General features: G+C 43.7%; 1 long non-coding RNA gene across 1 annotated transcript; it reads left to right on the top strand.

Moving 5' to 3' along the window:
* Positions 1–15,959: 15,959 nt before the first annotated feature.
* Positions 15,960–50,493, top strand: LOC128592716 (uncharacterized). The gene is made up of 5 exons (XR_008381985.1): positions 15,960–16,344; positions 24,732–24,815; positions 24,922–25,000; positions 25,084–25,152; positions 50,422–50,493. It is a non-coding gene; the product is annotated as an uncharacterized LOC128592716 (long non-coding RNA).
* The last annotated feature ends 10,455 nt before the right edge of the window (positions 50,494–60,948 follow it).

Here is a 60,948-nt window from a genome sequence, read left to right as displayed (position 1 = left end):
TTGCAGATCAAGAATTTGTTCTGAAAACTTGGCAAACTAGATAGGATGGCTAGAAAATGCTAACCAGAACAGCCCATCAATCTGAGGCTCAGTCAATAAAAACAAGTGTTTCCCTGCATTATTACCCCTCCCTTTCCCAAACTCTAACACTCACATCTTTGATACTAGAATCACATTAACTGCATAGATGAATTTGGGGGAGAATTGACATATTTACTATAGCAAATTCTTTTACCCAGGAACATAGGATATTTCTCAGTGAATTCAATTCTTATTTTTATGTCCTTTAGTGAAAATTTATGGTCTTTTTCATTTAGTCCTGCCTATTTCTTATTAATTTTGTCTCTGAATATTTCATTTTCAATGCTATTTTGAATGTAATTTTTTTCATTATATTTTCTAATTGGTCAATTAGTTCTTACCGGTATATTGCAAAGCTATTTTTATATGTTTATTTTACAATTACTACTGAACTCTCATTAGTTATTGTAAGGTATTTTGGAAACTAATCATGTAATATGCAATATGGGGGATAAATGCTGCAAGTAGGTTCTCCAGTGTTAGTGTCAGAAATCACTAATTGATCATGCCGTCTTTTCCCATTACTGCTGGATGCAGTAAATCCTTTTCAATTTGCGTTCTACTGGAAGATAATTGTCTTTGTGTTTGTTATGTTTCTACATATACTAAGTATATATATTTTATTTATTTATTCATTATTATTATACTTTTTTTTGAGACAGAGTCTTACTATGTTGCCCTTGGTAGAGTGCCGTGACATCACAGCTCACAGCAATCTCAAACTCTCAATCTCAAACTCTTAGGTCTAAGTGATTCTCTTGACTCAGCTTCCCATGTAGCTAGGACACCTGCCACAATGCCCAGCTAATTTTTTGGTGGCAGTTGCCACTGTTGTTTAGCAGGCCCAGGCTGGGCTCAAACGCGCCAGCCTTGGTGTATGTGGCCGGTGCCCTACCCACTGAGCTATGGGCTCTGCCTACATACACATATTTTGAATATCAGATTACTCTATGGGGACAAGTGATAAGTGGGCAGTGAGGCCTCACTAAGAGTATGGAGTATACATCCTCCTAACTAAAGTATACTACGTATTCTTAATGAGGCATTCATGGCTCAATGTGTTGAACTATCTTTTCAAGATTGTTTCTGTTGTGGCTCAGAAAATGATACCCCCCCAAATGGTGTTTTGACATACTAAACTCAAGAAGTAGCCTCAAATTTTCTCTGACCTTCCTCTTCTACCCACCAGTCTTATCTCTCAATCCTCTGTTTCTTTCAAGGCACAGACTGAGACTGTTCTCTGAAATTCCCTTATCTACCTAGAAATTGGACCTCCAAAGAGGAACATAGTTGCCTTTAGCCCTTCCCTAAAATTTAATTAGTTAGAGAAGATTAAAACTTACATCAGAGATGAAGAAACTGAAAATCAAACATCATACCTAGAGCCTAAACACAATTGTCTCATAATTTTGTTGTTCTTATATCTTGTTCAATTCCCAACGATAATTATTTGCTATCCATTATCTGAGCATTAGGCTCATTCATTACCCCTGAAAGTCCTTTACTCCATGTTTCTTCATCTCACTGTTCCTTTATGAAAAAGAGTAAATAAGCATCTGCACCCCATTTAGTTATTAGATAATAATTCTCCTGTGATTCCTCCATACTATGCATGTTACAATAAATTTGTATATTTGTTTCCTTATGAATCTGCCTTTGTCACTTCATTTTCAGTGTATTTTCAGAGGGTCAAACAAGGAAGGTTTTCCTTGGCCTTTACATTTGTATATCAAATAGCCTTGGAAGATAGAAACAGTATTTCCCTCATGAGCAAAGGAAAAACGTGCTAGTAAGGATGAAAGCGTCAAGTTCCTTAAGTTCAGGGGTTCTTCTGTAAAGTATCTTATTGCATGTGTTGTTATCCTCTGGTTCTCTTTATATCACCAGGTAGAAATTGGGGCTCAGGTAGCTGGTGCAAAAATGCTGATACTCTGGCTATTGCTATTGATTTGAGTAAATAAATGGTCCTTCATCTCTGACCTAGGAGTCGTGTGTCTTCTACCAGCATCCATGAAACCATGTCAGGGTAACTTGTAAGCTTATAAGTAAAGTAAAATCTCAGACCCTCTAATTTCTTTATAGTTTTGGTGATGAGAATGGGATGCTAACAGAAACATGGCTTTCAGGAAGAGGAAAAATAAGGCCCTCATGGCCTAGGTAAAGCTAATGATGCCTAGGTAAAGCTTATGGGGTTGATAGTAAACATGTTCACTAAATTTTATAGTCAACTGGACAATAAATTATCCTTCTATTAATTATTCCTTGCTAATGAGGAGGTATTGTGGAGGTAGTTATAGAATGAGAACCAAGGAATAAGTTCAAAAGCAGAAGCCTAAATGCCCTGGTTTTGTTAATTCTCCCTCATGCTGGAGGACATTTCACCAATCCAGTAGTCAGCCATGTAGACTGTAAAGCCCTAGACTGTAATAGCTAGTACTAACATTTGTTCTGAATAGGAATGTTTCCACTCCTTCCGGACAAGAGTTGCAGAGATACATATCTGGATTGATGTAGGAAAGGAGGAACATTTCTGCTATGGGCAGAAATAACTAAAACTTTGGCCACTTGGGAGTTGAGGGGTGGATATATTAAGGAAGAATGGCAATAGCTGAGATTCTGATGGCTCAACCTCTCTTGTTATGTCAAAGTTAGATTCATTGGAGCGTAAAAGACCTCAGAGGAGGTTTTCTTTTTCTTTTTTTTTTTCCCAGAGAGTTCTGGTTGCTACAAGAGAGATTTGGAGCTTTGGAGCTCTTTCCCTGAGAAAGACAAACTCCCACGGGAAACCACAGTCAAGATGTTGACTAGTGTATGAGCTCTAGCTGTCCTGGACTGGGTTTACACTGCTAATGAAAGTGACTAAAGAATGAAAAACTGAACCAAAGAAGCATAGAAACAGTCTTATGACCAGTCCTACCACCATGGGAAATCCTCCTAGTTCTTTTGATCAAATTGGGCAAGATCTGAAAGGATATTTTCTTGTAACAGTGGGTCAGCAAACTTTTTCTGTGAAGGGCGAGATCGTAAATATTTTAGGTTTTGTGGGCCATACTGTCTGTTGCAACTACTCAACTTTGCTAATGTAGTGGAAAAACAGGCATTTTGTAAGGGAATGGATATAGTTTTGTTCCAATAAAACCTTATTTACAGAAGTAGGCAGCAGGCTGGATTTGATCTATTAACTATAGTTTATTGACCTCTGGTGTAGCAGATGCCTCAAATTAAGGTGACATCCACAAAGAAGGCTGTTGCTGTGTAAGCCAAGTCTGAGTCAGCAAGAGGGCACAAATCAAGAAGCAATGTGGAAAACATGCTGCCTAATGAAGGGATTCTCAAGAGTGACACAGATAGTATTAGCCATGAGGACCTTTCTGCCTATACAGAGTATTAGGAAGAAAACATTGGAAATTCATTTGGTTGAGCGCGAGATGCTGCCATGATGCTCAGAATCAAATATAAATGAGAAACCTCTACCCTTCCACATTCCCCAAACCCCATTCCCTATCTACCCTGACTTCAGCTACTTTAAGGAGAAAAATGATTAAAGGTGGGGTTGAGGTCTCTCTGCTTTCAAGGAAGATCAAAGGCCAGACACACTCATCCTACATATACTGTGGAATTTCAGGAAGAAAAAGAACTCAAATTTTTGTGATTATGTAAGGTATGAGTGCTCAAGTCACTATTCTATTTAGATCTATGGGAGGAAAAGGCCCCCAGATGCAGCTACTGTGTCCAGGGCACAGACCAAAGGCATTTGGGATGTTGTCTTGGACATCGTCAACACTTTCTTTTCCATACTATGACACCTGAGGATTAAAATCAGTTCACTCCTGCAATTCCTCCACTAGGTATATACCCGGAGGATCAAAAATTATTTTACAACAAAGACATTTGCACCAGAATGTTTATTGCAGCCCAATTCATAATTGCCAAGACATGGAAACAGCCCAAGTGCCCATCAACCCATGAATGGATTAACAAATTGTGGTATATGTACACCATGGAATACTATGCAGCCATAAAGAGATGGAGACTTCACATCATTTTATGTTTAACTGGATGGAGCTGGAACATATTCTTTCCAGTAAAGTATCTCAAGAATGGAAAACAAGTATCCAATGTACTCAATACTTCTATGAAATCAATATATAACCACCTACACACTCATACAAATGGCAAAACTTAACTATAGTCCAGAAAGTAGAAGGGAAGAGGAGACAGAGGGGAGGGGAGGGAAGAGGTGGGAGGAGGGACATTTATTTGGGGAACCTCACCTAATGTGCATAATGCAATGGTACATTTCAAAACTATTAAGAAAAGAGTATAATTGTGATGGATGTGTTAATCAGTGAAATTCACATTGTACAAAGCATTTCACATTGTATATCAAATCAGTACACTGAGCCCCATAAATGCATCAATGTATAAAGTTATGATTTAATAAAAACAAAAACAAAACAAAACAAAACAGAAGATCAGTTCACATTAAGAAGTCTCCAATATGCTAGTAGCATTCCCTGAGGTGTACCTAGACTCCCTTGCCATTTTCTACCAGGGATGGACCAGAATTTGGTGATTGTGCCTTCACCCTTTCACGTTCACAGCTTTCGCTATGTAGATGTTGTGCTGTTGGTTGGTATTATGGACTGAAATTGTGTCTCCTCAAATTCATATGTTGAAGTTCTAATCCCAAAGTGACAGTATTTGGAGTTAGGACCTTTAAAGAGATAATTAAGGTTAAATAAAGCCATAACTGTGGATCCTAATGCAATATGACTGATGTCCTCATAAGAAAAGGAAGAAACCAGGGGTGTGTGCACACAGGGAAAAGGCCATGTGAGGACACGGTGAACAAGAGGCTGCCTGCAAGTCGAGGAGAGAGGCCTTAGGAGAAATCAAACCTGCAGACAACTTGATCTTGGACTTCCAGCCCCCAGAACTATGAGGAATAAATTTCTGCCATTTAATCCATTCTATCTGTGGTATTTTTTCATGTCAGCCTGAGCAGAAGCCTCAGACTCAAAGGCTCTGACTACAGATTATTATACCTTTCTCAGCGGAGGTGGCTGATTAAAAAACTCAGAGGTCTTCTCACAAAATAAAGATTCTGGGAAGAAGAATAATTATAGAAAAATTACTATCTCTATCGTCAAAAAGGAAGCCCTCTATCATCAAAAATAGCCCCACCTTATTGCACTGAGACTTTCACTATGAGAGTGCTTGTAAGAGAACCTCAAATGATTGAGGAAACACCAACAGTAGATGATGTAGCCATCAGACAACCACAGTGATTTCTTCACAGTAAAGCCACCCTTGATCGTGCAGGGAAGTTTCGTAGAGGGTAACTGACTGGCTGTTGAGATATACCTTATAGGCATTCACTGATGAGAGTGAATCCAATAGAAAAAGTGGTATGAAACCTGATGTAGTGATTAGTGATGTTACCTTGGTCCTGGACAACATTCAGATTAGTCTTAACTCATTGGCTAGGGTTGTTATGGTTGACAAAATTGATTTAGACTTTCTCCAGGTGGGCCACGGTGGAGTCTGTGCAATCATTAGGACATCTTCCTATGTCTGTGCCAATATCTTGGGCCGAGCTGAAAGGTCAATATAAAAATTTAAGGAAAAGCCAGCTGCCTTTCTGAGGTAAACCTGATAGCTTATAGGATTTGTTTGACTGGCTGGGTCTGGGACTTTGGGGGCGTAGTTGAAGCCAGGACTGCAAATTGGTCTCATCCTGTGGGTACTGGCCTTAACTAGATGTTGTGTGAGAGAAATTGAATGGATTTGGTTTCAGCCTCACTAGTCTGATTAACTGAAGTGGCCAACAGTGAGGTTCTCACAGGAATAGTCTCCAGAATATAAGATGCTACAGAAATGAGGGATGGACATTGTTCTGGACAATCCTTCATGGGTCTCTTGCATTTCCACACATCTCATGTGTGAGGCATTCGCTGCCCTTTGTTTTGGACTGTCTTTCCAAGGAAGCTTATGTAGTGATCAGCCTTGGCAGATGCAGTGTTTCCTACTGAGCAAAGGACAGGTTTGCTTATAATCTTGGAAGATAGAAAAGATAATGTCTCCCACAGGAGGAAAGAGCAGGTACATTTAAATCCATTATAAAGGACTTGGGTTCCCCAAGCTCGGGGTTCTTCTTCTGCAATACAACCTGTTATGTGTGGAGTGGTCACCTGGCTCTCTTGCTGTCACCCTGTGGGAATTGGGGCTTGGGGTAACTGGTGCAAAAATGCTGAAATTCTGGTTACTATTGCTGTGAATAACAAACGATACTTCATCTCTGACCCAGGAGCCTCAGGTTTTCTACTAGCTTCCATAAAATGGTGGCAGGCTAACTTACTAACTTGCATGAAGGGTAAAGTCTCAGACACTGGTCTGTTCTTGACACACTCCAAGCAGCCACTAATTAGGTGGAGTTGGCATTTGAGATGAATCCAACTTTCCATGGCCCAGAGAGTGTGGAGAAGGCAGCAGGCAACTGATAGGTCAGACAAAGCCTTGACTAGTAGGTCAGCCACGGTGTGGGGGTAGGGAGCATGGCGATACCAGTGGGGCATGTAAGAGATCACTTCATCTCTAGGTTTGCAGGTTTAGACCTGACTTCTTCCTGCTTTGTTTAATAAGAGTAGTTTTGTTTGACTTGTCTTTAATCTTGCTAGAGATAAGCCAGGCTGCCACGAGGTGATTCAGAAGAGCTTGTCATCACCTGTAAGTCTCTGTTTTTGTGTCTTTTCTTTTTTCGCACATACCCTTTTTCCCTAATGAAAACCTATTTGCATGGGAGAACCCATTAATGGTCAGTTACCTCCCAGTATTGACTCAAATTATTGGACTGTTATTTCTCTTGGAGAATATTCTTTGAACTTTAGCCCTATTTTTGGAAAGAATGGCTCTTACATAATGTAGGAGACATTTACAGCATTTTGGAGCAGGAAGAGATATTTGGGGGATCTCCTGGTGCCCTTACGCTGCACTATGTAGGCAGCAACTGTACTTTGTCCACCTGACCCTCAGGGATGATGGTGTCTGGTTCCCTTGTACACCTTCCCCCCTATGAACAATCCTTCATCTCCTAAAATAAAGTTGCACTAACCTAAAACTGTAAAAGAAAATAAATCTAGTTATATACTGCCTTTTGGAGTCTTTTGAAAATCTCTACCAGCTGGAATACCTCATATCTTAATTTTCATGCTAAGAGTCTCTTTTCAGAAACTTGTAGAATATCTGAAGAGAGAATTTTTAAGCAATTCTCATACTAATTAACTTGGCCCATTTTTTAAGAAATGGGAATGGTTATCTCAGAGATTAATTAAGATTGTTAAAAGGTGATGGCAGACCAGAACCTAAATGCTCCCATAAATTCCTCTTCCCTGGTTTGTAATTAACATATCATAACCAAAAGGGCGGAGGTTATTAAAGTGAATGAGGGTATTGTCTTTTACAGGTTGATGGCGCCCTTTCACTTTGTGGCAGCAGGTAAGGGAGAGAAGGAGAAATCTTCGTCGCCTTCACATTTAGACCATAGAAAGCATTCCCTAATGTAATGTGAAATATCACCCTAACGAACTGATCTTCAACATGATGCTTATCAGAGTCGTGAACAGAGTACCTGGAAGTTGAGGACTGCTCCTGCTGTGACATCAGAGACCTTCCAGAGGATGCAGTTAACATCCAATGCCTCATTTTAGAGGGTTTAATGGCTCTGAAAGTCATGGGGAAGAATGAGTTCACACCCTTAAGAAAGGCCTTTAAAACTGCTGTATTGACTGACATGAGTCTGAAGGACAGCTTTTTGGGGATTCAGTTCCCATTCTCGTCTCTTGCCCTGGAACAAACATTTCAGAAAGGGCTTTGTTTCTCTAGTATAGGATAGAAAGACCATGCTCCAAGGGGCAGGGCTATCTTTCCCAGCCTTCCTTGAGTGCTTAGATCACTTGACTATGATGTTGCACTGCTTGCTTACTAACAGAGCTATTTTTGTTCAGGTGTCAGCTTTCAGGTGCTGGGCTCCCCCTTGGTACTGGGAGATCAATCTCTCGGAGTACAAATCAATCATGTTAATTATATTCTCCCTTGTCAGTCTTTGTAGGTCTTTGGGTGATGTTGTGTGAGAATGAGATGCTTGGAACTTCTGCAGCCACCTTGTCACCATGAGAATTCAAGCCTGAAGACAAAGTGCAACATGGCTGAGGATGGCAGAGCAAAAGATAGAAAGACACTTGCTCCTGGGTGACATGATTGAGCCACTGGATTAAGCTGACTGCTCCAGTTCCAAACTTCATGTTATATGAGCTAAGCATCCTTATTCAGTTTTTTCAAGACACGTTGCACAGTGTTTGGAAAAGATTCCAAACTGACATCCAGCTACCATCCTCCCCCTCCCATTACTTCGCCTTGCCTTCCTTCATGAAGATTTAATTCTTAATAGATAGTTGGCGCTTATAAGCTCAAGCATCCACCTAGATCTCACAATAGTTGGCTTTTTTTCTGAGGATGTATAGAGGACAGAAATTCTCCAAACTTTCTTTGAAATCTCTTAGATGATTCATAGGAAACATCTTTAAAGTAGCAAACTGATAAATGCCAGTGCCACTCTTCCTTCAGAGTGGCGCAACATATCCACAAAATTTCAGGGGAATTCCAAGGACCTTGGATTTGGCAGGGTTCTTCGTGGTGGCCCATTTTCACTCATCTAACTGTCTGGTCCTCTGGTGGTAGGCAGTGTCTCACACTGCAAGAATCTTGTCTTGGCTGATACTACTTGCCTGGAAGAGGAGAGTTAGGTCACTCTAGGGATGTGAAGGACTCAAGAAATTGAATTTCCTGGACCATTTTTCTTTTTCTTCCTCAACCTGGGAAAATAGTAAAATAAATCCCCTACATATTTCTGAATTTCTTTTCTTCCCTAGTCCTCACATCTATAAATACATCAAACATGATAATTTTATGAGCAACTGAGTTATACATAATACATTTTATGTTCTTAAATGTATCAAGTGATTTTAGATCTGCAAAGGATCCTAAAAAACAAGAACAGACAGTGCCCAATTTGTAAATTAATTTGGAAGTATAACTTTTTCTTAAAAAGTGGGTTTCCTGAACTCAGAATTCTTTTTCTTATAGGAACAAAAGTGGTTGTGTTCCAAGTATGGACCACAAAAGCACACATAATCCATGTTGCGCCATGGCCTTTATGTACTAACCATACTAATAAGGTTGATGCTTGCTGAGCATCTCTTGTTTTCCAGACTCATTACCCTGGTCTTTACATTTTTTTTTTTTTTTTTTTTGAGACAGAGCCTCAAGCTGTCACCCTGCATAGAATGCCCTGGCATCACAGCTCATAGCAACCTCTAACTCCTGGGTGCAGACAATTCTCCTGCCTCTGCCTCCCAAGTAGCTGGGACTACAGGCGCCTGCTACAACGCCCAGCTGTTTTTTGGTTGCAGCCATCATTATTGTTTGGTGGGCCTGGGCTGGATTCAAACCTGCCAGCTTAGGTATATGTGGCTGGTGCCTTAGCCACTTGAGCCACATGCACCGAGCTAGGTATTTATATTTTAGACCAAAGCTCAGATAGGTCAGGTAACTTGCTCAAGGACACACAGTGTGTCTATGGTAAAATTAAGACCCTGTGGTCTCTCTGGCCCCAGGTTTGGTTATTTTCACATCCACTCTGCCCTCCTGATGGGTTCAATCACCATCTGCATTAATGTTTTTATGAAAAATTGTATTCCACATTCTATTTTCAATGCCAAGAGCACATCGCTCAGCCCTGGCAGCTAAATTCTCTCTTTGCTTTTCCAATTTCCTTGTTTTTCTTCTAAATAGTATAGGAATTTTTATAGTTTCATGTCTTAAGTTTAAATCTTTTATCCAGTGAGAGTCTATCTTAGTTAATGGTGAAAGGTGTGGGTCCAGTTTCAATCTTCTACAGGTTGCCAGCCAGTTTGCCCAGCACCATTTGTTAAATAGGGAATCTTTTCCCCACTGAATGTTTTTAATTGGCTTGTCCAAGATCAAATAACAGTAAGTAGCTGGATTCATCTCTTGGTTCTCTATTCTGTTCCAGACATCTACTTCTCTGTTTTTGTGCCAATACCATGCTGTTTTGATCACTATCGATTTGTAGTATAGTCTGAGGTCTGGTAGCGTGATTCCTCCTGCTGTGTTTTTATTGCTGAGTAATGTTTTGGCTATTTGAGGTTTTTTAAGGAATCGGCCTGGGTGAATATTTTATGAGGAGGACTCCCCAGGCAATTGAAGCAGTATCAAAAATACACTACTGGGACCTGATCAAACTAAAAAGCTTCTGCACAGCCAAGAACATAGTAAGTAAAGCAAGCAGACAGTGCTCAGAATGGGAGAAAATATTTGCAGGTTATACCTCCGATAAAGGTCTAATAACCAGAATCCACAGAGAACTCCAATGTATTAGCAGGAAAAGAATGCGTGACCCCCATCTCAGGGTGGGCAAGGGACTTGAAGAGAAACTTCTCCAAAGAAGACAGATGCATGATCTACAAACACATGATAAAAAGCTCATCATCCTTAATCATCAGAGAAATGCAAATCAAAACTGCGTTGAGATATCACCTAACTCCAGTAAAAGTAGTCCACATAACAAAATCCCAAAACCAGAGATGTTGATGTGAATGTGGAGAAAAGAGCACACTTCTACACTGCTGGTGGGAATGCACACTAATACATTCCTTCTGGAAGGATGTTTGGAGAATACTTAGAGACCTAAAAATAGACCTGCCATTCAATCCTATAATTCCTTTACTAGATTTATACCCAGAAGACCAAAAATCACAATATAACAAAGACATCTGTAGCAGAATGTTTATTGCAGCCCAATTCATAATTGCTAAGTCATGGAAGAAGTCCAAGTGCCCATCAACCCACGAATGGACTAGCAAATGGTGGTACATGTATACCATGGAATATTATGCAGCCTTAAAGAAAGATGGAGACTTTTACCTCTTTCATGCTTACATGGATGGAGCTGGAACATATTCTTCTTAGCAAAGTATCTCAGGAATGGAAGAAAAAATATCCAATGTACTCAGCCCTACTATGAAGCTAAATTATAGCTTTCACATGAAGGCTATAACCCAACTATAGCACAAGACTATGGGGAAAGGGCCAAGGAAGGGAAAGGGAGGCAGGAGGTTTTGGTGGAGGGAGGGTAATGGGTGGGGCCACACCTACGGTGCGTCTTAGAATGGGTACAGGCGAAACTTACTAAATGCAGAATACAAATGTCTACATACAATAACTAAGAAAATGCCATGAAGGCTACTTTGAATAGTTTGATGAGAATATTTCAGATTGTATATGAAACCAGCACATTGTACCCCTTGATTGCACTAATATACACAGCTATGATTTAACAATAAAAAATTATAAAAACAAAATAAATAGTATAGGAAAAGGAAGAGAGAGAGAGAGAGAGAAAAGGAGAGAGAGAGAGAAGGGAAAGGGAGAGAATGAATCAGTGTGATGGGTTGGCCTGGCATGAACCGCACACTGTCATTTTCCAGACATTTTCCATTTGCCCCTCTTCGGCCTGTCACACTCACTGGCTCTCCCAGCCCCATTGGGTAGCTGAACTGGAGACGCACACACTACTCATTACATATCTGCTGCTTTTACCACCTCTTTACAGTCCAACCACTGACACAAGCTTGATAAAAGGGCTTGGTGATTATTCAAATCTCTGCTTGGACCAGAAATCAACTTTGAAAATATTCCACAAACCATGGCTTTAAAACAATCATAGTATAATTCCTGAAGGCCTCCTGTCCCGCCCAACTGGCATCTCACCAAGTGAGGACCATCATAATTCCCTTTATGCCTCATCTCACCTACTTCACTCAGCCCTCATCTCCTGTCTCTGCATTGGCCTTCCTCTTCCCACCAGGTTAATCTTTTTCTAATGCTTCTGAAAGTGTTGCAAGTCTTGTAAAATCTGTCAAGCTGTCTCAGAACCTCCAGTTGGCCTACATCTCACCCAATGTGCTGTCATGGTTTCTTATTTTTAAAAATCTTTCCGTCAGGTTTTGTAGTTTCCCTTGATAGCAAGTTTCAGCCCACCCCTCTTCTTTAAAAGCAAGCCCTGGTTTCTCCTGCTATTCTGTAACTAGGATGTTATGCACCCTTTGCTGTTATCAGAAAGACCTTAAATCATCTTGTTTGCCTTTTTTTATTATTATTGTTAATATTACATGAAGGATTCATAATTTAGTTTTTGAATATTTTGGATTTTGGCTCCTTCTTCCATTTTCTGGATTTCCCCCTTAATTTTGCTAATCTTCAGTGCTCTTACCCAAGGGGAAAAAGAAGGCAAAGCACACTGTCTCAACCAAGGGAAGTTGTTGCAGCTGATTGACTAAGAGGAAGTGTTTCCATTCTCCATGGACTCTCCCTTTTCCACAGATAGTTGGGAATTGGCTTTATAAAGTGAAAAATGACATGAATAACAAAATAAAAAAAAACATTCTCAACATAATCGGCATTGAAAATAAGTACAATATAATGAATGCTTGGCTAAGAAATTACTCAGGACTTTTAAGAAAGAATGATTTAACCCTTCTCTACAATAAAAAAAAAAAAAAGAAAGAATGATTTAAAATTATTGTCAATATGAGTGAAAAGTGTTCCCTTTGGGAGCTGAGCATCCATGGTCTCCAAAGACCTTCACTGCCATTAGTTGATTAATTAATTCATTAACACCTCATAGAGCACAGGATATTGACTCCATATGGCACTGAGCAGGCAGTTTGATTTCTTTAGAAAATTTCTCTCATACGAAAGCACAGAAATAGTAAATAATTAAGCTCTAAGCTGCCACATTGTGATCTTTTATTGATCAAGGCAGAGGTTTGAGAGGAGGAAGGCTTCAGGCATTCGCTCTGACCTAACTCTATTTGCCCCACAATGACATGTTACTGTGAGATGCTTGTTATTATTATAAAGCCTTTAAGGAAGAAAATAAGCCCACGACATGTTTACAGCTTGGGTTACTTCTGTCTGAGGTTAATCACCCCCGTCTTGAAGACGGAACATTTTCTGGTGGACTCCCAAGAGGCCGAGGGAAGGGATGTGACGAGTGTGCTGCCCGCTGCCTTCTGAGTCCTGGCTTCATTAGGCTGTGTTTTAATGCCCTTTTTTTCCCCACTAATAAAACCATTAGGACAATGACTTATGATTGTGTGGCTCAGTGAGACCTCCAGGGAAGGAAGGTGGGGGTGTGAGCAGAAGGGCGTGAACGTGAATCAATGACAAAGTCATCTGAGCCTTTCTGCCAGGTTGGGTTTTTTGCTATTTCCCTCCCAGGGCGCTGCGTTGCCTCTACCTTCTATCCCTGCTCACCACTCAGGCAACCCTCTACCTTCCCCCGGGTCTCCAGGTGCGTCTAGGTGGGAAGGAGAGTCACGGGGGTGGGTCAGCAGCTGTTCCAGGGCCCCAACCTTCCCCGTTTGCGCATCCTGCTCCATCCACTTCCCTTCACTGCTATGTGTTCTTTCAGCTACTACCCCCTTTCTCTTCTCAGAAAGCTTATTGAAAGAATCATCTACATCCACTACCTTTACGTTACCACCTTCCAGGCACCTCCCAAGCTGGTGACAAAACTCATCTCCCTCCTCTGGAGGGTGAATCAATGGAAGTCACATGATTTATCTCCTGGTTGGAGGCTTTGGAAAGTGCCCACAACTCCCTCCTTAACATCTCCTCTTTTGGCTTTTCTGGCAACTCTTGATACTGTTTTTCCACTTAATTGCATGAAGACAGTCATGAAGGGGCAGTGCTCATATCTGCCTCTGAGAAATGACTGTCTATCTAAGGCGCCTTCAGGATTTCTGTCATCTTTGGGCCAAGCTCTTGCTCTTCTTGAGTGGCCCCATGCAATGACTGAGCAAGGCAGTGGCAGAATGGCCCAGTTGTTTGTCTCCATGTGGGGCTGCTATAAAGGAGTCTTTGCTCTGGAGCACCCTGTTGGGTGGCCAGGACTTTGTCAGGCCTGCATCATGGGCTGACCACTCCGCCGCCTAACCCTTTTTCTGTCCTTTTCCTTTTCAGGTGTTGCTCCCCAGTAAACCTTTTACTGTCCTGACTCTGTCCCAGTGTCAGTTTCTGGAAGGACCCAAATGACACAATCCATGTACTCCTTTGCTGCTGTCTTTTTGCCAGTCTTAAATGATGGCATTTCAAAGGCATCGGTCTAAGTGCTCTTTTCTTCTCAGCTTGCCCTTTGCTCTCGGGCCGTCCCCTTATTCTCCTCCACGTCTTTTGTGCTCTCCAACACTGCTGACTTCCCAATCTCTCTCAGGTTGTACCTCTCCCTAGTCTTCAAGTCTGTGTGCCTCTGCCTTGCTAATGTCTCCATTTGGATGTCTTGCAAGCACCTCAAACTTAACGTCTACAAAACAGAACTCATCAACCCCACACCCTTATTCATTGCCCAAAGAAATAGTCCTTTTGTATTTTCTGAATAAGTGGCACCTAACTGTGGATTAAATCTCTATCTCAGAAACCTTGGTCCTGTTCCTGATCCCTTTGTTTCCCTGCACCCACAGTCAGTCCCCAGGTCCCCCAAGGTCTCTCGCATGGCTGCTGTCTCCATGCTTGCTGGAGCTGCCTTTGTTCTGCCCTGGATCACTGTGACTGCCTTCTGACTAGTCTTTCTGTTTAGGCTTCCACGCCATGCAATCCATACTTGAGCTTATCATCAGAGTGATTTTTAAAATACAAATTTTGTATCCTTCTCCTGATCAATCTCATGTAATAGCTTTCCCTCCCTTTCCACGAGAAATCCACACATCTGAAAGGGGTTTTTGGAAGTGGGTCTCAGTCTGTGTTCCCTGGGCCATCAGCATCAGCATCACCTGGGAACTTGTTAGAAATGCACGTTCTCAGACCCCAGCCCAGACCTGTGAATGAGAAGCTCTGGGGGTGGGGCCCAGCAATCTGTGTTTAACAAGCTTTCCAGGTGATATATGCTGAAGTGTATCTGAGGCTTAGTAAGCCACCCACATCTCTAGTTCCCTCTTTTGTCTTCTGGCAGTCCCCGGTCTTCCTGCTCTAATCACCTGAGTAACTTGCCTACTCAGAAGACAGGGGTAGCTCCCTCTGCTAGCCTCACTTTGTCTTCAAGAATCTGTGCATGAGTCACCTCCTCCAGGAAGCCTCTCTGACTCTTTCTGGCTGAATTAGGTGCCCCTCTGTGCTGTCATAGTCTCCTGTGCTTCACTCAATCATAGCCCTTATCTCACTGTTTTATAATTGCCTTTTACCAGGCTGCATCTCCTGCTAGACTGTGAGCTTGCTCAGAAGAGAGATTGCCTTTCATCTCTGACTCTCTGGGGCCCGGCTCATTGCCAGGTCCAGAGACAGGGTGCAATAATGATATCCTGATGGAACAATATTAAGTCCCTGCCTTTGCTGGAGTTGCTGGGCTACGGTGGCAGTGCCAGCTGCCTGAAGCAGGTGTATTTTGCCTCTTCCCACAGCTTCCGTGTGCCTCTGGACCTCCACCCTAAAGCAGTGGGGCTAGAGTTTGATCTCACCCTGCCTGTTTCATTTTAGCCCTGGGGAGCTAGAAACTGGCATGTGCTAATTGGATGACAGCATTGAGTCTGACTGGCCTTGTAAATGTGTGCACAAGCAGTGAGCAGAACACGGTTCAAACAGAATCATCTTGGAAATGCTTTGATTCTCCCAGCTAAGCAGTCTGACCTTGCACTCCTGGGAACCTGGCACCAGTCTGCCATGCAGTTATTGGTGAGAGCCTGCCTTGGAGATCAGCTCTGCAGGGGAGGTGGCAGTGGTGCTGCTGCTGCTGCTGTATCTTCCCAGACTATTTAACCCTGAAAGGCCTTAATTTGTCCATCTTCGCAGTGGGTGTCATTCAGATTAGTCACGTGTTACGCCACATGCCCCAGGCACAAGCCTTTCCAAATTGGTCTGACTCAGAAGCAGAGAACTTTAGGCTTGCTGCTAGAAATGCAGCAAAACCAGAAGAGGAGGATTGAGGAGGAGTGCTGGTCTTTTTAGACAATCTGGAACGATTGTCCAGGCTGCTGCTGATAAAAAAATGGGGTGGAGAAAGGTTACTTCCTGGTCTGAGGAGAGCAATGCTTCTGTCTCTGCAGCCCCTGCCACTTGCAGAAGTCCAGGACACACCAGCAAGAGGAGGTCCAGGAGACAGGCTGGGCGAGGTCTGCGGCGATGGAGCAGGTTGGTATCCTCCATGGGCTCATGTCAGTCCCCTGTGGGCCGGATTCCACATTGCACTTGTTGAAGACACAGCTTTCTCCAACAAGTCACCCTTCAGGCCAGGTTCATCACACTAAGACAGTGGTCCTATCACTATTTTGGAAAATCAGGAATGCTTTTGAGAATCCAAGAAAATGATGGTATTTCTCCCCAGAAAAAGGAATGCTTCCGAATAGGTACATATTTTTTGGCCCATTTCAGGTAGTTTGTGGAATCCTGAGGTTTGTCCATTGATAAGAAATCCCTGCTGTAGTTGCCCTTAGTTTTTTCTTCACCAAAGACCACCCCTGTCCATTGGCTTCTTTCTTAAACACCAGGCAGAATCTCTCCCTTCTCAGTGTGTCCATATCATGTGGTCCTTCCTGCAAAGCAAAACATGACAGGTTATACTGCTGCAGTCTCCAGAATCTGGCTGGCCTGCATTACTGCTTGGGGTTCCTGCCCTGGCTTCCCCACTTGTCCGCTGTGTGACCTTGTGGACTGATTGATGAATGGTGCAGAGCACACTTTCCTTGCTGATTAACTGAGCATGATCAGAGGATCTGCCTCACAGTGCGATTGGAGGAATTCAACAAGATTCTGCCTGGCAGGGCCATCTGAGGCACTGAGGGGAATCACGGGGCTGGTCATTTAATGTGTGCCTGGTGCCTGGCACAAGGTCTGTGCACAGTAGGTGTTCGATCAGTATTGGTGATAGAGGAGGAGGAATAATTAGACTAAGATCGAGATACATTAATACCTTTGAGGTTGTGACATACAACTAGGTAGGCAATAGTAAATAGGAGTAGGCTTGGCATTAGTGTCCCCATCCTGCCTAGGTACCTGGGTTTCCCCCAAAGTTGAAGAGCTGATTACCCAGACTAGGACCTGGTGGGTATGGATTCAATATAAGGTGAAAAGTGTAGCAGGTGTATAAGCCCTGGATTTGGAGCCAGAAATGGGTTCACAACTAGCTTCTGACACTCATCTGACTTTGGGCAAACTTTATCTCTCAGGGCCTCAGTTTCCTTGAATGAAATGTGGGGATACTGACATCTATCTCATAAGACTCTTGTACAGATCAGACTAAGTATAAAAACCATTTAACACATAGAAGATGTTGAAGAAGTGGAAGCTATAGTTCATTATTGTAAACTGTGGAGGGCTGAACAAATATGAGTCTTGAAGGTGAATGTGTCATTGTTTTAGGGTTAGGTTCAGCCCTAATCCTAGACACAGAGGCCCAGGGACACACCCTATATAAGGCTGTAAGTTGGAACTGCTTAAATTTAAATCCTAGCTTTACCACTAACGAGCTGGGTGACCTTGGGCAAGTCACTTAATCTCTTTAAGCCCCAATTTCTTCATCTTTGAAATGGAAATAATAATACCACCTATCACATAGAGTTGCTTACTCATGAAAGTCAAATGGGAGAATGTATAACATGCATTTAGTGCAGTGTCTGGCACATAGCAAGTGCTCTATAAATGGCGGCTTTATCATTATTATTGTCTGAAGGAGGGTGAACAGGCATCCATACCCCAAACCTTGCCTTAGCTGTAGTGCTCTACAGGAAGCAGGAGTCCGCCTTAGCTTCTTGAGGAATTGTTTTGTTTTGCTTTTGTTTTATGCAATGTAATGGCAGCCTGGCCTGGTCTGGGCTAGGCCAGATAAAAGGCCAGGGCCCCACAAACCCAGCATGCTGCTTGGAGCTTTCCCGGTGGGAGGTGTACTGTGCACATTTCTAGGACCACTAGTTCCTCCCTTCTCTGGTACCCAGAGCCAGTACCAGGCAGGTATCCAGGAATAAACCCACACTTTCTTAGGTAAGGAAAGTTCACCTCAGGCTGCCCAAGGGCAGGGGCCATGTGGATCCTTGCTCTCTGCAGCCCAGTTCCTCCAGGAGAGCCCTCCAGGCAGGAGGAGGCTGCTGGGCTTTGTTCATATTCATCAGCACTTGGAGCTGTACCTTTCCTCCAGGCTGTGCGGGAATGTGCATCTCCATGGAAACGCTAGAGGTGAAATCACTCAAGTGTTGGCAAGTGGAATTTCTCTCCACAGCTTGGAAAAATGGAGAGCAGGAGAGCAGGCTCAGGGTGTCACAGAAAGGAAAGATGCCCTTAAAAACAACCCGACTGCTCTCAATTCCATTTGGGGAACTTCCCTTTAAATAAAAGCTGAACAATAAATGAAAGAGAACTGTTTGCAGAGAGTCCACTTGGAATGGACATGCCAATCCGTTCTGGCTTTCCTAATCTGCTACATCTTGTAGGCTGAATAACACTGTCTAGAAAGAAATGGGGCGTCATCTCAGAATTGATATTTTTAAACTGATGAAGCTGGAGCCCAGCAGTGGGGACCTTTGTGCCTATTGACCTTTTCTGGTCCTCTGGCTAATTTTGGGGCCCAGAACACGTTTTTTAAAATGAGTATCTGACAGGCTCCTTGTGGCTCAGGTCAGCAAGAACATGTTTATTCACCCGAGGAATTCTGAGATAAGCTGTATATGTTCTCAGGCCACCCTGCACACAGGATGTGGCTCTAAGGCCAGTCCCTGAAGATGGTTTTGGCAATGAGGGACCAGACGGCTATGGCTGCCCAGGCTGGAGCAGGAAAGGAGAGACAGAGTATAGGGAGACTGTGAATGTGCTGGGGGATTGTTTGGCACATAGGACAGCTTGAGGGAGATGTTAGCTAGTTGGGAGTATCTGAGCATGCCCTGGCTTGGAGAGGGTCATGCTAAGTCTAACTCAGCCTCACAGTTATGTGATTCTTTCTTGTCTAACTTGTCTCCCCTGGGAAAAAGAGATTGGTAATACTTCCTTTCCCTCATCAAAAGGCGTTTTCATCACATTGTGTAAAGCCTTGGCCTCATTCATTTATTCACTCAACAAGCATTCATTGAGTGCCTGTCATGTGTGAGAAACCACACAAGGCCTGAGTTGCAGAAATAGTCATGGACCAGGACATTAGAATGAATTTACCATGGATAAAGATACTTTTCTGCAAAAGACCAGTCCTTTCAGCAAATGACTCTATTTTAAAAGGGTTCTAATTTTTCTTTTTTTTTTTTTATCAGGGACTTTGATTACTATGTCAAAGAATGTTAAGACAGGCCAACAGACAGACAGACATACAGTTACACTAGTTTTTCCTGAAACTAAGGAAAGTGTTTTATTTTGCTGCTTAAGAACTGATGAGCCAATGAAATGCCACCTAATCTGTTCCATATTGTGCTATTAAGGTTGTCCATTAACCTCTCAGTGTCTTAGTTTCTCCATGTTAAACTTCAGTCAGTCAGAACATTCAGAATATTCTAAGTGTCAGAGGTGTCAGAGTCTCTAACATGGGATGAGCTACAGTTTGGAGATGCTGGTGTGTGGAGTAAGTTCTCCTGCTATCTGATTCAGGGGTTATCTTTTATACAAACTGGCATGTGGTGACTTCTAGAGGTGGTGCAGGTGGCCTGAAGGGAAGAGCTTTGGAGGCAAGTGGAGATTAACCCATGATACTTTTTCAGATTTGCTACAGCAATGAGAAGTACCTTAACTAAAACACTGTTAGCCCTGAGTTTTTCCTACCAGGGTCAGGGCTGATTGCTGGCATCAGGAATCCACTTTTGGTCCTATCAGTGTGGCAAATGAATCATGCAGACCAAACCACAGTTATCTTTGCTCAAGAAATTGTATAAGACTCCTCTCAGTGGGGGCTTCAGTGGGGAAATTTTTCTTGGAAGGGGATTGTGAGCTTGGAATTTACCTTGACTTACTGCCTTGTGCCGATAGGGAAAAAAATCCAGATAACAAACCTCTGTATAAACACATTCTGCCATCCAGCAACTTCCCTTCTTATTCCCAGTTCTTTTTGCAGCAGTTTGCCCCATCCTCTGCTATCATATTTCTAGGGGTTCTCTTCAAGCTGCTCCCAATTCTGACCTTATTCCTTTTGTGGCACAGTTTCCAGGGCATGGGCTTTGGAGTCACACAGACATCCACTCCAAGCCCACTGTCTCCACATACAGGTCTTGTGACCATGGACACATTATCTCTCTGAATGTCAGACGCTTCATCTGTGAGATGGAGATGCAGGCACTTCACAGGGTTGCTGATGTATTTAAGAAGCTCCTTCCTATGCCTGAAGGACCCAACATTTTGCCTTGCAGAGTAGGGTCCCACCCAGGGGCAGTTGTGATTTCTGTTGTGTTTGATGTTGTGATTTCAGACCTTTCAACCAGACTAGTTAGTGACTCTAAATATATTGAGGTTGGTTCAAATCCAGTGGCACTTGAGCAGAGTTCTGCAGCTGGTGTCCAAGTCACATTAATGCAGGGGACCACTGCTTCTTGTGGTGTGAGTATTGAACTCATGCTCTTTTCTGCTGGGCAGCAGGCCTGTCACATCAGTGGTCATGCAGCTTCTTCTTGACTGCCCCCTCTGATCACCAGGGCACAAGCATTGTCCTAACTCACTCAGGTCAACTTAAGACAACACTCCTTGTCCTAGGCCTTGGCCTCTTAGGACACCTCCCATGGCACTATTGGCTGAGATGTGCTTTTGGGAGCCTGACACATTTTAAAGGATCTTAGAAAAGATTCTATGGAATAATAATTTTTAACCTCCCTTGGGTCATGGATCTCTTGGGGAGTTCGATGAAAGTTCTGGATTTTCTCTCTAGAAAAATGCCCACATTTATGCAGTATTTGGTGCACTGTTTGGGAGGCCGTCAAGTAGTATGAGCTCTTGGCTGACAAGGTTGTATTGGAAACATGTCTGCCATTTGTGAAGACCTGTGAACTCTTTCTGGAGACAGAACTCCAGGCCACCTTCCTTTTTGTGGCCTCAGCAAATTGAGAACCCTCCAGACACTTTTCTCATCAAGTTCAAATCAACAGTGTGGAAACCTCACAGGGACCTTCTCTATGCCTTTCTACTTATCTCAGTCTGAACAATCCTACAGGTTCTGACCATTAATCAGTGTAATTGTGAGTCTGTCGATGTTATGTGGACTATGGAAGAAAATGAGTTACCATCCAGGAGAATAGGCTTCAGGGCAGGAAAGCACAGAGGGAAGGGAAAATGAAACTGCTTTCAGAAAAGATCAACTATGCCCATACAGCTTCTCCTAGACTGCTGAAGTCTGAGACCAGCCTTCTTTTGCAGATGGGTCTTAAAGAGGTTTCAGAGCCACTGAGACAAAGGATGCTGCCTCCTCCGTTCCTGTCTTTGTTTCTCTCCCTCCTTTTGTGCATGTGGAGCTGTATCCCGTGGAGGGGGGAGGGGACAGGCCATCCGCTTGGCTGTCAGAGCTGATCACTACTGACCTTATCAAAACACAGAATCAATACACTCTTCTCCCAGCAGCCCAGAAAAATCATAAGGAGTTTGAACTGAAGCAATTTGAAGTGCAGAGTAGTCTGAATTAGGAGAGAGGCCAGCAAACTGTTGTATCTCGGAATCCTCCCAGCTCCTTCTTCAGAGTCAGCTAGGACCAGTGAGGGGAGAAATCTAAAGCAGACTTTGTTGATCAAGCCCACCTTCCCAGTGGCTGGCCTCCTGGGCTCAGTGGTCTTAGCCTCCCCAGGACCCTTCAACAGGTGTCCCCAGGCTTGGCCCTGAGGCAGAGAGCTCTCAGCTCTAGTCGTACCCTTGGAAAAGCCAAGCTGTGCCAGTGATCTGGTGCCAAGTGGCCTTTGTGATTCCACCCTCCTCACTCTCATTTCTTGTTCTGTATCCGCTTTCCTTCAGACTTGCTTTCTTATCTTCTCTATTTTGCCTCTTTTTTTTTTTTTTTCCATGAAGGATAAGACAGGGAAGAAGGAAAATCACTGTGTGTGGAAGGGAAGGGGAGTGAGATGAGGTCGCCTGACACACAGCAGAAGGGCCAGCCCTCATGCAGAAGAGGAAGTTGCCCTGGTTGTGGGTTTTGTATAGAGGTGGGGAGCTCCAGACCCTCCAGAGCATCAGAGGCTGTTCTCTGGTGGCAGCAGGACTTGAGCTCCTCTTAGCTGTGCCTTCCATCCCTTCTCTGAATTTCTGCCTTTCTAAGAACAAAGCAGTGTTTTGAGTGCTGCACCCCACCCTCCATCTAGGATTCCCATCATCTCAGAGCTCATAGTAGTTGGAGCTAGTGTGGCCCAAGTGCCCAGGGCTGGCAGAGCCATCAGGCATCACCATCACACTTTGCTGTAACTGACCTCACTTGGCAGTGAGTTCCTTGGGCGGAAGGACTGATCTAATTCACCCCTGTCTTTAGAATTTATTCCAGGAGCCCACATAGAGCAGGCTCAGAGACTGTTGAGGGACCTTGTGTTCATTAGAATGGCAGGCTCGGTTTGACCAGCTGGCTTCTTCATTGATTCCCCCCCCTAAACAAAAGCCTCTTGGTCAGTCCCTCTGTGGCCTTGTAGCTTTGTTGTTGAGCAAGATCACGGGGAGCAGAGTCAGCCAGTTCCCAGGCCTCACAATGCACTTACACACTGGCAGGGCTTTGCACAGTTGGTGCCCTCTGCCTGGAATGCATCCTATCCAGGCGGAATTAATTGCTCTCTTTTCTGAGTTCCCAAAGGACTTTGTACTCACCTTTTTATTGCACTGATCACATTGTGTTTTATTGGTTGTTTGCATGGCTGTCTTCTCTTATGCAGGCAATTCATCTGTTCCACAAATACTTGTTGAGCACCAGTCTTTGCCAGGTGTTGGGAAGTGTGAGAACAGCACAGGCTCCTGTTATGGAGCCATGTGGGGGATGAATGGCCTAGGCAATGCCAGGCATGAGGAGGCTGACACAAAATGTTTCATTGAATGGAATTAAGAATATGGTGTTTGGAGTGGCCAGGCAGGGAAGAGGGCCAAGAACAGGAGACTGAGGCATGTATGGGGAGTTGATATTTTATTGTTATTATGCAGAGAATCTAGAATTAAGAGGGAAGAAAAGTGAGTGGAAACAAGAAAATCTTGTTGGCCCAGGTGGGCTGTGGGAGGAAGCCCAGTAGCTCAGGCTGCCTCAAAGACAGCATTAATGAGGAGCCTGGTATCTGCAGGGCTTGTCCAAGGGCGAGGCTGCAAGTGTCCTGCCAGCTGTTTAGCCTTGCTATCACTGTAGACAGACACAGGTCTCAGATCCATGGCTGCTGATTCTGGGGAGAGGGGACAGTTATTAGGAGAGTGTGTAAGGAGCCACAGTGGCAGGTGGGTCCTGGCACTGACTTTATTTATTATTTTTATTTATTTATTTATTTATTTTTTAGAGACAGAGTCCTCGGTAGAGTGCCCTGGTGTCACAAGGCTCACAGCAATCTCCAACTCATGGGCTTAGGTGATTCTCTTGCCTCAGCCTCCCGAGTAGCTGGGGCCACAGGCACCTACACCCAGCTATATTTTTGTTGCAGTTCAGCTGCAGCCAGGTTTCAACCCACCACCCTCAGTATATGGGGCTGGTGCCCTACCCACTGAGCCCCAGGCACCGCCCTTGGCACTGAGGGAAACGTAAAGCACCTGATTTTTAAAGATCACAAGGGTAGCTGGAGGAAAATCATCCCTGAGCCAGCAGTAAAGGAGCAAGGAAGAAGCAGCTCGGGCTGGCGTTCTCCCCTGTGTGGATGGAGAAGGTGGGGAGGGGAGTGGATGGGAGTGGTACCTTCAGCCTCTAGGGTCACCAGCACACACAGCCCATGCCTGTAGTGCTGGAGTGAAGCCTGCCAACTCCCTGCACAGGTCAATATGCTCCAGTGGCAAGAGAGGCTGCCAGTGTACCAGCTGTCAGCATTTCTTGACAGAGGAGCCAGGAGCTGGCCCCTTTGGAGCAGAGGAGCACAGATGCTCGACCTTTTTTCCCAGTGTCTCCATTCCCACACAACTGGGTCCCTAGGCCCAGGCATCCTGGGAACATTTCCATACCTCCCAAACCTCATCAACCTGCAGGCAGGGAGCAGAAATGAACGTGGCAGCACCAGCCACAGATGGCCATAGTTTCTAAATAAGCATTTCATTAGTTTTGAACCCAGGGAAAACACGGTTCAAGTTATAGGGGAAAATAAATGAGTAAGGAGAGCCTGGTTTTAAATCCTGCTAGTTGTGTTCAGCATATCCATAAAAATAAGCAGAGTTCTCTTTTTAAAGGGGCCACTGTTAATTAGCTGTGGTGCCCATTCAGGCACTTCATCTAGTTACAACGTGGTTATGCCATGCTGTGGAGGCAGCGTGCGGTCCGGGTCCCACATATCCTTTTTATGCCCACTCCTGTCATGCTCAAATTGGCTCCCTCACTCTGTAACTGTGCTTTATGTAGGAGCTGAATGGGAATAGCCTTGCTTGTGTTTAAACTTGCTCCCCTCCCCTGGAAGTCAATTCTTCCTTGTTCCTCTTTGTAGAGGTCGATACTCAATCCCAATTGGAGGGGACACCCGATTCCATTTCCTCAAGCTGTGTGTTCTGTTCCTCTTTTGCTTGCCTTGGTAAGTAATGTCTGGGAGTGCTTTCCATGTCCTCTGTATAACCCCCTATGGCTCACAGCAAGCTCCCAAGGTGAGGCTTCCAGTCTCCTCTCATCTCTCTTGACAGGTTTGTCCTGCCCAAGGCGGAGTTTAGACTGTGATTCAGAAAGCTTCCTGAATGCTGCTGTGGTTAAGCATTTTAGCAGGTGACAGGGAACGTATGAGACCTGATTTGAGTTCCAGCTGTACCACTGATAACCTCACTGAGCCCCAGTTTCTTCATCTCCAGGATGGCCCAAGAGAGTCTCTGCTGCTGGGAGGAATGATGGCTCCTGGGTGTCTCTGACCTGCTTATCAGGTGCTCATCATCTCAGGCTTACATTGGTGTGAGGCCAGGCAACCTTTAAAGAAACTTAGGAAAGGCTAAAGCTTAAGCATTTTGTTTTTAGGCTAAGTTTGGAAACAAAGGTTCCTGGGTTCTGAGTAGGTCTGGCTGGTTTGGATATTCTGAGATGGCCTTGGAAAGACTTCGTGTATCCTCATTAGTATAGTAGCTAGTGATTTTTGAGCACCCACTATGTGTAAGCTCTGATGTGGTGATTTGCACTCTTTGTATCATTTTATTTTTATTACCACCCTATGAGATAGCTGTTATTATTTCCATTTTGTGGATAAGAAAACAAACTCAGGGCGTCTCAAGTAGTGGGTCCAACATCTCACATCTGATAAGTATGAGAGTTGGGTTTCAACTGGCCTGTTGACTTCTTTACACGTTTATTGCGGGCTTTCTAGAAATCTAAGAGCCCAAGCTGAGCAATTCTCTAGAGCAGTGTTTGTCATCAGAAAGTTTTCTGCAATGATGAAAATGTCCTATTTTGCTCTGTTCAATATGATAACCATTAGCCACTTGGAATGTGGTAGTGTGATGGAATTGATTTTTAAACTGTATTTGATTTTAATTAATCTAAATTTAGATAAGTCATGTGGCTAGTGGGCCCCATTTTGGAAAGCACAGCCCTAGAGCCTGATTTTGCTGATGCAAGTCCTCAAGGAGAATCTAGAAACTCCTACTCAGGGGCCCCACTCAAGCTCCTCCCACCCCACACACTTAGTGGCCACTCCCCTGAGGGTCTATAGTAAACTGCACAATGGGATCTCACCCTCTGTTCATAGTGATACAGGGATGGCCGTCATTTGGTCCTTCAAGGCTGGATAGCTCTTGATCTTGAAGTTTCTACTTCTATCTCCCTTTTAACTTTTGGTTTCCTATCTTCAATTTCTGGATCTCCAGTTTTTTGTTCAGCTCTGCTCTTTTTCCTCCTCTGCAGGCCTTACTTTCTTTATTGTCCACTAGGAACTTTAGACTTTCCCAGTATAAACTTATTTTCTTATGTGACCATATCATAGTTTATTTAACGAATGCCTCAGTGGGATGTTTAGGTCCTTCCCAATGTTTTATTATTATTATTATTAAATCATTGCTGTGTACATTAATGCAATCATGGGGCACCATACACTGGTTTTAGAGACTATTCGACACATTTTCATCACACTGGTTAACATAGCCTTCCTGGCATTTTCTTAGTTATAGTGTTAAGACATTTACATTCTACATTTACTAAGTTTCACATGTACCCTTGTAAGATGCACCACAGGTGTAATCCCACCAATCACCATCCCTCTGCCCATCCTCCCCCCTCTCTCCCCTCCGTCTCTCCCTTCTCCCTATTCTTAGGTTATAACTGAGTTATAGCTTTCATGTGAAAGCCATAAATTAGTTTCACAGTAGGGCTGAGTACATTGGATACTTTTTCTTCCATTCTTGAGATACTTTACTAAGAAGAATATGTTCCAACTCCATCCATGTAAACATCAAAGAGGTAAAGTCTCCATCTTTCTTTAAGGCTGCATAATATTCCATGGTGTACATATACCACAATTTATTAATCCATTCGTGGATCGATGGGCACTTGGACTTTCTCCATGAATTAGCAATTATGAATTGGGATGCAATAAACATTCTGGTACAAATACCTTTGTTATAATGTGATTTTTAGTCTTCTGGGTATTTTCCTAATAGAGGAATTATAGGATTGAATGGCAGATCTATTTTTAGGTCTCTAAGTGTTCTCCAAACATCTTTCCAAAAGGAATGTATTAATTTGCATTGCCACCAGCAGGTTAGAAGTGTTCCCTTTTCTCCACATCTATGCTAACATCTCTGGTCTTGGAATTTTGTGACATGGGCTAATCTTACTGGAGTTAGATGATATCTCAAAGTAGTTTTGATTTGCATTTCTCTGATGATTAAAGATGATGAGCATTTTTTCATGTCTGTAGGCAGTGCGCCTGTCTTCTTCAGAGAAGTTTCTCTTCAAGTCCCTTGCCCAGCATGTGATGGGATCACTTATTCTTTTCTTGCTTATACGTTTCAGTTCTCTGTGGATTCTGGTTATTAAACCTTTGTCAGAGACATAACCTGCAAATATCTTCTCCCATTCCGAGGGCTGTCTGCTTGCTTTACTTACTGTGTTCTTGGCTGTGCAGAAGCTTTTTAGTTTGATCAGGTCCCAGTAGTGTATTACTGAAGCTGCTTCAATTGCCCGGGGGTTTCTTCTCATAAAATACTCACCCAGACAGATTTCTTCAAGGGTTTTCCCTGCACTCTCTTCTAGTATTTTTATAGTTTCCTGTCTTAAGTTTAAATCTTTAATCCAGTGAGAGTCTATCTTAGTTAATGGTGAAAGGTGTGGGTCCAGTTTCAGTCTTCTACAGGTTGCCAGCCAGTTCACCCAGCACCATTTGTTAAATAGGGAATCTTTTCCCCACTGAATGTTTTTAATTGGCTTGTCAAGATCAAATAGCTGTAAGTAACTGGGTTCATCTCTTGGTTCTCTATTCTGTTCCAGACATCTACCTCTCTGTTTCTGTACCAGTACCATGCTGTTTTGGTCACTATCAATTTACAGTATAGTCTAAGATCTGATAGCATGATTCCTCCTGCTTTGTTTTTATTTCTGAGTAATGTCTTGGCTATTTGAGGTTTTCTCTGATTCCATATAAAACAAAGTATTATTTTTTCAAGATATTTAAAGTATGACAGTAGAGCTTTAATAGGGATTGCATTAAAATTGTATATTGCTTTGGGTAATATGGACATTTTAACAATGTTGATTCTTCCCAGCCATGAGCATGGTACGTTTTTCCATTTGTTAACATTTTCAACTATTTCTTTCTTAGAGTTTCATAGTTCTCTTTATAGGGATCTTTCACGTCCTTTGTTAGATAAACTCCCAAATATTTCATCTTCTTTGGCACTACTGTGAATGGAATAGAGTCCTTAACTTTTTTCAGCTTTACTATTGTTAGTATATATAAAGGTGACTGATTTATGAATGTTGATTTTGTAATCTGAGGCGCTGCTGTATTCCTTGATCACTTCTAAGAGTTTTGTAGTAGAGTCCCTGGTGTTTTCCAGATATACAATCATATCATCTGCAATGAGCGAAATTTTGATCTCTCCTGACCCTATATGGATACCCTTGATCGCCTTTTCTTCCCTAATTGCGGTGGCTAAAACTTCCATTACAATGTTAAAGAGCAGTGGAGACAATGGGCAGCCTTGTCTGGTTCCTGATCTGAGTGGAAATGATTTCAATTATTTAACTCCATTCAATGCGATATTGGCTGTGGGTTTGCTGTAGATGGCCTCTATCAGTTTAAGAAATGTCCCTTCTATACCAATTTTCTTAAGTGTTCTGATCATGAAGGGATGCTGGATATTATCAAAAGCTTTTTCTGCATCAATTGAGAGAATCATATGGTCTTTGTTTTTTAATTTGTTTATGTTTGTGCTGAATTATACTTATAGATTTATAGATATTGAACCAGCCTTGAGACCCTGGGATAAAACCGACTTGGTCATGATGTATAATTTGTTTGATGTGTTGCCAGATTCTGTTTGTTAGGATCTTGTTGAATATTTTTGCATCTATATTCATCAGTAATATTGGTGTATAATTTTCTTTTCTTGTTGGGTCTTTTCCTGGTTTGAAATCAGGGTGATGTTTGCTTCATAGAACGTGTTGGGTAGTTTTCCTTCTTTTTCTACATTTTGGAACAGGTTGACTAATATAGGTACTAGTTCCTCTTTAATCGTTTGGTAGAGGTTGCATGTACTGTATGTGGAGCAGTGTACAGTGATGCTGAGGCAGAGAAGCTTCATGAGCTGCTCTCCACTTTCCCATAGAGAAACCCAGACTGGCCGCTGAGGGTGAGCCACATATATGCCCTCATGCTGGGTGAGCCCGGGAGGTCACTATCATATGACAAAGGCTTTGCCACAGTTCATCTTCCTCCCTCTGTACTTTCCATTTGCCTTCCTGGAGGTTGCCGTCCAGAAGGAGAGTTAAAGGACAGAAATTTAGCAAGTAACCTGGTGGATTAGAGCTGCACCAAGAGAGAAGGTTGAAGAACACACATCAACTCTGCTGAGGTGAGCTGCAACCCCAAGGAGAAAAACAAAAGGTACTAAATCCATCATCAAGTGGACCGGAGTCCCCTCTCCAAGAGAATGGCTCGGAGTGCCCCACAAACAAACAAGCAGAGTTCAAAGGTCCTCCAACTACACTCCACAAAAGAGACCCTCTGAAAACTGGACCTACCTCCCATACTAGGGTGCCATGATGTTCTCCTGCCAGGCATAACACTGTATAAAACTGTATATATTCTCTACCTGCAACTCTGAGCTCCCAGCACTCCCCTCCACTCTCACTGTGAGGTCTGGAGGCCTGTGCTCCAGGAGTCCAGATTCTTGGGTGATTTCTCAAGGGGTGTGGACAGGGCCTAAACTGCAGCTGGTCAGTGCTGACTCTAAAGCACGGGAGTGAGGAGAGGACTGTTGGCTGAGAGGGAATGACACTGGAGTGGCAGTGCCCCGAGACGCAGAGCAGAAGCTGTCTTTTGGCAACAATGGGACTCACTCCCGGATATTCTGAAGCCACACCCCCTGTCTCCCTGGGTAAACAGAGGAGGCCGGGCATCTACTCAGGTGGCAACCACCATGGAACAGATCTGGGATGGAAACGCAGGCCCCGTGAGTAAAGGGTTTGCCTGAGGCAGTACCGGCCTGGGTGGAGCGTGGGTATTAGAAATGCATGCACAGAACTGGGAATTTCCCAGGGTGGGGTTGACTCAGAGGACCACTTTACTGAGCCTAAGATGCACCTGGCCCTCAGGTGATAGTCAGCCTATAGACAAAGGAAGACAGGTGGCTAGAACTGACAGATAACTGAATACAAATCTGTAGGAGCAAAGACAGGGCCTGAGGCGCAGGCTCTGGGAACTCAAAACAGCTTCTCTTCTGCAGGGAAATTTAGCAGGAACAGAAAAAATTTCCTGTAAAGTTGTTCTGTTCTGTTCTGTCAGTAACATCAATCAGGGATGGGGCTGGAACTGAGTGAACACCCCCCAGCCTCCATCAAGTACCCGAGGTTGTCAGGCCTCACCTCCCCCTGCTAGATAGAGGCAGAGCTCAGTGGCCTGGCTGAGCAGAAATAGATTTCCTTGTGATTCAGGCAGGTGAAAACCCCTGGAGTATCTGTTCACTACAGGCAACTGAGTCACAGCCCTGCGGGGCTATCTGTGACTGGGTGTGACAGAGGTGCAAGGTGGATAAGGAGGCATCAACCTTCCCAGACTGATCTATTTGATGGGTGGGTCCTCCTGACTCGACGGAGCACCAGAGCAAGCCATATCTGAGTAGTCACCAGACTCATGCGATTCAGTTGCCAGAGACCTTTTAAACTCTCCCACCTGAGACAGGTGCTGACTGAGACAATCAATTTGGACTTTTTGAACTGAACCAATCACCCGAGGACTATTCAGGTGGTGCCCTGAGTGCGTGGTTGTAGGAAGGTTTGATTTTTATTTTCCAATTGTTGCCTATGGGGGATGGGGTGACTTAATTGCTGGTATTTCCCACAGTTGAGACTTCAACCCAGAGTAACTGTTTCACTAGGGTCTAACAGAGACCAGCTGAAAATAAGACAGAACCACTTAGCCCCAACACACCAAACAGGTCCCCAGTTTCTCAGGCGATAGCACTGTACGGGTCCTCGACCAAGCTCCAGGGGAAAAATCAAATGGTGCAAAACAATCATGGGGCAGAATCAGCGGAAAAACTCCGGTAACATGAATAACCAGAATAGATCACCCCCCCACCCAATAGATACGGCAGATGTAACTGAAGATCCCATTCATAAACAACTGGCTGAGATGTCAGAAATCAAATTCAGAATTTGGATTGCAAACAAGATTAATAGAATGGAGGAAAATTTGGAATTAGAAATTCGAGGAGAAATTCAAAAGTTGTTTCAAGAATTTAACGAATTTAAAGACAAAACCACCAAAGATTTTGATGCACTGAAGCAAGAATTTTCAGTCCGCAAAGATCTGAAAAATACAGTAGAATCCCTCAGTAACAAAGTGGAGCAAGCAGAAGAAAGGATTTCTGACATTGAAGACAAAGCCTTTGAATGCTCCCAAACTCTCAAAGAGGAAAAGAAATGGAGAGCAAAAATGGATCATTCTCTCAGAGAGCTCTGGGATAATTCGAAGAAGGTTAATATCCACCTCATTGGAATCCCTGAAAGTGATGAAGTGGCCTCACAAGGCACAGAGGCCCTTCTCCATGAAATTATGAATGAGAATTTTCCAGACATGCCAAGAGATTCTGAAATTCAAATAGCAGACAGTTTCAAAACCCCAGCACGACTCAATCATAGTAAGACATCCCCCAGGCATATCATAATTAACTTCACTAAAGTTAATATGAAGGAGAAAATTCTCAAAGCAGCCAGATGTAAGAAATCCATTACCTACAAAGGCAAGAATATTAGAATGACTGCAGATCTCTCTGCTGAAACTTTTCAAGACAGAAGAGGGTGGTCATCGACTTTTAATCTCCTAAAGCAAAATAACTTTCAATCCCGGATCCTGTATCCAGCTAAACTGAGTTTCATTTATGATACGAAAATTAAATACTTTAATGACATTCATATGTTGAAGAAATTTGTCATAACCAAACCAGCTTTTCAGGATATTCTCAGACCTATCCTCCATAATGACCAGCCCAATCCTCTACCACAAAAGTGAACTCACTCAGAAAGTTTTGATGAAACTCCAACTTCCACAGTTGCAAAAGGATTAAAAATGCCCAGTGGACTCTTGAAGAACTCGATACCCAAAATTTTACCTGACTTATCAATATTCTCCATTAATGTGAATGGCTTAAACTGTCCTCTAAAGAGGCACAGGTTAGCTGACTGGATACAAAAACTCAGGCCAGATATTTGCTGCATACAAGAGTCACATATTACCTTAAAAGATAAATTTAGACACAGGTTGAAAGGATGGTTGTCCATATTTCAGGCAAATGGTAATCAGAAAAAAGCAGGTGTTGCAATTCTATTTGCAGACACAATAGGCTTTAAACCAACAAAAGTAAGGAAGGATAAGAATGGTCACTTCACATTTTTTAAGGGTTATAGTCAATATGATGAGATTTCAATTATTAATATTTATGCACCCAACCAGAATGTACCTCAATTTATAAGAGAAACTCTAACAGACATGAGCAACTTCATTTCCTCCAGCTCCATAATAGTCGGAGATTTCAACACTCCTTGGCAGTGTTGGATAGATCCTCCAATAAGAAGCTGAGCAAAGAAATTTTAGATTTAAACCTAACCATCCAACATTTGGATTTAACAGACATCTACAGAACATTTCATCCCAACAAAACTGAATACACATACTTCTCATCAGCCCATAGAACATACTCCAAAATTGATCACATCTTAGGTCATAAGTCTAACCTCAGTATACTAAAAGGAATAGAAATTATTCCTTGCATCATCCTGGACCACCATGGAATAAAAGTTGAACTCAGTAACAACAGGAATCTGCATACTCTTACAAAAACATGGAAATTAAATAACATTATGCTGAATGACAGCTGGGTCAGACATGAGATTAAGAAGGAAATTCCCAAATTTTTGGAACAAAACGACATGAAGACACGAATTATCAGAACCCCTGGGATATCGCAATGGCAGTCCTAAGAGGGAAATTTATAGCACTGCAAGCCTTCCTCAAGAGAATGGAAAGAGAGGAAGTTAACAACGTAATGGGACATCTCAAGCAACTGGAAAAGGAAGAACATTCCAACCCCAAAACCAGTAGAAGAAAAGAATAACCAAAATTAGAGAAGAATTAAATGAAATTGAAAACAAAAGAATTATACAACAGATCAATAAATCAAAAAGTTGGTTTTTTGAAAAGGTCAATAACACAGATAAACCTTTGGCCAACCTAACCAGGAAAAAAAGAGTAAAATCTCTAATCTCATCAATCAGAAACGACAAAGACGAAATAACAACAGACTCCTCAGAAATTCAAAAAATCCTTAATGAATACTATAAGAAACGTTATTCTCAGAAATATGAAAATCTGAAGGAAATTGACCAATACTTGGAAGTACGTCACCATCCAAGACTTAGCCAGAATCAATTGGAAGTGTTGAATAGGCCCATATCAAGTTCTGAAATAGCATCAACCATACAAAATCTCTCTAAAAAGAAAAACCAGGACCACATGGCTTCACATCAGAATTCTAGCAAACCTTTAAAGAGGAACTAGTACCTATATTACTCAACCTGTTCCAAAATGTAGAAAAAGAAGGAAGACTTACCCAACACGTTCAATGAAGGAAACATCACCCTGATCCCCAAACCAGGAAAAGACTCAATAAGAAAAGAAAATTATAGACTGATATCACTATGAATATAGATGCAAAAATATTCAACAAGATCCTAACAAACAGAATCCAGCAACACATCAAACAAATTATACATCATGACCAAGTCTGTTTTATCCCAGGGTCTCAAGGCTGGTTCAATATATGTAAATCTATAAATATAATTCAACACATAAACAAATTAAAAAACAAAGACCATATGATTTTCTCAATTGATGCAGAAAAAGCTTTTGATAATATCCAGCATCCCTTCATGATCAGAACACTTAAGAAAATTGGTATAGAAGGGACATTTCTTAAACTGATAGAGGCCATCTACAGCAAACCCACAGCCAATATCGCATTGAATGGAGTTAAATAATTGAAATCATTTCCACTCAGATCAGGAACCAGACAAGGCTGCCCATTGTCTCCACTGCTCTTTAACATTGTAATGGAAGTTTTAGCCACCGCAATTAGGGAAGAAAAGGCGATCAAGGGTATCCAGATAGGGTTAGAAGAGATCAAACTTTCCCTCTTCACAGATGATATGTTCGTATATCTGGGAAACACCAGGGATTCTACTTCAAAACTCTTAGAAGTGATCAAGGAATACAGCAGCGCCTCAGATTACAAAATCAACATTCATAAATCAGTCACCTTTATATATACTAACAATAGTCAAGCTGAAAAAAACAGTTAAGGACTCTGTTCCATTCACAGTAGTGCCAAAGAAGATGAAATATTTGGGAGTTTAATCTAGCAAAGGACGTGAAGGATCTCTATAAAGAGAACTATGAAACTCTAAGAAAAGAAATAGTTGAAAATGTTAACAAATGGAAAAACATACCATGCTATTGGTTGGGAAGAATCGACATTGTTAAAATGTCCATATTACCCAAAGCAATATACAATTTTAATGCAATCCCTATTAAAGCTCTACTGTCATACTTTAAATATCTTGAAAAAATAATACTTTGTTTTATATGGAATCAGAGAAAACCTCAAATAGCCAAGACATTACTCAGAAATAAAAACAAAGCAGGAGGAATCATGCTATCAGATCTTAGACTATACTGTAAATTGATAGTGACCAAAACAGCATGGTACTGGTACAGAAACAGAGAGGTAGATGTCTGGAACAGAATAGAGAACCAAGAGATGAACCCAGTTACTTACAGCTATTTGATCTTGACAAGCCAATTAAAAACATTCAGTGGGGAAAAGATTCCCTATTTAACAAATGGTGCTGGGTGAACTGGCTGGCAACCTGTAGAAGATTGAAACTGGACCCACACCTTTCACCATTAACTAAGATAGACTCTCACTGGATTAAAGATTTAAACTTAAGACAGGAAACTATAAAAATACTAGAAGAGAGTGCAGGGAAAACCCTTGAAGAAATCTGTCTGGGTGAGTATTTTATGAGAAGAAACCCCCGGGCAATTGAAGCAGCTTCAGTAATACACTACTGGGACCTGATCAAACTAAAAAGCTTCTGCACAGCCAAGAACACAGTAAGTAAAGCAAGCAGACAGCCCTCGGAATGGGAGAAGATATTTGCAGGTTATGTCTCTGACAAAGGTTTAATAACCAGAATCCACAGAGAACTGAAACGTATAAGCAAGAAAAGAATAAGTGATCCCATCACATGCTGGGCAAGGGACTTGAAGAGAAACTTCTCTGAAGAAGACAGGCGCACTGCCTACAGACATGAAAAAATGCTCATCATCTTTAATCATCAGAGAAATGCAAATCAAAACTACTTTGAGATATCATCTAACTCCAGTAAGATTAGCCCATGTCACAAAATTCCAAGACCAGAGATGTTGGGAACACTTTTAACCTGCTGGTGGGAATGCAAATTAGTACATTCCTTTTGGAAAGATGTTTGGAGAACACTTAGAGACCTAAAAATAGATCTGCCATTCAATCCTATAATTACTCTACTAGGCATATATCCAGAAGACCAAAAATCACATCATAACAAAGGTATTTGTATCAGAATGTTTATTGCATCCCAATTCATAATTGCTAAATCATGGAGAAAGCCCAATTGCCCATCAATCCACGAATGGATTAATAAATTGTAGTATATGTACACCATGGAATATTATGCAGCCTTAAAAAAGATGGAGACTTTACCTCTTTCATGTTTACATGGATGGAGCTGGAACATATTCTTCTTAGTAAAGTATCTCAAGAATGGAAGAAAAAGTACCCAATGTACTCAGCCCTACTATGAAACTAATTTATGGCTTTTGTATGAAAGCTATAACCCAGTTATAACCTGAGAATGTGGGGAAGGGGGCAAGGGGGGGGGGAGGCTGGGTGGAGGGAGGGTAATTTGTGGGACCACTCCTACGGTGCATCTTACAAAGGTACATGTGAAACTTACTAAATGTAGAATATAAATGTCTTAACACAATAACTAAGAAAATGCCAGAAGGCTATGTTAACCAGTATGATGAAAATGTGTCAAACAGTCTCCAAAGCCTGTGTATGGTGCCCCATGATCGCATTAATGTACACAGCTATGATTTAATAATAAAAAAATATGTTGGGCAAAAAAAAAAAAAAAAAAGGTCTGGTAGAATTCTGACGTGAAGCCATCTGGTCCTGGGCTTTTCTTTTTAGAGAGATTTTGTATGGTTGATGCTATTTCAGAACTTGATATGGGCCTGTTCAACATTTTCACTTGAGGGCGGTGCCTGTGGCTCAGTCGGTAGGGTGCCGGCCCCATATACCGAGGGTGGCGGGTTCAAACCCGGCCCTGGCCAAAACTGCAACCAAAAAATAGCCGGGTGTTGTGGCGGGCACCTGTAGTCCCAGCTACTCGGGAGGCTGAGGCAAGAGAATCGCTTGGGCCCAGGAGTTGGAGGTTGCTGTGAGCTGGGTGAGGCCATGGCACTCTACCGAGGCCTATAAAGTGAGACTCTGTCTCTACAAAAAAAAAAAACAAAAAACATTTTCACTTGATACTGGCTAAGTCTTGGAAAGTGATGTGCTTCCAAGTATTGGTCAATTTTCTTCAGATTTTCATATTTCTGAGAATAAAGTTTTTTGTAATATTCATTAAGGATTTTTTTTAATTTCTGAGGAGTCTGTTGTTATTTCATCTTTGTCATTTCTGATTGATGAGATTAGAGATTTTACTCTTTTTTTCTTGGTTAGGTTGGTCAAAGGTTTATCTATTTTATTGAACTTTTCAAAAAACCAACTTTTTGATTTATTGATCTGTTGTATAATTCTTTTGTTTTCAATTTCATTTAATTCTTCTCTAATTTTGGTTATTTCTTTTCTTCTACTGGTTTTGGGGTTGGAATGTTCTTCCTTTTCCAGTTGCTTGAGATGTCCCATTACGTTGTTAACTTCCTCTCTTTCCATTCTCTTGAGGAAGGCTTGCAGTGCTATAAATTTCCCACTTAGGCCTGCCATTGCGGTATCCCAGAGGTTCTAATAATTCATGTCTTCATTGTCGTTTTGTTCCAAAAATTTGGGAATTTCCTTCTTAATCTCATGTCTGACCCAGCTGTCATTCAGCATAATGTTATTTAATTTCCATGTTTTTGTAAGAGTATGCAGATTCCTGTTGTTACTGAGTTCAACTTTTATTCCATGGTGGTCCATGATGATGCAAGGAATAATTTCTATTCCTTTAAATTTACTGAGGTTAGACTTGTGACCTAAGATGTGCAGTCCTCTGGGTCAGCCCTGCCCTGGGAATTTCCCAGTTCTGCGTGTGCATTTTCTAGTCCCTGCGCTCCACCCAGGCCGGTACCACTTCAGGCAAACCCTTTACTCACGGGGCCTGCATTTCTGTCCCAGATTTGTTCAGCAGTAGTTGCCACCTGAGAAGATGCCCAGCCTCCTCTGGTTGCCCAGGAAGACAGGGTATGTGGCTTCGGAATATCTTGGAGTCAGTCCTATTGTTGCCAAAAATGGCTGCTGCTCTGTGCCTTGGGGCACCACCGCTCCCGAGTGATTCCCTCTCTGCCGACTGTCCTCTCCTCACTCCTGTGCCGCAGAATCAACATTGACCAGCTGCAGTCTAGGCCCTGTCCATAGCCCTTGAGAAATCACCCAAGAATCTGGACTTCTGGGGGACAGGCCTCCAGACCTCAGAGTGAGAGTGGAGGGGAGTGCTGGGAGCTCAGAATTGAAGGTAGAGAACATATATAGTTTTATACAGTTTTATGCCTGGCAGGAGAACGCCATGGCACCCTAGTAGGGGAGGTAGGTCCAAGTTTTAGAGGGTCTCTCCCGTAGAGTGTAGTGGGAGGACCTTTGAACTCTGCTCATTTGTTTGTGGGGCACTCTGAGCTGTTGTCATGGGGGAGGGGATTCCTGTCTGCTTGGTGATGGATTTTGTACCTTTTGTTTGTCTCCTTGGGGTTGCAGCTCGCCTCTGTGGGGTTGATGTGTGTTCTTCACCCTTCTCTTTTGATGTAGCTCTAATCCACCAGGTTACTTGCTAAATTTCTGTCCTTTAACTCTCCTTCTGGATGGGCACCTCTGCGGAAAGGTGGTTTCAGTCAGCCATCTTGTCTCCGCCCCTCCCAATGTTTTGTTATTACACATGACACTAATCAGCATCCTCATAGCTGATTCAGACATTCTTTGTGTATATCTGTACTCGGTCTACTAGAGCAGATTCCTACAATTGCAATCAAGATGTCAAAGGACACGCATGTTTAAAACCCTAGGTGTTGTTAAAATTGCTTTCAGTTAAGATTTACCAAGTTTTATTTCCATCCACAGATTATAAGAGTGCCTACCTGTGTTGGGATCACATGATCTGAGCAACCTTCATATTTACCACCACAATTAAAAAAAAATTAGAATTAGAGGATGTTTTGCTTACTTTTGTCATGTAACAACTTATTTTAAAACTTATCAACTTAAAAACCTCATTTAATTTTTTTCACAATTTTTCAGAGCAATAATTTGGGAAGGGCTTGGCTGGGCAGTTCTTCCCATAGTGTCTCTGATATGATTACTGTCAGAAGTTGGCTTGGGCTGGAATCATTTGAAGTCTTGATGAGAGCGGACAGCCAAGCTGGCTCACTCACATGGTTGCATTTGGTGCTGCCTGTTGCCTATGAGCTCAGCTGGGGCTGTCAGCCAGAGTGCCCAAATGTGATCTCTCCAGCATTGGGATTTCAGGGTAGTTGAATAATGCTTGGCCTCCCTCAAAGTGAGTATTCTATGAGATCCAAGTGAGCTGGGTGCTATAGCTCAGTAGTCAAAGCATTGGCCCCATAAACCAGAAGTGGTGAGTTTGAGCCTTACCTGGGCCTGGTAAAAAAAAATTAAAAAGGAAGCACAAGATACAAGTGGAAGCTGCATATCCCTTTCTGACCCAGCCTTAGAAGTCATACAGTGTCTCTTCTACCATGATCTACTGGTTGAAGCAGTCATAAGTTTGTCCAGATTCAAGGAGAGGGAGTATAGACTCCACCTTAAAATAGAAGAAATGTCAAAGATTCAAGGCTATTTAAGAACTGCCATCAAGATATTTTACATGCAAGCTTTGGCTGGACAGTATTAGTAATATATTCACCATCAGTGGTGCTCAAGTGTTTGTAGGACCTTTGATATGTGGAGTGGCTGTCATGGCTCTTGCATTAGGTTAATGTGCATCTGAATATGGGCAAGCATGAGTAGGCTGGTATTTATTAGTCTATGTGAACAATAGTTGAGCATTCAAGATCTGGGGGTGAGTGGCATCACTGATCTCGAGTTGGCTGGCTGTTGACTCCCAGGCATCTCTGACATTAGGAAGGGGATTCAGAGAGCCCAGTAGGGTTGGAGGACTCAGTTTTTGATATTCTCTCTGGGGGACTAAAATGGGAGGCCCTGGCATTGGTGATTATCCCAGAAGTGGTTATTCTGCTGTATCCCCTATGTCTGCACTGCAGGAGCATCATCCCCAGGACTAGGACAGTGGTTCTGACCATTGAATTTTAGTAAATAGACTTTTGTTTTAGGACCTTGAATGCCAATGCCTGATTTTATCAATCTTGGGCAAGGTAATAAGAGAAGGAGAAATCTAGAGAGTCCTGACAGTTATGTGTTTTCATTGGTAACCCATTCTAGCTCGGGGTATCTATGCTGCTATCTCACCTTAGATATGGTCCTTGACTCAATCATTTTGATTTTAACCTGCCCCAATCTAGGTTTGTTCTTAGGTTTAACCCCATAAACCCAGTGGCCTCTCAAGGTTTATGGGGCCAGGATCCTGTCCCTGAGATTTATAACTCTTCATAATTCCTTGGTTCTATATCCAGAGTCACCCAGATATTGATTAGAAGAGGAGCTCACATCCTATCAATTGCCTGTCACATCTGTGTAGCACATGGCAGGGCTGTGCGGGCCAGAATCTTCTGGGAACCTTTTCAGAATACATATGGCCAGGTCCTACCCTGGAACTCAGGTTAGATTTCTAGAGAATGGGGAAGGAAGTTCTACTTGGAAGCAAATTTTTGACAATTATGCTACCATTGCCCCCAAAGAGTCTTGTTTTACAAGGTGTTTTATTTTACATCTGTCACCTCAGTTGATCCTTGCAAAAGGCAAGGCAGGTGTTATTACCTATATCATAGGAAAGGAAACTGAAGCATAGAGAGCTTAAGTGACTAGCTTGTACATCTCATAGTTACTCCTGAACTAAGAATTTCTGACTCCTTTAGAAATCATTCAACACTTTTCTTTCTGTTGAAGACCTCTAGGAATGCCACAGGGCACTCTTTTCACTGTGGCATACCTGGAGCTGTTGGTGGGGTGACTGGCAGATGGTCTGTTGGACTGTGTTTTAGCTCAGTGGGCAGAGGGTCTGGGACAGGGAAGCTCTACAGCTCAGACTGAGCCTCCTGCTGTGTGATTAGAGACACCTTTCCATCTGATTAGCTTGCAAATTTTGGCTGAATTTGAGTTGTGAAGGTGACACCTACCCTGGTGAGAATGCTGAGGCCATTAGGATGCATACCACATCTCCAAACGAAACAGCCAGTCTTCACTACTCCAGAATGTAGGTTGGTGGTGGAAAATAACAGAACAAACCTTTATTTTACATTCCAAAGTGCTGCTTAGAGGAAGGGCTGGCCTGCTACTTGGAAGTGAATCTGGCAAGAACCAGCCCCTAAAGACAAGGATGTATCCTTTTGAAAGAAGTATAAGGGAGTATCTAGAACAAAAGACTTCATCTGTGGCCAGCAAGAATAGTGGTTGCCAACCGGATATCTCCCTAATCCTATAATCTTTTGGTGATAAAGAAATTGCAATCTCTTCACCTTGGAGAAGACAAGTGAAGGTGAGCACCACAGTATTTAAGAGACATTAGAGACCCCCTGGTCAGCTCCCATAATTTTCAGCACCAAAGCCAGGCTTAGATGAAAAAGAGACTTGTCTGGAGTCACAGTGCAGAAGTGGCATTCACAGAACTAGATCCCAGAGCTCTTCCTGCTCATCATGCCACCTTACCACTTCCTGGAGGTCCAAATGCCTGAGAAAGGGAGAGATGCTTACACTTAATCCATTCACATCATCTCCAGCACAAGCGGGGCAAACACAGCCAGGCATTCTGACTTCAAACAAGCCAAATTTTCAGTTTTGAGTATCTTTTTAATGCCATTCTATCTCTCATCCTTTGGTGAGAGGATGAGCTATACATTAAAACAGGAAGTCTACAACTGGCCTGGTGATTTTTGGGTGCTTGTAGAGGCTCCCAAACCTCTTTCCCTGCCACACAGTTCAAGTAATCTTTGTTCATAAGGTCCTCATGTTCTCAGTTAGAATGTAAAGCAATAAGCTATTATTAGCCATACATATGACTTCCATTTTGTTTTCCTGATGAGTTTGAATCACTAATCAAATCTTTTCATAGGGACCAGGACAGGTAAGTTTTACGACTGGAGGTATGAACTGTGAACATTTCCTGAAGAAGACATAATAAATCAGGAATTTCATGGGTCTTCAGGGACAATAGGAAGGCACCCAGGTCCTGAAGGGGAAGAAGAGAGAACCAACAAAGAATGGGGAGGGCAGCGTCAAAGGCCTCCACTACCTGTTTTTGAAATTTTCTGGGATTCATCCCTGTGGTTACCCTTGGCTAAATCCATGAGATTTCCTAATAGACATTGTGGTCATTAGGCTTTCTAATCATGTTCACAGAATCTGATTCTCCTTTGGACTAAGAATATCTACCATGTCTGTGTACTAAGAAGCTAATAATATCAAGTAGAACTACTCTCTGAAAGGACTTCTGAGGACATCTAGTCATATCCTTTCACTGGACAGGTGAAACCCTGAAAGTCTATGTGACATGCTCCAGCTAGCAATTAGAGCATTGAGTCTGGGACTCCATTGCCTTGACTGCTATTTTTCTCTTTTGTAACAGAGGTGTCACAAAATTCTGTTTGTGGTTTGTGATTGGGACTTGAAGTCCTAGCTTTGGTTTCCAGACTCCCTGGATTGACAGGTACTGAGGCAAGGTAGAGACTTTACATATCTTGCTTGGGTCAACTGATCATGTATGACCAAAAAATGTCTTTGCACTGAATGATTATTTCCTAGACAGGTGCAACCAAAGGAGTGAGAGAAAAGGGAAGAAAAAAGGGAGAAGTGGTTGTGTTTTGCAAATTAGATGAAGATAGGCATAATTTTTGTAGCTTCTCTTCCCCAAGGGAGCTTTCAATGAGTAGGCCATCCTGCTCAGAGAGCCCCACCTGTGCACTAATCCTTATGTTTGATCATTTGACACATGTGATAGAGGCTAACAATAATAATTTACATTTGCTGAGCACATTTTGTCAAGAAACTCAAAATCATATTATAAATTTCATGTGCTATGATAGGCACTATTATCCTGTGAAAGATGTTACAACAAACCATCCAATAATTAATTTACAAATACCAGAAAATCAGAGGGTACTGAATGAAAACCAATGTGACTGTGCAAGGAACCAATCACATCAGACCAACTTAATTTCCTCCAATGTCAGAATGACAGGTCTGGAAGATAAGGCAAAAGCTATAGACGTAAAATATCCTGACTTCAGTAAGCCCTTTAGCTCTGTTCCATATGATGTCCTCATAAACATGCTATGAAAATATGATGTCGACTCTGCTGTTATTATTTAGTCTTTGATTTATCATAGTTTTCTTTCCCTAAAGAATTTGAGTGGAGTGCTTTGTAGAAAAATATCTGCCACTGGGGAAAATACTGGAAGGGCCTCACTCAGAACCAGGCCAGGAATTAGTCTTGTTCAGTACTATGATTACAGAGATAACTCATGGTGACATAGCACTTTAACATTTGCAAAATGCTGAGAGTTGGGTCTCATACCCAAGTTTTTAGATTCTAAACTCAGATGATTTCCTGTTCTCCCCTAACTGCTTTGAAAGGAGCCACTCACTCAGCTATTCCAGAGGAACTATGAGTTTTCCATGACTATGAAGGAGGTGTAGAGAAGTAATATTTATAGTGTAGAATGGGGGAATCTGGTTTCCTAAGTAGAGAGCCCCCAACCCTATGGTCTCCAGGCCTTTTCCATAATGATTCTCTCTGTGGAGTCAAGCAGAGTGGGCCTTCTGGTGACCCTAAAGACAGATGTGAAGCTGAAAGTTTAGTCCAGGTTAGGGCAGAGTCACTAAGGTAGAGAAGGGTCCCATTCTAAGAAATTGGGGTGAAGATGGGTATTTCATAACTCCCTGAGAGGCCGGGTTGCTAAGAGGGCCTGAGGGACATTCAGAGAAAGGATTGCCACTCGGTCCAGTATCAAGAACAGTGTGGGCTCGGCACCTGTCAGCCACATACTCTGAGCCTGGTGGGTTCGAACTCTGCCCAGGCCTGCTACACAACAATGACAACTGCAACAACAGCAAAAAATAGCCGAGTGTTGTGGTGGGTGCCTGTAGTCCCAGCTATGGGAGACTGAGGCAAGAGAATTACTTAAGCCCAAGAGTTTGAGGTTGCTGTGAGCTGTGACACCACGGCACTCTACCAAGGGCGACATAGTGAGATTCTGTCTCAAAAACAAAAAAACAGTGAGATAGAGCTGCTTTCTTCTCCCCCTGCAGAGAGGGGGTTGGTGATTATTTGATGGTTCATACACTGCCAGTCCACCAGGAGGCAAAAACCCCACAGTCTTTCTGATGCCTACTGGCTCAAGACACCCTAAACAGCCCATGCTGTCTGAGTACCCAGGGAACATATAATCATGAGCAGAAAAAGAAAACTCATCACCCACTTAAGGGAATTTAGTAAACAACCGGAACAGGTGGCTTTTACTGAGGTAGAACAAAATGATGAGGCAGAAGAGAGCTTTAGAATAAAAGTTAAGATCTCTCAAGGAAAACTAGAGAACAACATCGATTTTCTTCAACAACGAAAAGTGATTTCTTAACTTAAAAAATGTGATAGGCAAACCGTGAAAGAGACTGGTCACTGCTGGGGATCAAATTAGTGTTCTGGGTGATCATATGGGAGAAATAGCTCACAAAGCAAAGATACAAAATATAAAGATGAGGAGGTCAAGAGAAAAATGCTAATAACTAAGAATTCTAATCCAAAAAACCAGGGGTTCTAGGAGATTAGACAGAGAGATAATAATTAAAGAAATAATAGAAGAAATACTTTCTGACAGAAGAAAGACATCCAGAGAACAGAAAGGATCACCAAGTGTTCTGGGATCACTGCAAACAGAAGCAAGGTGGCATTGCTGAACTCCAAAGAAAAAGAAAACATTATAGGATGTTGATGGAAAAAGTTTGTCATGTACAAAGGAAAGGCCTTTAGACTTATTTGCAGAAGTAGAAACCAGAAGACTATGGAACAACATTTGCAAACATTGAAAGAAAAGAATTATGATCTAAGAATTCTATATTCAGTCATGGTAATGATACTCTCCCAGCACATTTTTGGACATATAAGGCGTCAGTGAGTTTTCAACTCAAAGTCCGCATGCAGGGTCAAAAACTGGAAGGGGCTTCAGAAATTATTGTAGACACTCATCCTCCGTATTAGTTATTTCCTTTGTGAGCATGTGTATGTTCCTGGTGGGGTAAAGATAGGGAATCATAAGAGTAGGGAATGGAGAGAATGTCAGGAGAGCTATTGATGGGCTTACAGATGCTTATTTGCATTTAGACATGTTTACTAAAGAATCGAGTTGGCCATAATAAGCATAATTTCAAGTCAGTATAAGAGAGCCCCAGGGAAACAAATATGGTTATGGTGGAATTTCCCAATGAGAGAAAGAAGACATATATTAGATGACTAGAGGTTTATCCCCAAAGAGTTCCCACCTAGGGTTGTCAGGCTTAGCAAATTAAAATACAGAATACCCAGTTAAAATTAAATTTCAGGTAAACAATGAATGTGTGTGTAAGCATGTCTGAGATACAGTTTCCATAGAGGCTGGGATGCCAGCTATAGACAGATGCTTAAAACTGGAGTTTCAAAGGGAAGGACAAAAAGAAACTTAGATTAGTGCCAACATGGGAGCCAGAGAAGGAGTGATTTTTGAGTGCCACCTTGTCTAGGTTTGAAATAGATTTGAACTGGTCTTTGCCTGTGTGATATTTAAACTCTAATTAGAGATTGAGAATTAGAGCTAATTTTCATCGAGCATTTACCATGTGTCAACCACTATGCTAAGCACTTCAGCTCAATTATTATTCAAAGTAATGATCCCCATTTTATAGATGGGGAGACTAAAGTGCAGAGAGTTTAAATGACTTCTTAAGGTCACATAATCAGCAATTGGCAGATCCAGGACTTGAAGCCTGCCTGGCCCTGGAAGCTGCACTATTGCCCTCAATGCCATCCTACTCCATAATCAACTACAGCAAATGAGCAACAAAAACAAAGGCAAAGCATGGTGTTTGCTGGCACTGTATGCAGGCATTGGAAGTGGTCAGGGTGGGAGAGGTCAGTTTGGGAAGACTTGCCAGGGAAATATTCTTGGAAAAAGAGACCTAGAAATTGAATTCTCACCAATGGGTTTGAATTTGGGTTGTTGAAAGGAGTGAGCAGGAGATGAATGAGATGAGGCTGACAGGGAGGGTAGGGTGAGGCAGTGCCCCAGCAAATCAGAGGAGACAGGAGGAGTTGAGTTGACTGATTAGGGAAGAGTGTGTCTAGGGTGGCACACAGAGTGACCAAGAGAGGTTAATCACAGGTCAAAGAGGGGTCAGGGGCCACATCATGGGTGAGGGATTGGTGAATTGCTATGGACTGGGGGAGCTGTGAATGGCATATAGGCTAGTTTAAGCTTTTGATCTTTATCTTGAGGTCCTTGTCTTAAAACCAAGAAAGCATTAGAGGCGGTGGGGTGGAGTGGGTGGGTTGGAGCAAAGTTTAGGAGATAAGTAGACAAGAGGTGGAGATGGATCTTCATGCGGGGAGAAGCTGATGCCTGTGGGGTCCCTGGACAGTGCCCCTGAATAGAGGGAACCCTGTAAACTGACTGGTGGACAAAAGGAGGGGGTCTTGTTTGCTACAGTGTTGGGGAAGCTACTGACCCAGGAAAGGAGGGGACTGATGGTCTTGTTTCTGAGCAGGACGCAGACAGGCAGCCCTAGTTGGAAGCAGGGCTTCATGTCAGCTTTGAGAGTGTGTCTATAGCAGTGACAGGCAGAGCTAGGGTGAACAGATCTCCCAGAGAGGCATCTCTACCCCCAGGCTGGTACAGAGCCCACATGGAGACCTAACATGGTAAAGACAGGAGCTCAGATGCCTCTCAGGCAGCATCCTCCCCGCATGCTGCCTTTACATAAAGCCCACACAATCTTTCTAGAGCACCTACCACCACGGGCCAGGTGCTGTCCCTGACACTGACTGTGGGCAAGCCAAGTCATCACCATGCAAGGCAGCTGAAATAAAATGTGTAATTGTGCTCCAAGATACCTTAATTGTTTATTAATTACTTCATAAATCATAGTGACACCTGTGTTTGTGCTCCTGTTAATTCACTCTCATGAGATGGGGGATGAAAGTACATTCTGCTTTCTTGAGAAGTACATGGACCAAAGAACTACTGGGCCCTTACCTATGAGACAGATGCAGCTGAAATGGCCAGGGGACACCAGGGCTCTTGGTGCTTCTCCCTCACCCCCAGTCAGCCTCAGCTGAACCCTGTCCTCCATGGCCAAGGCAGCAGCTAGAGCCTAACAGGTGAGGTGCTCTGCTGCCTCCATTTGATCTCATCTTCCCAGAAGCGGGGAGAGAAGGTTACTGTATTCATTTTATAGGGGCAAACAGAGGCTCAGAGACTTTATGCAAGTCCCAAGGTCACACACTCCATTAAGTGACCATGCTGGAGTTTGGATACAGGTTTATTTGACTACAAATAATGTCACCCCTCGTGGGAGAGTCAGAGAACATCCTGGGGATGAGGAGGGAGTTTTCCTATTAATCCCAGATGCCTCCCTATGTACCTTTTAGACTTACTCAAGGAAAGGAAAGTTATTTTCTATATGATAATACCCCTCATTTTCTTAAGGATCATATTTAAATAGAAACAGAATTCATCCAGAGTTCTTCAGCAGGGGTGTTCTGGTGCCCTGCCACCAAGACTGGCCACCACTGGAGTCCCCCTCTAAGTGACCTCCATTCCAGACAGTCACCTGCTCCTGTCCCTGGGAGCCTCTTTCTGCCCACATCTGTTGGCGGCCATCAGCGACCAAGCGCCTGGCCCTGGAGAGCACACAACTGCTCCAGATGGCTGATAGAAGTTTATTGCCACAATCACTCTTAATGTAGCCATTCTAAAGCCCCTGCCTAGAAGCTCAGCTCCCGTGGTGGTACAGCAGTCCCTGGCTCCCGGGCGTGATGGCGCACTTCTGTGGATGCTATGAAGTCAAGTAATGTCATAAAACCCAGTTTGGGAGTAATTTTTTCCCCCTGGGTTGAGATTAGCACTTTGCAGAGAGAAGGGAGTGTCCCAGGCAGTAGAAGAGACTCTCTTCTCTGGGTTCTGAGCACGTTGAAGGAGGGGGTGTGCTGGGATGGAGGAGTACATGTGGAGGGCAAGTGTCCCATCCCCCATCTTCTTCCATTCTGCTCTGATTGTTCCTTAGGTCTTAGCATCAAGAGACCTTCCTGACCAGCCAATCCTGTTATTCTTTGTCCTTTGCAATCTATTATCTTCCTTCCAAGCACTTTTCTCCATATGTGATGATAAATTTACACTTGTTTCTATTTGTTCAATGTCTCTCTCAGACATTGGACTGTGCAGGGGTGATGTTTTGTTTGTTTTGTTCAGATGTCAGGTGTCAGCACAGTGCTTGGCACATATGTGTCCAAACAAATGTTTGTGAAATAAATGAATGAATATTACTATTGAGCCATAGTCATTTAAGGACAACTTTCTCAGGCTCTACTGCCAAGATATCTCATGATGTGCTTGCTAATAGGTGATTTAAGATTGAAGGGAAGGACGAAGGAATCTAAGATGTTTTTAGAGTAGTTAGATTCTGGGCCCTGAAGCCTGAGGCTAAGATGCCCAACCCCGCGTCAGGCATACAGTGGCACTGACCACAGAACACAACAAATAAACAAATGAGAAAAAGTTAGAAACAAACAATTTCTTTACTTTCTGTGGATAGCAAATAAGCGAGAGAGAGAGAGAGAGAGAGAGAGAGAGAGACAGACAGACACACCCAGGCCTTCAGAAAAGGAGCAGAGGTGTTTGAACCCCACCCGTCACATTCATCAGGCAATTTCCCCAGAGCAGGAAGTGAGGCATTCACCTGCCCAGCCCTCCTGTTCCACCCTATGCTCTAGTTAAGAGGCCTTGGTAGTGGCTTAGCCTCTCCCAGCAGGTGGCGCTAAGATCCTAGATCCCTAGGCCATTACTCTGGGATCTGGGTATGATGGGACTGGAGGACATCACTGGTCACTACTAGGATGTGGACAGGGAAGCTGTGAGTCTTGGAGGGGCCACCTGCACACCCACTCTCCATCAAGAAAAGGTGCTCAGAGGTAGTTCTGGGACACAGGAAAACTTCCTTCTTTCCCTCCCATCCCCTGGCCCTTTCTTCCATTGGGATCAGCTGCCCTGTGTGTGCAGGGCCTCATTCTGACAGGAGCCTGCTGGGAATTCAGAGAACATGGAGAAACTGCCCAGTCGGGTGTGTGGCCTAAGGGAGAAACCAGGTGGTGATTGCTGGACTAGGTCTGTTGTTATCAGTCACTGTGACTGTTGTGAGGTCAGGCAAGGCCTCGCCAGGAGGCACCAGGGCTGATCTGGACCCTGAGTTCTGGACCAGCAGAAGGGCAGGTAAGCTCAGGAGGAGGGGTGGACTGTGAGGACAGGGTGGAGGAGGGGGGTCCAGGGTCTCAGGGGAAGGGAGGTGGAGAAATGTTAACCAGAAGAAGGAAGCTCTGTAAGGCTGGGCTGTGAATCCAGGAGACCTCAACTACACACTTTCTCCCCAAGGCAGGACCACGAGATGCAGGTAGGGCACTGAGGCCAGAGAGGGAGAAAGAGGTAGTGAGAGCTTCCAGCAGGGAGCACAAACCACAGACACCTGTGGAGAGAAACAGGCGATGTGAACTGAGGCCACAGATGCAGAAGGCAGAACAATCCCTATAGGGAGTAGGGAAAACCTTAGGAAAGATCCTGTGATTATTAGAACTCAACGTGGATTCACTGAGTTTTGCCAAATTAACCTCAGAGTTAGGTCAGAGCTTCTAGAACATGGTTCTCAACCTTCCTGAAGCCACAGCCCTTCACGGCCCTTCAATACAGTTCCTGTGGGTCACGACCCACAGGTTGAGGACCTCTGTTCTAGAGCCATCTCCCAGGAAGATGGCTCATGGCTCTGGGGAAAAGACATACTTTGTGAGCCAGGCTTGGGCACATCTAAGACTTTGCCATCTCACATTTTCTCAGAGTTTAGGATGACATAATAATACCATCGGGGGAGTTGTGAGGGTTGAAGTGGTTGTGGGGGGCAATGTTAAAAGTCTTCTGATAGAGTGAACGTCTAATTTATCATTCATTTCTGAGAGTGAAAGAAAACGTGTCAGCTGAGGTCTTTGGGATGCAGACGCTGAGGAGGAGCTAGGAGGGCAAACTGTTTATTGAGCAAGAACACCTGCCAAAGAAATAAATAAATAAAAGAGGAAGAAGTGGGATCGGACAGGGGCCCCTGTGAAACCACAGCACACACCGCCAGTCTGGGAAGCTCTGGAGCAAATACTGACCATTAGAAGAGTCTTGGACCCTTGTACTAACTTGCACGGTTATTGGCCAGGGTGATTTGGGCTCAGAGGCTGAAGTGGTCCTGAGGGACATAGAAGCTGTAGAATGTCAGGTATAGGGGGCAGCAAATCCTTCCTTGAGTGAGTATCTGAGGGGTGTATTTCTGTGTCTGGCCCTGTTAAGAATTAGGCTGGGACAGCAGGAGTTAACCAGGATTGTCTCTCAAAAACAGGGCATCTAGTCAACATATTTCTAGAGGACTTTTATAGAATTCAGTCTTGGATTCAATCTTATTCTCTCCTGGTACTTTTCAGGTTAATTTTTTTTCTTTAACTAATTGCTTGTCTTGAACAAAATAGCTAGCATTCACTGACCAGTTAATTATATGCCAAGCATATGCTGAACGCTTTACGTGAATTCATTCAATTCTCCTAGCATCATGAGGCAGATACTGTTATTATAGACTTTATGCTTAGATGTACCTATAATTATATATTTATATACTTATATATTACATATACTTAGAAATAATAGAGACTATGTAACACACAATATAAGCTTATATAGAATAATTTTGTGCTTATGTAATTATACTGATATAATATCACTTATTTTATAGGTGAAGAAACTGTTGCACAGGAAGGTTATGTTGCTTGTTCAAGGTCATATGTCATCTAAGTGGAAGAGGTAGGTTTTAAACCAAGAGGATTTCTTCAAAGGCCTGAATGTGTAGAATTTTGAGCTGGCGGGGACTATAGAGGTCATCTTAGCATCATGTTCCCACAGTCATGTAGAAGGTAAGACAGATGCATAGCTTCTTGACTCCTGAGTCCAGAGTTTCTTTATATCTACATGCCTTAGACATGCTTGTTGAATTTGAGATAATAGAAAGTTGGAAAAAAAATCTAGAACCGAGGATACATTAGTGCAGGCATCCTCAAACTTTTTTAAACAGGGGGCCAATTCCCTGTCCCTCAGACCGTTGGAGGACCGGACTATAGTTTAAAAAAAAACAACTATGGACAAATTCCTATGCACACTGCACATATCTTATTTTGAAGTAAAAAAACAAAACGGGAACAAACACAATCACACAGCCTCATGTGGCCCGCGGGCCGCAGTGTGAGGACCCCTGCATAAGTGGTTCAAAATGATTTTGATAGGCTTGAATGGGGGTTGAACCAAAGGTGGAAGTTAACAGAGATTATGTGAACTGCTACATGTAGATGCCAAAGCATCGATTGTACAAGTGCAAGGTGGGGAAGACCTTGCCTGAATGCAATTTACAGGTAACAAAGTTAATCAGAGGTGACAGGAGGTGAGACTGAGGGGACACAATTTGGGCTGCATTAATAAATTGTATTCAGGTCATAGAAGTGAGGGTCCTCTCTGTGCTTCCATTCATGTTCACCTGGGGAGTGAACTAAGCTACCAAGCTTTATTCTGGCCATTGCATTTTTCTCCTCAAGTCATAGAAGCCTGTGGCCACCATGTTTTGGCAGAAATGGAGACTAGGTCAAGAACCCCTGGAGATGGGTGCCCTGACGATGTGGCCTCTAAACTTGTACGCAGATTGGCTGTTGGTGCTGGGGACTCAGTGGAACTAAGGCCAGGTGCACTGGCTATTCAGCCCTCACTGCTGCTCTCTCAGAGTTATCGGGGCTGGGCCATCTGCAGCCAGTCCATAGAAACCCTGCAGATCCCGGAGTCCGATCTGACATGCTTTTGTGCAAACACATTAGCCGTAATGCAGCAGGGAGTTTGAATAAACTCAGGAAAGTTCTCAAAACTCTACTCTCTTCCCCCTACTAGGTCTCCTAGGACCCTTTCATTCTCCTATCCAATGATGTTTTGTTTTGTCTTCATCCTGAGTAGTGGCAGAGCCCCCAAAGTTATAACAGCATATTCAAAGCCTCTCTTGGGGACCTCACAAATATGAGGGGTGGGAGTATCCTTTGCAGGGGGCTAGAGTTTTCAGTAAGGGGAAAGGGCAAGAGCCTGGGGATTTAGGTTGCCCTTTTAAGACAATGTCTTTTTAAAACCCCATCCTACTTTGGGGTTAGGACAGGGTCTTGCCTGGTTTGGGTGACCAGACTAACTCATTGAGATAGTGAATGTACAGGGTAAGTGAAATTTGGGGCAGGGTAGACAGGATGAAGTCAATTTGGGAAGTGTTGAGTTTGAGATGTGGGTGGGAAACATTTCTTACAGCTCAGGAGTTCAGGATGTGGTGGTATTAACACACAGATGTTAGTTGAAGCTGACAGTCCAAGGAAACCAGAAAGGTAGACCCTCTTTATTCAAAGTGGAGGCTGTAGATCAGCAGTACCAGCATCATCCATTTAGACTCCTGGGTCTTAACTCAAGTCATGGTCTGCATTTGGTTAGAGAAGCAGTGCTCTAGGCCAGTAGTTCTGTCTCAACCCTGGTTGCACGTTTGAATAACCAGTCTCTGTGCTCTGCTCTGAGATTCTGATTCAATTAGTTTGATCCAGGCATGATTAAAACAACAAAAACCCCCTAAGTTTCCAGGTGAATCTAATAATGTGGTCAGATTGGACTAAATCAGGTGTCCTTAAACTTGAGTGTCCATTGGAATCACCTACAGAGGCCAGGTGTGGTAACTTCTACTTGTAATCCCAACCACTTAAGGATAGGAGTTTGAGATCAGCCTGGGCAATATAGCAAGATCCCATTTCAAAAAATAAAAGAACAATCACCTAAAGGGCTTGTTGAAACATAGATAGGTGGGCCTCACCTTCAGAGTTTCTGATCATTAGCTCTACCTGGGGCCTGAGAATTTGCTTTTCTAACAAGTTCCCAGGTGCTGCTGCTGCTGTTGGTTGCTGGCCTGTATTTTGAGAACCACTAATTAGGAGTGAAGAGAGGCCAGAAGAGGGTCTAGGATGAAATCCAAAAGTAAACCAACATTTATAAGGTCAGTAGAGAAAGAAAGGGAAGGGAGGATAAGGGAAAGAGGATTCTCTCTGGTGCCTTTTCCACCAGACCATGAATGCCTTGAGGATTTACCTCACCCTGTTTCAGCCTCCCTCTATGGCACAGTCTCAGTGCTCCAGACTCTCAAAACCACTGCTTAGACATTTGACATCTGATCATGTCATGTCCCCTTCAGGGGCTGCCTGCAGCTTTCAGGATAGTCTCACATGTTGGCTCTGGACACAGGGCCCAGCATGAGGACTGCCTGGACCTTTTGTTCCAGGTATCGCAACCTACTTGCCAAGCCTCAATTAATTTTGCTCTTGCATCCTTCCCTGCCTGGGCTCATGTCCTGAGCCACCTTCCTCTTCCTCATCTCACTGCTCCTACTCAGTAACATGAAATTAGAATTCCCTCATGGAAGGAATCTCTTTTTGTTTATTTTTTCATCTCTTTCCACCCCACCCTTTGCCACCTCCGACTTCTGGCTCAGTTCAAATGTTACTTCAGCCTTCTAAACCTGCCTTGAATCTTTAGGCTAGAGTAGTCCTCCTACCACGTTGCTACTTCCTGTCATAACACTCATCACACCACTTCACAGTTGTTGATTTCATTATCTGCCTCCCTCACTAGACATGGGTGTCCTTTGAGCAGAGAACTGGGTATTATATGATTTTTGCACCGCCAGCTCCTAGTACAATGCCTGGCACAGAGCAAGTGCTGACACTTGTTCATTAGATGAAAAGATACTAGAACCAGTGGGGAATGGATGTGAGTGCAGACATGTTTGAGAATCAGCGTTCCCTTCCTTTAGCCCAGTGTCTGTCAGCTGCATTTTTCCTGTAGGTGGTCTGCTCCTTCCCCAGAAAGGAAGACAAAGGACCCCCCCGTGTCTCACTGTCCCATGGGAGAGCCCCAGCTGGCCACTTCCACAATACTTGCAATGGGTTGTTTGCGTCTTCCTCTCCCTAGCCAGCAGCGTGACCACCTCTCTCCAGAAAAAATCACACAGGACACATGCTCTGTTCAGACTGGCAATTCCTACTCTCCTCAGGGAGAGTCTGCAAGGTGAGAGGCAGAGGGTGGAAGTGTCTCGTTCCAGCTTCCCAGAGGGTGACCCCAGCAGACTGTGACAGGGAAGCACAGCCGCCCAACACCACTGGTGGCCTGAGAGTCAATAACTCCCTGGGTCCTCAAGGTCACCTGAGCTAGCTACTAACTGGCCAGCCTCCCGATGGACAATTCAATATGCTAAAGGAGGGAAATTGCTGCAAGGAAGGGTCAGGGGACAGGCCTGAAAATGCCACTGTTGGCACACTGCCATAGGCACTCTGATCTTCACAACTGACATGAGCAGCCCTTTTCTGTTTAACAAGAGTTTCTGTGCCTTCTCTTTCTCATCCCTTGTGAGAAGCTCACAGGGAAGGAGTGGCTGGTGGTCAAATCTCTCATCCACAGATGAGGGTCCCAAAGCTCACAGCGTGGGTCCCACAGTGTGTGGAGGCGTGGCTGGATTTGAACCCAGCCTGCTGGTCTGCTCTGAGCCTCCTCAGCTCCCTCAATATGCTGCCTCTAAAAAGATGTTCAAACATGTATAAACTCAGACAGGGTACAAGTGCAAATTATTCCTTCTGTGGAGGTGCAAAATAGCCAAGTGGTGACGGGAACTTGGCAGGGATGGAGTGGAATGAGTCAGGGACAGCTTTTGGAGGTAGAAGAGCTGTTCTGGGGGCTGAGAAAGGAGGAGGCCTGGCAGGCAGTGAGCGCGGAGGGATGGGGGAAGGCTGCAGTGGGAGCCTGCGGGGGTGCAGAGTGGTGCACTGAGTGGCCGCTGGCAGTGCTGGGCAATGGGCAGATGCAGTGGGCTGGTGATGGGCCTGAGGGCCACATGCAGAATATGTGAGGACTTTTTTGCTTATCCATGGTTGGATATCACAAAAATTATGCATACAACTTTTTCTTTGCTCATCAGCTTTTGCTGTTGTTTGTGTATTTAATGTGTGGCCCAAGACAACTCTTCTTTCAATGTTGTGCAAAGAAGCCAAGAGTTCAGATATCCCTGTGCCGGTGGCCTTCTCTGATTAACATGGTTTCCCAGGCCAGAGCTCTGTGTGTGTGTGTACATGCATGGTGTTTGTGTACATGTATGTGTACCTGGGAACCAGGAATGTAGCGTGTGTTTCTATGGGATATGGTGTATGTGGACGGTGTGGTGGGGGAGTGTATGATGCATGTGTTGTGTGTGTGTTCAGGCAAGGTTCTGGGCATCTCAGAAAATTGCCAGTTGTAGGTTTCTCACATTTCTTTGTTGATAGGCACCTTCCAGTCCCTTTCCTCTGCATGCACACTGCCCGGTGTTAACCCTGCATTCCTTTTAGCCTTTTAGTTAGTAGGATTATGGAATTTATGTAACTGAGTGAGTTAATTTTTAGCACACCCTTAACTCCCAGTCAGGTGTGGCTACACACGAGGACACAGCCAGTGTTGGGATGCTGCCTTTTCTGTCTCAGCTCTGCCGTCCTGCTCGGATCACATGCAGGCTCTGTCCACATGGTGGTCCCTGACATACCCAGGTTCATACCTTTCCAGTTTCAAGTCCAGTGGAAGGAAAACTTCTTTTTATCTATAGTCTCAACAAAACCACCAAATTGAATTTCACTGGCTAGGTTTATGTCATGTATCCATCTCTGAATCAATCTATGGTCTGTAGGGAGAAAGCTTCAGTTGGCTGCCTAGGTCACACACTCATCTCTAAGCAGGAGGCGTGAGGTCAAGCACTCCAGAGGGAGGACAAGTTCATTCTCAAAGGGTATTGTTTGTGCTGGAGGGGCCAGTGGATGCTGAGCAGCCAGACACGGCACCTGCCTCTTCCTGTCAGCAGAGGGCTTCCCAGTTGTGTGAACTTGGTCTTCAGTCCTGGCTCAGCCTGTGGCTGGCTTTCTCACTTGTCATTTTTCTTTGTAAACTTGTTGTGAAGGAAAGCTGTTTAAGACTTACAGTAGGGGATTTGAAGGCAGGGAAAGAATGGAGAAAGGTGAGCTGGCTCAGAGAGGGAACAGAGCTGTGTGCGATCATTTCCTGTGTGTGTCAGGTCCCTGGCTGAAGGCTATTCTGACATTATCTCTATAAGTCTTCATAACCTGTTCCTGAGGTGGATACTGGTGAATACAGATGAGGGGACAGTATTCAGAAAAGTGAATTCAGAGAAGTGAGCTACTTAAGTCCTGCAACTGGGAATTTTCAAGGCTGGGTAACAAAACTGCACACGCTTAGGGCCACTGCTTCCTGAAGGTGATTATACCCTGGTTGAGGACAAGCCTTGGACTGGATTGAGCCCCAGTATTGTAGCAATACTGTGGGCACCAGATTTGGACCTCCTTTCTAGGCCAGTTCTTGTCCTCACTGGTAAAGTCCCAGGCTCCCAGTGTGGAAAAGGATATAAGGATAATGACATCTGCCCTGCTGAGATCCCAGAGTTGTTTTATTAGTCAAATGAGATCGGGGAGAATAAGCTTTGGAAATGTTCAGAGACTAGTTACATGTAAAATGTTGTGGTAACCAGGGCTGGTTTCTAAGATAGTGACCTATCTGGCCCTTGCCTACCCTACTATCACTCTGGTTCCTCTCAGGGCCCTCGGGTCTGGGACTCCTGGGGCCTCTGAATGATCCAGAGGAAGAAGGTGTGATCCTGGTCTCAAGGAAAGGAGCTCCCCCTGCCTCTTACCTCCTGCCCCTTCCTGCAGGCCCGAGTGGAAGCACATCTTCTCTGTGCTGATCTCTCTTCTCCCTCATCGATTCCCAGTGTTCACCAAGAAGCTGCCTGCCCTGGGGGTCAGGGGGACGCAGAGAAAGCTGATGTCTCATGCTGCTCTTATTGGTGCCTCACATCCTCAGCCTTATCGAGGCTTCCTGTTTGGGGTCACAGCTGAGGTGGTGAGGAGGGAGGAAGAATGAGGGAAAGTCCCTGAGAAATCCCGTGGGCAGGGAAAATGTTGAATTTTGTTTGGCCTGGTATTCCTGAATTGTGACAAGTAATAAGTAGCATAGCCTGAGAGCTAGGAGCATTTGCTTGGAAGTCAGATTGCCTAGAACAGATCTGTGCTCCTTTGTAGTGACCTCGGGCAAGTTACTAATGATACTTGTGTTTCACTTACTCACCTGCAAAATGGAGATATTAATGGTACCTACCTCATGGATTTTTGAGAGGATTAAGTAAAAGGGTGTTTGTGGATCATGTAAAATAATGTTTGTAGTTAGTTGTTGTTATTTTGTAAATTAGATTATTTTCGGATAACACCTATTTTCATTGTCTGGAGTATTATGTAAATGCTGCTTTTAGAAACACTGATGTAGAGGAATCCTGAACAGAGAAGGAAGTATACAGTGTCTTCACCATGTGTTCTGATTTCAAATATTTTGCCTTGTGATTGGATTGCACGATTTGGGTTTTGGCTCAGACACTGTGATTGTCATCCATTTAGGACATAAACAGCTCTTAAATAATCTCCCTTGCAGGCAATGCTTATCAAGCTCTTCCCCCTCTGAGAACCTGCCAGGATTATCCATTTCCATTTTTATTGAGCCAGAAGCTCTTCAGTCCTGCATTCAGTTGCCTCATCTGCCTCTTCTGAGGCCTGCATCAAGGTTCTTTTGCACTGCACACCTGCATAGACTCTGTTCCAGCCTCATCTGGGGCCCATGTCTCGCCCTTATCCCTTTCCTTCCTATTTCCACAACTGACACCCTCCTACCTACTCTTGTCAAAGCTGGGCTCTCACCTTCAAACCTCAAACTGCAGCTGTGCTGTAGAGCACCACATCTGGAAAGGACAGATGGGGCTTGGCCTCAGTCTTGTGCAGGCTACTCCATCTGTGTCCGCGTGCATCCATGTCTAGGCATTTTCTGTGGATGTTTTTTTCTTATTTGGTCAGTAAACCCCTATTAAGCCCTACTCTCCACCATGAGCCAGGCCTTCTATTTTTTCTGTAGCTAGTACAGGTCTTTGCACACTGTAGGTGCTGCATGGGGAAGGTGTGAGGGGTAGCTGCAAAGTTGGAATGGAGACCCAGGGTCATATGAATTTTCTGAGGGCAGATCTTATTAGGCTTATAGTCACAAAGCCTTTTAGGCAATGAGAAAAAACTAATTTCTGTAGGATAAGTAGAGAGGATGTTTAAAAGTCATCTCTTCTATCCTCTTGCTCTGGAGGGACTGGATTGACCTTGTACCTGGTGTGCCCCCTTTCCCAACCCAGCATGCCTGGCAATAGCTCGTCCTCTCCCTAGCCCCTCAGCAGGGACCACATCTGATTTCATGGGGTACCTCAGCATACCTTCATCTTTCCTTATTCTCTTTGGGAGTTGCTACCAGAGGATTAGGATGACAGTGGTTTCTTGTGAAAGCTGCCTTCAAATCTCAGCTCCTTTGCCCAGCTGTGTGCCCTTGGGGCAGTTACTCAACCTCTTTAAGCCTCAATTCTGCACTTGGAAAAGTGTGACAATAGTAATTGTACCCATATGATAAAGAGATTGTATGAATTCAGTTGGATAATCTGTGTGAAGAGCCCAGCACAGTTCCAGTAGAAAGAGCTTACCAACATGGGCCAAAGTTATTTTAGGCATGACTTGCCTCAAGATCATGGGTTCCTGAAAGATTTCCTTAGAAGTCCCCCCTCTGTGAAGCCTCCTAGACTTCCTCCCTCTGTGCAGAATTCCTCCCATCCTGCTCAGGGCCTGCACAGTGCATTACACTCATCTGTATGGAAGTTTATCACCCTGCTCTCTAGCCACCTGTTCATGGGGGCTATTTCCTCGCAATCATGACAGGGACTAGAGAATGGAAACCTGGTCTTTCACCTGCAGTGAATGTTTGCAGAAATAAATATATTGAAAGTGACTTCTCCTGCCCTGCTCCTCTATTTTTAAATTTTAATTTAATTCATTCATTTTTAAAACAGGCAATCCCTTTCTATGGTCCAAAACTCACAGTAAACATGCAGTAGAAATTCTCCCTTCTTTACCTTTCTCTTCTCCAGAAGCAAACAATGTTGCAATTTTTAAGTTGTGTATCCTTCCAGAAGTATTCTACATGAATGTATACAAAGATATGTAAATAGTCTGCCACTATTCCATTTGTCCCTCCACTTTTGACTCGCCTGTGTTGTTGATGTTGTATAGCCCAGATCCGGGAGCCAGGTTGCCTGGGTGCAAGCCTTGGTTCTGCCTCTTGCTACCTATGTGATTTTAGACAGGAACCATAACTTCTCTCTGCCTCAGTTTCCTCCTCTACAAAATGGGTATGGAGGAGGGACTGTCCCATGTGATTATTGTTGGAAAACATGCACAAAGCATTGGGAACAGAGCTTGCATAGTGTGGAGGCTCAGTGATGCCAGCTGTTGTTATGGGTTGCCATTCGTTCTGTGCTTTCCACACGTGAGGGCTATGCTCCCTGCTTTCCACTCTTTTCCTCCACCAACCAAGAACCCTGTGAGACAAAGACTGGTGTCTCTGTTATACAAACTCACACAGGCCTGGTATCTGGCCCAGGGTGCCTTGGGCAGCAGGTGTCAGTGATAAGATTGGAGGCTGCACCTCAGGGTCCCACACAGTCTCTTTTGACTTCATGTTGCCATCCACTTCCTAGGCCATGATCTAGGAAGCTGACTCATGTGGGTGTTTCCATTCCAATCCTTCGGTTTGTGTTTCCAGGGCATCTGTTTTTGAGCAGGATCATTTGAGTCTTTCGATGTGTCCTGCTTTGACCCTCAATTCAGCCCAAGGCTCTGTGCTCAGAGTCTGTAGCTCCTGCCTGGCAGCGGAGGAATCTGCCTCCCAATTATCTTTTCTTTTTCCTCATGTTTATATCAGCAGAAATGAAGGAGAGAAAAACCAGCCTTTAACTAGGATTTTATTACCCATTGACCTCAGCCATCTCCATCTATCTCTCACTAGCTCTGCCCATTAGTTGTCAGGGCAACGTGGTGTAACTCCCTGCTGGCTGCAGTTGGCTGAGTTTAATTCTCCCCTGCTGCCCTGGCTGGCTGGGCATGGCCGCCTTGTGTTCTTGCTCCAGAAGCACTGTCAGGCACAGCCCTGGACAAGTAAATCAGGAGAATGAGATGTGTTTGGGGGAAGAGATGGATAACTGCCTGGTCTCTTATTCTCAGAGAGTAATTGCAGCGTTAAGTACGGTTCATGGGCCATTGCTGGAAGTCATGAAGTTGAACACGATGCAGAACTGTGCATGTGGGAATGTCTGAAATTAAAGTTGCTCAGCCTCAGCCAGCTGAAGCTTCTCTCTGTCCTGTCTCAAAGCCCTGCACCTCCTCTGGGCCTGATTGTCTGGTCCTATCCCACCCGCCTCTGTTTCCCTTCCCTGTCTGACTTCCTTCTGTATTCCCCCTCCTCACCTTGGCAAGTTTCTCTTTCTGCGTTCATCTGAAGGAAGGAAGAGAGCTCACCAAGAATCCAGCCATGCTAGCACTCTGATCTTGGACTGTCCAGCCTCCAGAACTGTGAGAAATAACTGTCTATTGTTTAAGCCACCCTGTCTATGGCATTTTGTTGTAGCATCCTGAGATGACTGAGGTCACAAAGCCAATAGCTTTTTCTATCATCATTTTCTTCATCTGTGTTATTTGATACTGACCCTCATATTGATCAAACTTCCCTCCCTGAAACTTTTGCCTATCTCCTTGGCTTTTGCAGGAACACCATCTATTTTTGCCTCCTACCTCCTGGCAATTTCTTCTTTGAGCTCAAATGCTTTTAGACACCTTTGTCTTAGGTCATCCTCTCCTCTCTCTGTATTGTTTTCCCCGACAGCATCCCTTATTTCCATGGCTTAAAACACTAGTGACTTATCTAAAACCCTGCACCTCCCCTCTGAGTCTGTGGTCGCACACCCCTGTAGCAGTCTATTGTGCTTCCTATTAGAGGTTACATGTTTACTCAGACTCGGCCTGACCCAGACAGAAGCTATTATCTTTGGTCTCAAAATAGCTCCTATCACAACTTTCCTGTTTCTATGGATAATGCTGTACTTCCGGTTTTCCAGCCTTGAAATTTAGGAGGTATTTCTGAGGGGTCCTCTTCTCCCTCCTTGTCACCAGTCACCACTGTAATCTCTGGGTAGCATTTCCTTTCAGCACTCTCATGCCAGCTCTCGACTCTAGGCCACACTCTGTTTCTGGACTTGGACCTAAGAAAT

The sequence above is a fragment of the Nycticebus coucang genome, chromosome 8 (genome assembly GCF_027406575.1).
Source record: "Nycticebus coucang isolate mNycCou1 chromosome 8, mNycCou1.pri, whole genome shotgun sequence".
Classification (NCBI taxonomy): domain Eukaryota; kingdom Metazoa; phylum Chordata; class Mammalia; order Primates; family Lorisidae; genus Nycticebus; species Nycticebus coucang.
The sequence above is the reverse complement of the archived record's forward strand: the minus strand, read 5'-3'. Positions and strand labels throughout refer to the sequence as shown.